The following is a 72089-nucleotide window of genomic DNA, read 5'->3' as shown; positions in this document are numbered from 1 at the left end:
GTTACATGGGTCATTCCATAAATGAGGGGGCCAAAGTGTGACATTGGGGTAAAAATTTCAAAATGGCTCAATATAGATAGCACATAGCTTAGGATGTCTAGTTTGAGGAATACATTTAATTATATGCAGAATTGGACTTCAAGTTGTCCTACGCGTGACAACATACACATTAACATTCAGATTAAACAGGCTACTGTGCAGCAATTGATACTGCAATTTTGATAAACTAATGAAAAAATGAAACATCTAATTTATATTTCAATGTGTAGTTATAATATAACAAGAAAATAGAAGGGCTTTCTCTTATATACACACACACACACACACATTGCAGGCAGCAGTACACAAGCGGGACACAAGCAGGAGAGAGAAGAAGGCAATCAATTCAGGTTTCTGTATTTTATTTTTAAAAAATGTAATAAAAAATGTAATAACAATGTAATAAAAAACTGACCTAAATTTCATACTATGGTCTCGAAATCCAATCGCGTTATCTATACAGTGCATTTGGAAAGTATTCAGACCCCTTCACTTTTTCCACATTTTGTTATGTTACAGCCTTATTCTAAAATGGATTAAATTCATTTTTTTCCCTCATCAATCTACACACAATACCCCTTAATGACAAAGCACAGCTATCAGTGCACAGCTATTTTCAGGTCTCTCTGGACAAAGATGTTCGGTCAGGTTCAAGTCCGGGCTCTGGCTGGGCCACTCAAGGATATTCAGAGACTTGTCCCAAAGCCACTCCTGCGTTGTCTTGGCTGTGTGCTTAAGGTCATTGTCCTGTTGGAAGGTCCCCTTCGCCCCAGTCTGAGAACCTGCTCCAGAACGCTCAGGACTTCATCAAGGATCTCTCTGTACTTTGCTCCGTTCATCTTTCCCTCGATCCTGACTAGTCTCCCAGTCCCTGCCGCTGAAAAACATCCCCACAGCATGATGCTGCCACCACTGTGCTTCACTGTAGGGATGGTATAGGCCAGGTGTTGAGCGGTGCTTAGTTTCATCTAGACGTGACGCTTGGCATTCAGGCCAAAGAGTTCAATCTTGGTTTCATCAGACCAGAGAAACTTGTTTCTCATGGTCTGAGAGTCCTTTAGGTGCCTTTTAGCAAACTCCAAACGGGCTGTCATGTGCTTTTTACTGAGGAGTGGCTTCCGTCTGGCCACTCTACCATAAAGGCCTGATTGGTGGAGTGCTGCAGAGATGGTTGTCCTTCTGGAAGGTTCTCCCATCTCCACAAAGGAACTCTGGAGCTCTGTCAGAGTGACCATTGGGTTCTTGGTCACCTCCCTGACAATGGCCCTTCTCCCCCTATTGCTCAGTTTGGCTGGGCGGCCAGCTCTAGGAAGAGTCTTGGTGGTTCCAAACTTCTTCCATTTAAGAATGATGGAGCCTACTCTGTTCTTGGGGACCTTCAATACTGCAGACATTTTTTTGTACCCTTCCCTACATCTGTGCCTCAACACAATCCTGTCTTGGAGGTCTACAGACAATTCCTTCGACCACGCAAATTCAAACACACGTGATTTAGTGGGACTGTTAGATCTGCCTTACCATCGTAACATCAAGTGCATAAAAAGTTACACTGCTAAGGTGAGCTTCAAAAGGTACGTGAGCATGAGGAAAAAAAAAAAAAAAAGAATCATGTCATAGGATTACATTTTTACTTGACATTTTGAAATACATTTTCGGTATTATAATGAAATTATGTATAATGCTTAATAACACTATGAAATATGAAAGGAAAGAGTATAGTATTGTGTCACACATTTTTTGCTAAATATGTGAAGGCACCAAGCAAATACAAGGATGTAACAAGCATTTGGAATATCCTGTGCTCTTCTCCAACACAAGATATGCTGTCTGACTACGTTTCAATACAATCACATAGAAAACATGGCAAGTTAAATATAAATGTCTTTGGAACATCTCTCACAAGTTTTCCTTCCACAAAACTGTCATTGGCCCCCTAAATTATGGAATGGCCCACATACACATACAATAATATTTGCAATCTTTTATGATTTGATGATGTAGTTATTTAGCAGATGCTTTTATTCTGAGCGACTTACAGTGAATACTTAGCTACAACTACTTGTGTGTGTATATGTATGTGGCCAGGCCCGTCCAGTGATCAAAACCACAATTCTGGTGCCCCAACCGACACAGCTGCCCGACCCACATTTTTTTTCATTCTGTTAAACCAAGCAATATATATTAAAGCCCGACTACTCATTGACGAATGTAAACCCCCCTTTAATTGTTCATCACTCACTAGGAACTGGTTGTACTATATTGTATATTCATATACTCAAATGCTCTCTATACCTTTTGCTTTAGAATAATAATTCTTAAGTGGCTGGTAGTGTACATTATCAAATGTCTCTGTATGGTACAAATATGTAAGGTTTGAATGTACTTCTGCATCTCTCATTCGTACAATCTGACCCTTAGGACCCCAGTACACCGTAGCATTTAGTTATGAGACATAACAGTAAAATAGTTTTAAACTTTCATTTATGGTACCTTTTCAATCATTTAATCACAGTGAAATATGGTTACCTTACCTCAGAGAAGAACAAATGTCCCAGTCATTCTGATCCCTCATGGTTGCATTCAAGTCGAATCCAGTTCATTGTGACGATTGCTTAAATTCAAAGTTTCGGTGACAGTAGTTGGATTAAAACAGCCAATAGCATGTAGGTTTCCACTGTGACTCAATGTCAGTGTGCCATGATAGGTCTTTTTGGGTTGAGGTTAGGGTGTGCTGCCCTTAAACTAATGCCTGACAACTCACTCATTGTAATTGGGGAGTTGCAGGTTGGTTGCAACACCACATGGGTCTGACATGACTGGGCATGTTCCTTACAAGGACTTTTTCTCTTCAGCAGAGACTTGGTTAAAATACAGCAAATCTGTTCTGTAAAAACGTATTTACAATATTTTTTAATGGTTGCTGGTATTTAGTAAATGTGTGTTTTAAAAGATGTACTTATGGGTGTTTATTCCATTGTTTTTGCATTTGTGTTTGATGTAAACTTACAATTATTTTGCCTATCCTGAAGTAACATTTGTATTGTATAAGTAATGGTGTTGGTGACACAAATGCTGACTTTTCACTAATTGATTTACAATCACAACTTCATTTCTCCACCAGGAGACAGTAATCTTAACCGATTTTTCTCCCAGTACTCCCAGCAGCTGAACAAGCTGTACTGCCAGCTGGCCAAGACATACCCTGTGGAGGTGCTGGTGGCCAGAGAGCCACCTCCAGGAGCCGTCCTCAGAGCCACTGCCGTCTATAAGAAGTCTCAGCACGTGTCAGTGGTGGTCCGTCGCTGCCTAGACTTCCACCACACCCCAGAAGACCTCATCCTTCCATCACTGACTGCACCAGAGCCCGCCCTTGCTCAAGCCACAGTACCACAGCCCACTCATAAACCACCAATAAGAGAACCATGTGGCCCCAAATGTAGGAGAAATTTTCAGAGGACAGACAGAGAAATCTGGGGCAAGTACTGGGACATGCCATACCCTGAGAAATGTTCCTTCATGTTTTACAATGTAAGCCAGGTACCGACCGCAAAAGTCTGTGGTGATGGAAAACCAAGTCAGCAGGGCAGCTCTACAGGCTGAAAGATGAAGGCCAGGTCCCACAGCAGGTGTGCAACGATTTCTTCCTTTCAACTTTAGGGTACCAACTGACCAACAACAGCCTGGTTCTCTCAGTGATGGGAAAAGAAATCACAAATCCTCTTGCTCCACCGAAAGATCAGAGAGGGAGACATGCACCAGCCAACAAGCTGGACCTGAAGCCATTGCACGATCACATTGAGTCCTTCCACCCGGCGGTCAACCACTACCGGAGGGAGCATGCCCCATGCCGCCTCTACCTCCCCAGCGACATTAGCATCAAACTCATGTAGGCTGACTATGTAGAAAAAGGCAACAACTGCTCCTAAGAGTCTTATCGAAAGGCTGTAAAATCTAAAAACATTAGCTTTACTAAGCTTGGAGAGGAGGAGTGTGAGAGCTGTCTGCTGCAGGAAGAGCACGTGCAGGCTGACCACCAGGGGGAGGCTGCAGCGAACTGCCCGCAGTGTGAGAGGTGGCAAAAACACAAGGATTGGCCTGAAGATACATCGACTAGAAGTGTAGACCTGCAGAAGGTGATCATGCTCCCATAAATGCCTGATGTCAGGTCAGCTGTGTTCACACATGATGGATTGTTGCATATCATGAAACCTTTACGTCAGTTGGAAAAAAGACCAACAAAAATAAGACCATCTCTGGTGTCTGGCAGGAGGGGATTGCAGGGCGGAGCGCTATGGAGATAACAATGGCTTATGCAGCGGCATTGGGAAAGGAGCGGGACATCAAGCACTGGGTAGACAATTGTAGCACTCAAAACAAAAACTGGTGCCTTTTCTCTTCGCTTGTGTCCTTAGTTAACTCCAACATCATCTTGACTGAACACATCACCCTTAAGTTTTTCGAGCCAGGGCACACATTTATGAGTGCGGACAGTTTCCATCATGGCGTGGAGCAGGAGATGAAGAGCAGGACCAGGAGGGGTGGTCTACAATTTCGAAGACTTCCTTTCTGTGGTGGGAAACTCCAATTCCAAGAAAGTTGAGGTGGTGGAGCTCAGAAATGAAGGCATCAGGGACGAGACGGATGGCTACTCTGCAGTCAAAGGGAAGAACTGGCAGACCTTAAAGTTGTCCAGATGCGACGTGGTTCAAGGAGCATGTGTGTGAAGATGTCCCATAAGGAGGAGGACTTTACAGAGCTGGATTTCCTGCAGAATAAGTTTCAGCTAAAGATACCCACCTTGAGATCACAGGACAAGGGCATAGAGGAGGCCAAGAAGAGGGATATCCTCAAGAAGCTGGGTCCCCTCATGCCACCCACCAGGAGGCTATTCTGGAGGTCCCTGCCTGTGAGCAACACCGATGAAGAGTAATGAGAGGAAGAAAAAAAAGAAGGATAACCATCACTAATATATGAAGGATAAGATAAGTGTCACTAATATGAGGGCTATAATATACAGTGGGAGAGAACTGTATGGATAAGATTAATTGTTACCTTAAGGCATTTGCATTAAATTATTTCAATTTATCATGTATCTAATTTTACGGAGAGAACATGAATTGTCATTTTGTATACCGTCTGCATTTTGCATTAAATAATATACATTTTACTTTCTATCTAAGTGAATTTATTTATACAGTATGACTTTTATTCACTATTAGAACATTTAAACACAACATCATCAAAACAACTTTTATCCCCAATGTTTTTTCTGAAAACTTTACTGATATTTAACCTAGGGCATTGTTACCTATTATTGGCATTGGAAAATCAGTTGCAACTTGCAGTTTAAGGAATAGGAAGAGAAATAATGTTGTTTTGTTTCAATTCAATACAACAATGGGGTTATAAAATAGGTCCTAATGATGTGTGAGTTGGTAATGCACCTTTGTGACCTTCAAATACACATTAATTCATTCTCATTTACATTATATTATATTTATATTTGTTATATTCAGCCTAATTGTGCCATGATCACTAGATTTTATGTAGATGTTATCGTTATTATCATACTGATTTTATATAGTGATCAGCAACCAAGTGAGCAATCAAACGGAAGTTAATGCCTTTTGCCTTGGCATGACCCCTTATTATTTTGCAGACAATGCAGATGCAGAATACATTAACTTCCGAATAAGGGTCCAAGGTCAAGTTTGAGCTCAAGATTTTTATGTAGATAAATAACTTCATTAAAAAAACAAAGAAATGGCACATTTCCAATATTCTACCTACAATTCATTTAGCTGGACAACAAAACAACTTTAAAGTAATTTTCCCCAGTTCTACACTCTGGCAAGTTAAGGTCTTTTGCCTTTGTAGGGCAGCATACACAAAGCCTGTACAGAAAGCCTGAGTGAGTACATGGAAATGTACCCGGTTCACCCTACTCAGCGCCAAAGACCGTATGCGCCAAAGAAGGTGCAGTGACATCCAGGCAGTAGGATCTCACGAAGGTGTGAGGGGGAGCCCAACTGGCTGCAACACAAATCTCAGAAACTGAATGCATAAATGATGAACCGAGAGCGCATGGATGTCACTACCACTCTTGACCATGGTCAAGGCTAGCACGATCAGTAAAATGTTTCAATCAAAATGGAAGTCCCTTCAGATTAGTTCCTCCCTGTATGGATGAGAAAATAAGAAGCATATTATTTATTAAGTATCAATATCAATCAAAATATAATATGTTCTGCCAATACTGACCTTAATTACGCTGCAAAGTGGTTTTCAATCAGTGTTCTCCTGACAGCATTGCAGTATTCTGTACTTGAGCATCTTCCAGATCCTCATCCTCAAGTGGGTCCTCATCCTCATCTGGTAGCTTGTCTAGTTTTTCTCTGCCTGGGTCTGAGGGTTCAAAAGAGGAGTCATCAGATATGGGCGACATGCCTAGCCATTGTCACCCCTCCTTCCAGCAGTGCACAAAGTTGACTGTTGTCAAAGATTCGACTGTTGTGTGTGGATCCTGGCCATCTTGCAACAATGTGTGATCTGGGCCTCGTCATCACACACAACTTGGATATTAATTGAGCAGTAGCCCTTTCATTACGAAAAGGTTCCCCATTCTCACCACCTGGGTTACTAATGGGAATGTGGGTGCAGTCAATAGCTCCAATTACTAGTGATGGCAGTGCGACACTGAAGCTTCGATACGTGCTTCAAACACTGAACAACAATTCCATCGAACCACTGCTTCAAAGCTTGCTTTGGTGCGAAAAAAATCATGTGACATATGACGTCCGAAGCAGCAACTGCTTCATTGCCTGAATGAATCACCTGACTGTTTCGCGGTCCAATCAGGTGATTCACTGGCACTGCCTCGTCTCGATTCTGACAGGTGATAGGTTGCGACAGTTTTGAATTTGAGTGCCTCAACACTTTATAACCGCTCTAAACAATGCACAATTTGTGGATTGTCGTAGTAGGTGCGTTGTTGGAATTGCGTTTGTATTAGATTATTAAGGAGCCAGCCAGGAGGAGAGGTCGTTCTGACATGTGGGAACACTTCAATCGGATCGCTCCTGATAAGGTAGGTGTGCTGGCTGTTTAATATTTAACGTAGGAAAAGTAAAGTTACTTATACAACAGTAACTGTCAGTACAGTCCTATAGCTATGGTCTATCTCAAGTCTATACTAAGTAGCATTACAGTAAAATTATGTATATGATTAGTGTAGCCATTAGGCTACAGCTTTATAGACTCAAATTGCATTTTTATTTACAAATGGCTTTCTCTACAGGTCCGGTGCTTGGTGTGTTCAACTGAACTGAAGTATCATGGGAATACTTCCTCCATGCTTAGGCACTTCACTGCCAAGCATGGAGCTGCTGCTAACCAGGGGAACACAAATCAAGGTCGGCTATATGTATTATATTGTTATTAACTAGACACACTAACACAATATGATATGACTGTATTCCATGACTCATAGGCCTGCTTCATTTTAATGCAATTTCACATAAATCCTTATTTTCTTTTATTCATTATGTTTATTTATTTGTCTTAGTGGACCGGAAGCGAGAGCTAGATGAGGCTCTTATGAATATGGTGGTGAAAGACTCGCAGCCTTTTTCCATCGTGGATGACTGTGGCTTCAAGGAGTTTGTGGCATTGCTTGATCCCACATACACTCATCCATCCAGACGGGCTCTAAAGAACATGGTGGTCCAGAGATACGAGGAGCAGAAGACCAAGGCCAAGGCTGTCATGCGGAGGGTAGAGGCTGTGAGCCTGACTGCTGATATGTGGACCTGCATTAATATGGATGCATATCTAGCAGTGACCTGCCATTATGTGGATGACTCTGTGAAGCTGGCCAGTGCTTTTGGGAGTGCTGCCTTTCCCTGAAGCTCATACAGCTGATAACATCACTGCTGCAACGAGGTCTGTCATGGAGGAATGGGGCATTGAAGGCAAAGTGACCTCGATTGTGACAGATGCAGGAGCTAATATGGTTGTCTCCGTCAGAAGTTTAAATCTAAGACATGCTCATTCACTAAATTTAGTGGTGAAGAAGTCTCTTGATGCAACTCCTGGCCTAGAAGACCTACGCACAAGGGCACGAAAAGTAGTCACATTTTTCAAAACCAGCACAACAGCAAAAGAGAAGCTCAGAGAAGTGCAGGAGCAGATGAATCGTCCAGTGATGAAACTTATTCAGGAGGTGGACACACGCTAGAACAGCACCTTCCTCATGCTACAACGCCTTTTCAAAGAGAGACAGTCAGTGGGGGCAGCTCTTGCGACGCTGAGAACAGACGTGAGACCTCTGTCCTCTGAGGACTATGAAACAGCTGCTGCATGCCTGCAATTGCTTGCCCCCTTTTACTCGTATGCTAGCTTGCAGGACAAAATAAGTACAAGTAAAAATGGATACAAATTGAAACCTTTCAGTACTGATGATTACCGTCATGTTTGTCTTTCAGATATTAACCTTTGGGCAACTCTGGACAGAGATGCTTCTGAAGCAAGGAAGGCAAGGAATGCCACAGCGGATGCTGTAGTGGAGGTGCAGCGGTACATGACTGATCCACCACTGGAAAGATCAGAAGACCCACTGGCTTACTGGCTGAACCATCAAAATGTGTACCCTCATCTGTTTAAATTAGCAAAACAATTTGTATGCACGCCAGCATCATCGGTTCCTTGTGAGCGAGTATTTTCCAAATGTGGAGAAGTTGTGAGCAAAAAAAGAAACCGGCTCAATCCAAAAACTGTTGAAAAAGTAATGTACCTCAATAAAAAATCTTTGAGTGTTCCCCATCCCACATAATCACCCCCTGCCATAGTTACACAAGCACACCCAACCTATGCCATATTTTCCCCAGCACTCTCTCCTCAATAACACAATAATCAATCTTTATTTGTAAATAGAACATGATATTCAGTCTTAGTGTGTGTGTGCATCAAATAATTTTCAAAGCAAAGATACTTTAAATCCAAGGGTGATCAAAGCAAAGATGCTTCAGAACAAAAGATCTTTTCTACAAAAGTAAAGTAGTTTCTCCAACACTGCTCATTGAGGTGTGTGTGTGTGTGCGCGCGCGTAATTAAAAGCCTTCTGTCCACCAACTAGCCTGCCTAATTTGACTGCAGCCTTGACCTCCAGGAGAGGTCACTGTAACTGAAGCTTCAAGTAATGAACCCATTTTCGAAACAATTGGCTCAAGTGGTTCATTGCTTCACAAAAGCTTCATTTGCCCATCACTACCAATTACTCCAGGAAAACAGCTGGATTTTACTGGAGAGCAAGTTATCTCCCTCCTTGGTTCAAAATGAATATACTGACTCTTTAAACATGCAATTGCCTTTGACACTCTTCTGACAATTCTGCAGACTGTGGACTCGTGAACTCAAAAAGATCCCCGTCAATCATAAAAACGCAAAGCTACTAGGAGCTGGAGAAGTGGTGGCACAGCAGAGTTCCTCTCACTTCCATGCTTGACAGCTGGTCCAACCTTCCCATTGAGGTATATGACAGACTCTTTTGTAAATGTATACCACTGGGAAAACTCACTATTGCTATAAAAATTCAATTTGGTTTCACCGGTCTCAAATTTTCCTGCGAGAAACTCTTTCCTCTATTCCCATCCAGTAAAAAATATGCAGCCATATTGTCAATACAAATTAAATAGACCTAACAAACCTCCTCCAGGAGTGGTTTAAATATAACTGCTAATCCAGTTTTAGGCTAGGTTTAAAATTACTGGTGCAACAGACTTGAATTTAATGTAGGTTTAAGTGGAAATTAAACTGAGACTGCCAAAGGTTTAGATTTAGCCAGGATTAATTGTAAACTAAATGTAAACAAGGTTTATAGTTTGGTGCAACAGGATTAGTAGATAAACCTGGATTTAATCCAGTTTAAAAGTCAAACCATGTTGGTGCAACCCAGCCCAAAAAGATGACTCGTCACAGATCCCGATTTAACAATTGGGAGCAAGCTCACTAACTGAAGGATATAGAAACTGTCCTCGCGTGTGTAAAACGTCGTGGCAAGCGGGACATGCAAGATGTGTAAATAAATAAGTAAATAAAAAATAAATAATAATAATAAGCATGAGCATATGCCTTCTTCAATCTGTTTCTGTGCCACTGATCGTATTACCGGGTGGCAATTTCTATCGACCAAAACGAACTGTTATGGAGATAGCGCCATCGAAAAACCACTCACCTCACCGTTCGTAGCCGACGAATCGGACTACAGAGTGTAGTAGCGAAGACTGAAGTTTACCACCAGGTTTGTGAAAAATCTCGTTAGAATAGCTAGGTCGACAGTGTGACTCGTATGCTAGCTAGCTCCAAATGCATGCAAACGAGCCAGTAGCAAAACGTGTGACATGTCGATCAGACACAAACCAAAATTCAACATGAAAGGAACTACGAGGGAATGAAAGCAGGTAGTATTTCAGAGTAATTACCTCGTGTGGGATAATTACTGGCCAACCACTCTGTTGTTAGCCAGCTAGTATAGTTAATGCTAGCGATCCAGGCTGATAACAGTTAAGTGGGGGAGCAGGCTAACGGTTGTATATCGTAGGCTAGATAGACAAGCAATGCCGCAACCAAGTGTTTACTAGTGTGGAAAAGACGAGGGAGCAAACTACTCAATCTTTTACTTGGTGTAGTAAAAGAGGGGAGCACTTCCATGGTGGTGTACACAACGATAGCTCACCCACCAGCTAGCAACAAAACTCGCGTGGCATCTGAGGGGGCACAAGAGAAAGTAGCCAAGCAAGTGACTAATTCAATCTCTTCTTGGCGAACCAAACTTTGCTCGGTATGAGGAAGAATAAGCAACCTAATGCCGGGTGGAAAGGTAACAACTTAACAGTGGAACAGTTAAGCTAGATCGGAACACTGCTGATAGGCTTGCGAATAAACAAGTAAAGAGTGAAAAGAATCAAATCAGGCGCAATTCAGTAACCTTTATAGGCTGGGTTGGGGTGGGGTCAGCCATGCAAAACGCTCCTGGCCTGTTCAAAGAGTGATTGAATAGGGTTTCAGCAAATAGGGTGCGCAGGGGTGCATATGCCATAGTGAGATGTCTAAACGAGTCCACTGAAAGATAACTAACTTCATCAAGTAAAAGGGTAGAGGGTGCAAGTGCAAGGACTGATTGGAAACGTGCCCTACAATAAGTTAAATCTGAACATGTGCAGCTGATTTGCGTTATGTGTTTTAACCAAGTAATTTAACATGTGAGGTACTGGAGTTGAACTCCAGGAAAAGTGCTGAGCTGCCCTCATCATGGCAGGGTGAACCGGTTTCTGGGTAAATCCATATTCGGGCATATACTATTCCTCCATGGCTGCTGCTCCTGTCAGCACTCATTTGACTCCTGCACGGAGATGATGGGCGCTCTGGAACTTCAGCAATGTTTGGGTCGACAGAAGCAATTTGTATGCATTAATCTCCCATCATCCCCCAAGCAGTGCTCAAAGAGGGAGACAACTAGTGAGCGTGTGCAGAAGCATGGGTGAGCACAGAGGAAAGGCTGACAGCAGAAAGGGAAATAATGAGAGAAAGAGAGGGAGAGGGTAAGAAGAAGAGAAAGGGAGAGAGGAGGAAAGAATAAATAAAGAAAAGTGGTTAAGGGGGAGATGAAGAGGGAAGCAAATAGGGGAGAGGGAAAGAAAGAGTGAGTGAGTGTGTGGGAGAGAAAGAGTGTGAAGGAAGAGACTTCTCACCATCAGCTGTCATTTTCACATCACTGCACACAGAAACATGGTAGTGTATTTTACAAACCCAGCAATTTCCAAGTCTACTCCTTCTACATATTGTACATGAAATGCTTAAGTTTCGAAAAGTACATAATCTACAGGAAATTACTGTGCAGAATTAATGTTTTCATTAAATATATGTTTGTATGTATAGAATCATCCATACAAAATCAATGGACAGCAGTAATGATGAAATTGAAAAATGTAGCTTTAAAAAATAAAGGTTTTTATTAACATTTAAAGTTTTACATTGACAACCTTTTAAGATGATATTCTTATGAATGCTGTATGTAAGCCACAGCAATAAATACAATGTATCTCACTTGTATTTTTTTTTTTTTTTTTTTTTTAAAGAACAAACCTATAGCTTGACAACCAATATCCTCCCTGTGCATTCACATGCATACATGCCAGTTAAGCAGCATCTTCCTCTCTACCTCATCATCACCGTCATTTTCAGCAGCAATTTTCACATGGTCATCAGAAACCGTGTATCTTCAAATCCAAAGCAAAACAAAAAAACAAAGCTATCAAAGTTCATGCACTTCATCATCATGGAATACAGTATCACAAGATAGGGAATCAATCATTATGACCTGAATAAATTCACTTGGTTTGTACTAAGATTAACTTGATAAAAACAGTAGCATTTTTCACATTGAGTACATTTGTTCACTGTGCTGTTTAAGGTAATGATATGAAGTGTAAAATGCACAGAGGAATTTATATGTATGACTCGTCATTACTAAGAGTATAGCTGAAACCTGTAAACTGCAAGTACACTGTCATCCGAGTTTAGCTTTATTGTGCTTATAAAGGATTGAGGACGGTGTCCAAGAATGCATTATGGGGGTTATGGCACCCAACCTCATGAGGTTATTTAGCTCAGTTCATAAAGGTATTATAGCATGTGATTACTGTCGATTAAAACTACCGAATCTGCTGATGTGTCTTATGCTAAGTCTGATATCCTGCGTATATATGTCTATATGTATACAGACTCTAACCCTGTTTCAATCTGTGTGAACATTGTATTGGTTAGTTTTTGGCAAATCTTCAGTTTGAGAATATAAGCATAAAAACAGGCACCTTTGACAATCCATGGGTAAGTATAAGTAGAAACTTCGGGCTTCAACCATATTAATTTGTTTGTCAACGCCAACAGTGATTTGTTTTAATGGTGATGTACGTTTATGTATGCTTATCATAACAAGTGATTGAAAATAAGAGTGACTATTTATGTCAAAATAAAGATGAATCAATGTTAAAAATGATACAAGATTAAATCTGGCGTGAAATACTTTTTTTATAGAGGAAAACTGAAAATAACAAGTAACTTTGAATACAGTGTCTTTCAGACAAATGTCATGGATGAAATGGTGTCTAAAATAAATAGATAAACTTTTGGTGCTTCCACTTTGAAATGCATATTTCTACAGCAGCAGAGGAGGCAGGCACCCTGAGGTGTACATGAGGATATCATACATAACAAGTTAGAATATATGCTTCATTAATGGCACTCTTTGAATTGTGAAAAACACACTCAGTTATCGTCAGTCAAACAGCTTTCTTTTTTTTGTCCTTCTCTCTTAAATCCACACCATATCAAGAGTTCAATGAGGCTTAGGTACAGCAGAACTGTAGAACGGTGCAGTCAGTCAGTTACATACAGTACACAAATGGCACTCCACGAAAAGAGGGAAAGGAAACCCGGGGGTGGGGAGCGTCACAAAGTCTCTCCCTTCACTTGCTCATTGTTATTGAGTCCCGGCAAGGGCTTGCTTTTTATGCCCTCTGTCCCGCCCCGCGAAGTCTCCGTGAAAAAGAGGCGGGGCATCCACATAGACATGACAATCCGTTTGTACTCCTTGCGAAAGTTCTGGTTCAGCAGGCCGTATATGATGGCGTTAAGGCAACTGTTGAAATAAGCCATGAAGTAGCTGACCACGAAGAGCCACTCAGGGATATGAGGTGCCACCGCCTGGGGGTCGATGGCCACTGCCAGCCCGATAAAGTTGAGCGGCGCCCAGCAGATGGCAAAGAGCACGAACACAACGAACATGGTGATGAAGTTCCGCAGATCACTGGGCTTGATGCGCGGTCGTACCTCCGACTTCACCTTCCGCCGCACCTGGATGACCAGGATCCAAATGCGCAGGTAACAGAATGTAACCACGGCTATGGGTACAAAGAAGTGGATGACCACCACGGTGATGGTGTAGGAGGTGCTGACGGCCTGGGCGAAGGTGCAGGAGTAGACACGTGGGTCATACTGCAGAGAGCCCACAAAGAAGTTGGGCACGATGGCAACCACGGTGAGAGCCCAGATAAGTGCCACCAGCAGCAGAGTGTTGCGGTAGCTGTAGAGTTTGTCATAGGTAAAGCTATGGCAGATGTAGCAGTAGCGGTTGATGGCAATGCCTGTGATGTTGAAGATGGAGCCGATGACACTCAGGCCCATCAGGAAACCACTGACCTAGAGACAGAGAGAGAGAGAGAGAGAGAGAAAACAGGGAAATAGATAAATAGATAGACATATGAATGGATAAGTGGATGGATGGACGTGTGGATTGATGGATGGAGGGACAGGTGTATGGGCTTACAGACAGACGGAAAGAACAGACAGAATGGACAGACATTGCTCACCTTACACTGGGTCTCGCCCAGTGACCAGCCATCATGGAAGATGGCGTACAGCACCAGGGGGTAGGGATAGAAGGCTACCACCAAGTCAGCAAAGGCTAGGCTCACCACAAACACATTGCCTAGAGAAGAGAGAGAGATAGAGGAGGCCTGATTATAAAAGTTATAACACATTGGGCTCTATTTTAACGGTGTAAAAAACAGTCAGCACAAACGCGGGGGCTGGCAGGGGCGCTGGCTGAAAATAAAGCCCACTGTGTGAGGTGTTGGATGCCCCCACCTTGTGCATAAATCAGAGTCACAGTCACCCACCTATAAAGTTACACCTGCTATCACTTTAACACATTTCATTACTTTTCATTTTGGCAACACATTGCCTGTGCTACTATGCCTACCATACAAGTAAATCAAGATTATAGGAGACCTCTGGTCTGTATAGTGACTTCTAGACATGAACGGAATAATAGCCTCAGACCAGCCATTTTCTCTCCTGAACGTTCCACTGTGCCATGCCAAAGCTCGGGTGTACTGCTGACACTTGCCTTAGTTACCAAGGGGAAGATCGGTGACTCAATTACTAGCAGTGAGCAGAAACAGGTGAGTTGATCGATTCGATCAGGTTGTACACAACAGCTCCAGATATCGGATTATGTCAAAACTCATCAAGTTTCTTTAGACCAGCATTTACATTTAAATTGCAGTTCATGGGTTCAAAGCTCTCTGTACATTAGACGAATCCAGGGCAATTGCTGTACATGGCACCGCCATTCTGTCATTTGTGTATCTGCATTACTGTCTTGTACTGTTATGTTACAGGTATTACATGGAAAGATAACCTCTCTATACCACTTAAAAAGACAGAAGGAAAAAAGGAAGGAGGGCTATATTTAATGAAAAATTTTATGCAACTCAACATTTATCTGCCCTAGACTCTTCAACCTCTTTGCCTCAATCTCTACCTGCGCTGTCTCTCACCTTCTGCTTGCATTTTTCTGTCTTTGTCATTATTTTTCTCCTTCTCACCCTCTCCCTGTAGTTATAAAGATAGAGGGGGTGCTAAACTATGTTTACTATTATCCTCAATATTTTTCACTATCGGGATGCTTCTATCCTCCTGGGCTTATACACAAGGCCTTACAAACACAGCACACTCAGCCAGAACAACCCAGTTACAGACACCAATACAGTCTACAGAAGATTGAGAGTTGTTAAAACAAACCAAAACAGAAAAACCCCGTCAGACCCCTGGTATTGCAGCTGCACTGTTAGCAATCTAGAGGAAATAAAGAGGATGATGGAGGGGAGGACAACACACTCTCATTAGCATTGCAATCCAGTTGCATACTGATGTGTAGTGTGCTGCTGTGGGCCTTCTTTCAAGTCCCTCTCCGCACAAGCATAAACGGGGCCAAGGCTATGCGCGATCTGAGCTAGCTCCCTCTGGGATAGATATGCACATATGAACACAGGCACACCAACACACACACAATGCCAATTCCATTAAACAGCAAATACACCCAGCACATTCACACAACCACTGATTTAACAACAAAACAAAAAACCCAGTTCCATTGTCCCAGTTGGTGCAGCCCAATTACAATGCAATGCTAATTCAAGATAACCATTGAGATTTATAAAAAGTCTAGGAATATATATTATAGGAATATTTACAGTCTATATGTTGTGTATGGAACTTACAAGTGATGCATATGGCATACAGCATTCATGATAGATTCTAGTCATGTCTGTCTACACTCACCGACCACTTTAGGTACACCTGTTCAACTGCTTGTTAATGCAAATATCTAATCAGCCAATCACATGGCAGCAATTCAATGCATTTAGGCATGTAGACATGGTCAAGACGACCTGCTGAAGTTCAAACCGAGCATCAGAATGGGGAAGAAAGGTGATTTAAGTGACTTTGAATGTGGCATGGTTGTTGGTGCCAGACGGGCTGGTCTGAGTATTTCAGAAACTGATGCCAGAGGTCAGAGGAGAATGGCCAGACTGGTTCGAGATGATAGAAAGGCAACAGTAACTCAAAGGTTGGTGGTGGTGGTGGTGTAATGGTGTACACTTTTGTGGTGGTGTAATGGTGTACAATTTTCTTGGCACACTTTGGGCCCCTTAGTACCAATTGAGCATCGTTTAAATGCCACAGCCTACCTGAGTATTGTTGCTGACCATGTCCATCCCTTTATGACCACACTGTACCCATCTTCTGATGGCTACTTCCAGCAGGATAACGCGCCATGTCATAAAGCTCATCATCTCAAACTGGTTTCTTGAACATGACAATGAGTTCACTGTACTCCAATGGCCTCCACAATCACCAGATCTCAATCCAATAGAGCACCTTTGGGATGTGGTGGAACGGGAGATTCGCATCATGGATGTGCAGCTGACAAATCTGCAGCAACTGCGTGATGCTATCATGTCAATATGGACCAACATTTCTGAGGAATGTTTCCAGCACAATCTATGCCACAAAGAATTAAGGCAGTTCTGAAGGCAAAAGGGGGTCCAACCCGGTACTAGCAAGGTGTACCTAATTAAGTGGCCGGTGAGTGTATATATGTTGAGAAATTTGTAGACATACAAATTATGTTAAGCCACTTATTGATATAAAAAACATGCAATACATGTACGGTCTCCCACATAGTAAAGATTTGTGAAAATGCAATAAGATTCCAATATGTTGCAAATGGAACTTGGATGCAGGGATGGAAATGTAGTTACCACACTAGTCTGGCTAGCAAGATTTTGCCAGTGAGATTTTAGTCCTCTCATCACAAAATAATGGCATATGAAAGTCAATTGAACTTTCCCAAAGTTATGTTGGTGTACATTTATGGGAGTATATTGTAGATTAGTATGAATCTGAATCTATCAATATGAATTCCAACATTGTTTGGAATGGTTCCCGGTAGCAGCACAAGCGGACACAGGTGAATGAGACTGGTACCCAGCCACTCTCATATTCATAGACAGAACTATGGATGCAAGGACTGACCATCCACGAGATCAAAATTGTTTACAAACAACAGAGTAAAACAAACTTATATTTTGGTTTGATGGGGTAAGACAGTTGAACTAAGCTCATGAGGAAATTATAAATTATACTGTATTCTTCAAGAATCAATGGCAATATTATTATTATTATTATTATTAATTCAAAGTCAGATTAAAGATACTGTAATTGTTTGATTTTCAATATAACACACATCAAATAATCCTTTCAAGCGTAACTCTCAATTAAACTTTGAAGTTTTGGCAGGTATTTTAAATGATGCTAACTTAGGATGCATTGGAATCCTGTCTGTTGGAGAGGGCACTGATCACTAAGCCTGTGCTGCGGGTAGGAAAGTAGAAAACGCTCTACAGGAGAGGATTTCACTACAGGCCTATGAGGACAACACAGGGAAAGATGATATTTCACCTAAACATGACAATAGGCTGAACCATCCCTTTAAGCTAAAGCCCTGAAATTAGCTAAGGACGCTAGTGCTAGAGCATGATTTCACAACACCCCCATTTCACAGGAAAAACCTGTGTTACTGCAACATAAAGAATAGAGATATATTGGACAATTATATGAAAAATACCTAGATGAAAACTTGACAAGATATATCAAATATGTTAAAACTATATGAAATATATATGATGTGTGTGGGGGGACATGCAGCGTTCGGCCTGTAGAGGGAGCTACAGGACCGTGGCCAGGGTTACGGAAGTGAGGCTTTGTTGTTGCGAATGAAGCCTCGTTAACAAAATGGTTTAAGATGTGTGTGCCTCTGCTTTCGGGGGGAGCTGGAAAGCGGTGACTGAAAAGTCTAACAGGACCTGACATATACGAGAGTTAAACGTGTATGCAGAGTAAATAAACAGGGTTTTCCCTTATCCGACATTCTGAGTCCGCCTCTGTGTTGCAGGACATTGCTACATTGGCGCCCAACGTGGGGCACAGAGGAAAGGTGGAGAGTAAAGGAAAATGGAGACATTAAGCGCGGCCATCACAAGGATGACCCTCATACTGGAGCAGCAGGCCCACCTGCAGCAGGAGCAGCAGTCCGCGGTGGGAGAGATGGCGACGGCGAGGGCTGAGGACCGTGCCCTCCTCTGGGAGCTCGTCGGGGCCATCAAAGCAGGACCAGCGCCCGGGTCGGCACAAGGTCCCCCCAAGGTCCAGCTCCAGAAGATGGGGGACCTGGACGACCCGGAGGCGTTCCTGGTGGTGTTTGAGGGGACGGCGAGGATCTCGGGGTGGCCGGACAGTGAGTGGGCGTACCATCTGTTGCCCCTCCTGTCAGGCGAGGCGCAGCTCGCTGCCCACAGCCTGCCAGCGGCTGCCCAGCGGGATTATCCCTCCCTAGCCCGGGTGATTCGAGACCGCCTGGACCTCACCCCGGAGGAACACCATCGCCGGTTCCGGGCCCTGACGATGGAGGAGGGGAGCCGGCCCTTTGCCTACGCCCAGCGGCTGCAGGACAGCACGTGGCGGTGGCTGGATCCAGGGAACAGCTCGCCGGAGGAGGTCAGGGACCAGGTGGTGTTGGAGCAGTTCCTCACGGGGCTCCCGGCCCGGACCACCGCCTGGGTCCAGTACCACCGGCCCCAGGATCTCGCGGCCGCCGTTACCCTGGCGGAGGACCATCTCTCCCTCCCACCGCGGGAGCCCCGGTGACCAACCCCCGGAAGGAGGGTTGCCCCGAGGACGAGATGGCAGGGGCAGACACGTCGAGAACCAGCCCTGGCCCCACAGGAAGCACCCTGAGCGGCAGGGGGGGTGTGTTGGCGCTGCGGGCGGCCGGGCCACGTCCAGGCGGATTGCCCAGTGATGGAGGTGGGGCAGGTCGTCCGCATTGGCAACATACCGGGCCCTCCCCCAGACCAGGAGTTGAATCCCCATTTGAATTACTCTACGGGCGTAAGCCCCGGGGTGTCCTAGACCTTCTTAAAGAAAATTGGGAGGAAGGGACTTGCGCACAAAGCTCCACGCCCTAGGGGTCATCTCACGCGAGCATTTGCAGCAAGCCCAGGAGCGTCAAAAGTGCCTCTACGACAGGGGAACTAACCTGCGAGAATTTTCACCGGGAGACAAGGTGCTCGTACTGTTACCCACCTCCAGCACGAAATTACTCGCGAAGTGGCAAGGGCCGTTTGTGGTCACACGTCGCATGGGGGACGTGGATTATGAGGTAGTACGCTCGGACCGGGGGGATAGCTTGCAGGTGTATCACGTAAATCTCCTTAAAAAATGGAATGACGTGGTCACTGTTGCTCTGGCTACAATAATTCCAGAGAGAGATGAGTTCGGACCGGAAATCCCAAAATCTAAAATTAGCACTCCGGTCGGTATTGATAACCACCTCTCTGCTAGCCAGGCCACGGACGTTGCAGATTTGCAAGCTAGGTTCGCTGACGTGTTCTCTCCACTGCCCGGTCGGACTACGCTTATCGACCACCATATAGAAACGCAGCCGGGTTCAACGGTGCGCACGCGTCCCTATAGGTTGCCGGTACACAAACGAGACATTGTGTGCAAGGAATTGGAAGCCATGCTGGAGCTAGGTGTGGTCGAGGAGTCCCGCAGTGACTGGTGTAGCCCCATCGTGCTTGTTAACAAGCCGGATGGGTCTATATGGTTCTGTGTGGATTATAGACGGGTTAATGTGGTTTCCAAATTCGATGCCTACCCGATGCCCCGGGTTGACGAGCTCTTGGACCGGCTTGGCACGGCCAGGTTTTTTACGACATTGGATTGCACGAAGGGATACTGGCAGATTCCCCTCTCGCCGGTATCCCGGGAGAAGACTGCATTCTCCACTCCGCTTGGGTTGTATCAGTTCACGGTGCTCCCTTTCGGGTTGTTCGGAGCCCCAGCCACTTTCCAGCGCCTCATGGACCGCATTCTGCGGCCGCACTCTGCCTATGCTGCTGCCTATCTGGAGGACATTGTCATTTACAGTGACACCTGGGCGCAGCATATGCAGCGTGTGGCTGCTGTTCTGTGGTCCCTGAGGCAGGCAGGGCTGACGGCCAACCCGAAAAAGTGTGTGATCGGGCGGAGGGAGATCCGGTATCTGGGGTACCACTTGGGTCGAGGGGAGGTGCGGCCACAGGTTGAAAAAACTGCAGCCATCGCCGCCTCCCCGCGGCCCAAGACTAAGAAGGAGGTGAGGGCGTTCCTAGGGCTGGCTGGCTATTACCGGCAGTTTGTGCCGGGGTTCTCAGAGCTGGCCAGTCCCTTGACGGACCTGGGGTCCCTTGGCCAGTGCCAGGGGTCATTCGAGGCCCTTAAGGGTGCTCTTTGTGGAGAAATGGTCCTGTATGCGCCTGATTTTAACCTCCCTATCTCCCTATAGACGGACGTGTCGGATAGAGGCCTGGGAGCACTGCTGACCCAGCGGGTGGAGGGGGAGGGCCAGCACAGCACGGTGGAGAAGGAGTGCCTCGCCATCAAGTGGGCGGTCGGCGCCCTCTGCTACTACCTGCTGGGTCGCGCTTTCACCCTCTATTCCGATCATGCTCCCCTCCAGTGGCTCCACCGCATGAAGGATGTGAACGCGAGGATCACCGGGTGGTATCTCGCGTTGCAGCCCTTCAACTTTTCGGTCGTGCACAGACCGGGGGTGCAGATGGTCGTGGCAGACTTCCTCTCCCGTGCAGGGGGGGGAGTAGGCTGTTGGCCATCGTATCCCCGGCCTATGTCGGGCGGTGGGGGTATGTGGGGGGACATGCAGCGTTCGGCCTGTAGAGGGTGCTACAGGACCGTGGCCAGGGTACGGGAGCGAGGTTTTGTTGCACACCTGTTGCGAATGAAGCCTCGTTACAGGAGGGCGTAAGATGTGTGTGCCTCTGCTTTTCAGTAGGAGAGTGGCGGAGAAGATGAGGCACTTGAGACACGCGGGCTGAAAAGTCGCGGGGGGAAAAGAGACGCTGGATACACGGAGACTGGAAAGGGGAAATAACCAAGTATTACTGACCAATAAACGGGATTGATTCCCAGAACATTACCTCTGTGTCCAGACCTTGTTACATACACACATCATGTGGGGGGACATGCAGCGTTCGGCCTGTAGAGGGAGCTACAGGACCGTGGCCAGGGTTACGGAAGCAAGGCTTTGTTGCGCACCTGTTGCGAATGAAGCCTTGTTAACAAAATGGTTTAACGTGTGTGCCTCTGCTTTCGGGGGGAGCTGGAAAGCGGTGACTGAAAAGTCAAACAGGACCTGACATATACGAGAGTTAAACGTGTACGCGGAGTAAATAAACAGGGTTTTCCCTTATCCGACATTCTGAGTCCGCCTCTGTGTTACAGGACATTGCTACAATGTGACATATGAAACATGCAAGATGGGGCTCATTTGAATATTTCCCAGCACAACCCTGCTTTTATCAAGTTTAATATTTATTGTAGCTACAAACTTTAATTAACACATAATTAAGACAAATGATAAACATAATATATAATATAAAATATGAAGTGGTATAATATGGCAAGGGCAGGGCTAATTGAACACTTCCCATTGTTCTTATGTCTTAATTTACTTAGTTACCATGACTGGTATTGGTGTGACTATTGATCTTTTCTTCTGTTATTTCATGAAGACCAGGTGTTGCCTGCACATCTGGTGTGGTGGCTTGCTGAATTCTGGCAAAGGCAGGATATGCAGTATAGCTACTTAGCCAAAGTTTATAGCCATTGAGTGTGCTGAAAAATTGGGGTAGAGTTAGTTACTAATATGACCCTTAGTTCCAGCGCTTCTGACAGAGCCTGTGTTTATGCTAAGATGTTAAAATACAGCCCATAAAGTTTTGTATACAATTTTTCCATTTGGGTATATACAAATGTACAATGTTTGTGTTATTTGTTACGTCCCTCGTCCTGTATGCGGGTGGGTTCTCCTGTCGTGCTGTGTTTTGTTTTCCCATCTGTCTCCTCCTCTCACTCTCACACAGGTGTCCATCCACAATTGGCCTGTCAGTCCTATCCGTCATCATTCGTGCACCTGTTCCGGACCAATCATCTGTCCGTCTGTCTATGTAAAGCCTGTCCTCTGTTCAGGAGTCGTCGTCTGTCGTGTTTTGCTTGGTGTCTATTGTTGAAAGTTAATTAGCCAAGCCATGTGCCTATTTAGCTGTTTCTTGTTATGGTTTAAAACTGTACACAGTATAGTGTTTTGCTCAGCTGTTTCTTGTTATGGTTTAAAACTATACACAGTATCACTATTTTTGTTTTTGTTTTCACACGCAGGGACAAGGGGATAGGTAAGCTGCCCATGGGTTTACTTTGCATCACGTAGCCGCATCTCTGTTATAAATATTAGGTTAGGAACGGGTGCCCCCCCCCCCCATGTGTTTTTTTTAGTAGTGTGGTTAGGTAGCTAGGACTTTCTTTTAATAAGTTATTTTCTTTGGCACCGTTCACAGTCCCCTTGTGGCAATCATTTGTTAGGACAATAAATATTCTTTCATTTTAGTCCTGAGTCATAGCATTTGTGTTGCAACACACCTAAATTCAGCATTCTTGCTGTAGCGTGTTAGGCCCTTAGTTTACCCTAGACAGACGGGTTGTAACATATTGATTTAACATGATTTAATACAACCTTTCTGTCGATGCAATTCCATTCTACAGTATCACCCCATTTGGCATTCTTCTACCACATTGGTACTTTTGTGCCTCACACAGTTGCTTCGCTTTATCACTTCTCCATCCACTACCCATCCCAACTGTCCTTCTATGGCCTCTTAAAGGGACACTATTGCACTTTTTTTTATTTTTTTTATTTTTTTTACCTCAGAATCATGTTTGGGGGTAATCACATGGTTTTGAAAACTGAGCTTTAGGGAAGAGTGAGCTTACTGTTCCCGAATTAGCTACTGCCTGGTTTGTTTACATCCTATCACTTGTGTTTACTAACATGCATCTTAGTTTAGACATGCTTCCATGGCTGTCTGGGAGATGCAAAGAGAGATTTTGCATAGAGATTTGCATTCATATATTAACTTCCTCATTCATCTATCATTTATTGTAAGTCTGGCATGGCTCAGGACAGCCCCAACTGCCAACCCCTATGGTCCTGTAGCAGTCTCCCACTCCTCTGGCACTGGCACTGTACTTAGGTGGCCATCTCTGTCCCTGTTGATTTCTCCTTGCTGGAGCTTTGATTGCCATTCATTTCTGTCTGCAGTGCTAGCAAAGGCCAAAGCCACTCTCTCATCCTCATAGTCAAGTGGAGATTGGCCAAATTCCCCCTGCTGTATTACATGAGTATTAGATGAAAACGCAGAATGATAATACAAGGTTGAGCCATAACCATAGCTCTGTTGTTGGGTGTCAGATCCTTCTTTAGCCTTGTCATCATTGTCTCGTTTCATTGAGTGATTCTGAGGAGATTGATTGACAGCCTTAGGTATTCTCAAACTACAACCACTGAACTTGTGTTTAAAGCATGCACATTCCTCCACACACATATTTAAAGTAGAATGTACATCTTTTAAACTTCTACTCTCCATTATCACCACAAAGACGGTGACATACAAATATTGGTCATCGACAAAAGTTTAAATATTATCCACACATGCTTGCATGTATGCATGTATGTGCGCATGCATGCACACAAACAAACACACACAAACACACACACACAGCATACCAAGAGAGAGAGGGAGAGAGAGGGCATTTCAAGGTCAGTCAACCTAAAACACTTGAAAGGGAAAAAACATATACATATATTTTTGTTTTACACAGGTAACACACCATGTGGTTTTGCAATTGAGGTGATTAACATTGGCTAACATAAGTACACAGAGCAGTAGTGTAGAGCCTAAGGGTATTCATCTTCTAGATTCTCAAGATCGATTTAGCTATAAGGAGAAAGTACCACTGCTAAAGTAGTAATGGCTGTAGCCAACTTGGTGTAGCTCTTGTTGCCAATTGTCAAGATTTTCAGGGAATAGCTGCCCCTTTCCTGTTTTGTTTGTTGTTATGTAAGTGTGTTTGTTGCAGCTTCCATAGATTCTAAGACAAGTATTCATTATTATTCCTTTCTGCAGCATTCATAGATTCATATACTTCTATTCATATTCAGTATCCCTTTCTATCAGTTTATTTAGGCCTGTTTTGCAACTTTCTGTGGAAAGACCACTGAAAACCAATGTAGTGAAGCACTGTATATGCTCATTACGCTACACTACACGAGACCACCCTCATGAGAAAAAAACATCTGTTTGTAGTCAGCTGAGGTAGAATCACCATCTTTATAGCTCTGTGAGTAACTATGACCCGCCTGTTACACAAGGTTGAGCTCCAGGCATTCTTACTCCTCACAGCTTAGCAGAGGAGAGCCTGCAGGGAAGAGTGTAGAGGGTGCGATAGGGAGTTTAAGGTCGGTGCTAATAACCACTAGGTTAATCAGGCAATTGAGTAACTATGAGAGGGAGGCTGGGGTGAATGAACCCGCCATGTGTCGGACGTAACCTTAGCTGCACTCGACGCCAAGGTAAACAGTAGCGCTCTTGGTTCACAATTACACATTGGATGAAACAAAAGTGGTAGCTAGACCATATACAAACGCTGAGGGAAATATAGCTTGTAAGGTGACAAAGGAGCCAATATTTTAACAGACCGGTCTGGAACATATAATTTAACAGCATAGCTAAAGTTGGTTCAGTGATATGGTGAAGCAGACAATGTCATGGTGAGTTAAGAAATAATAAAGAGGAGAGCACAAAAACAGAGTGGGGCCCATTAAATACACATTCTTTTAACATTGGAGATCCCAAACAAACAATCTTTACTCAGAATCAAGCAACAGAAGAAGATGAAAGAGCTTTCAGAATTGTGCAGACATTTGGCCACCCAGTTTCAGATGCTAAAAATAAGAACCAAGGTAAATGGACAAGAGGACAGGAGGAACAGAACAAATTACGTCACCTCAGTGTCGAAAGAAACGACATCAAGGTTTGATAATGAGAGGAGGGAAGAAAAAGCCCTCTAATTGATTGATAGGAGTGTTGGTGGACATGCTAATGTGCTCTGTACAAACAGTGTGCACGTTGTCAGGACTATGAGAAATGTTAGATGCTTCCTGCTAAAAACTATAGGCTTGCAAGGTTGTGAATAAATAGTTTAGGACCACCAGATTTCCAATTAACTCTAATCTAATCACTGCTGCTGTTAATGCTATTGCTCTTCTCTGGGTTGCCTCAACCATAGCATTTGCTAAGTGAGTTGATCATTAGGAGGGTCAGTGAGAGGAAAGGTATCTAAATGCATGCAGTGTCTCCAATCTGATTGGGACAATGATGTACATGGTAAAAAAGGACTTCTATGCACCATGTGCCCCTTGCACCCCTGAAATCTGAAATCGATTGGCTGTACTTCTCAGAGAGAGAGAAAGAGAGAGACAACACTACGGTTGGTCTAAACTGAGGATGCATGTTTGATCAAGGCTCTGGACAGAATACTATTACCATTCAAGTGCAGTGCGTCGGTAAAGTGATCTTTATGAAGAAACCAGTCTGGGAGATGAATAATACATTTCTCTCCAAGGCAGGACGGAGTGAAGGCGGACAAACCAAGTCTGCCCCCTCTTCTTTCAATTACTTCTCCCAGTGGGCCAAATGGCCAATATAAACTGATTCAGACAAAGGAATTGTCTAACTTTGAAGATGAGTAAATGAAGTTTATGTGAATTCAGGTGGGACACTTTAAGTCAGGTGACGGACAACTGATTCACACATAAGCAAAACATCATCACATGTCTCAGGGACAAGGCTTAAAAGAGCAGAGTATGCAACACTCCACCATGGTTAAACAGTTTTTTACCTTACCATCATCTGGTTGGGGTTCTTTTAGCCCAATTTTCTGGATTGTTTTGGTCGAGCAGGTTTACTACCAGAATCACCAACAGTGGTTTTGGGTTTCTTGTCAGCTAGTAAGGTTCGGCGTACTACTTGCTAGCTGCCACATAGTTAGATATTTTGATTGGGCCCACAGGCCGCATTCTCGGCCTGTGGGCTCAAGAATTAGTTTCACCTGGAGATCACGTCCCCCATGGGTGTCTTTCACAATGACTCGGATACAGATATTCCTGCCGCGTTTGGGTGGGCAAGGCCCAACAAGAACATCGCCTCTATCCATTCCAGCGATGTGCCTGCCAATCCCATTGATAAATAGGGAAGTTAAACCTTTGTTTGTCTCGTTATCTTCTCATAGGTTGTGTTGCGCGTGTTACACGTACCGGTACGCTATAGCAGTGTGTACCTGGTGAGGAGTTATGTAGCGAATAGTAGTAAGAACTCTTCAGTATGTAGAGATATGAGTTCTGTGTTCAGTTTTTGGGGGTTCTTTATTAGAGTCTGACAGCGAATGGTTGGTGTTTTCTAGCTTCAACAATGTAACCGTGGGTTCTGGGTTTGCTATACTGGGAGCTGTTCAGTGGTAACGTCAGAGCTAGCTCCATTAATGAGGAGTGCTCAAGCAGATAGCAGTGTGTTTTTAACACATGTTTTAACACATTTTGTGTTTTTTAACACATTTTGACATTGGGATGCTTTGAAGTTACTGTAATTAGTTAGTTATAGGTCTCAGATCCAGTAGAATTTGGTGTCAAGTGGTTAGGAGTTTAGGAGTACCACATATTATAATTAAATACATGATGTTCACAGCTCTAGGATGCAAGTGAACCTTCCGGCTTCTTACCGAACCAGCTATATCAATACAGAACCAGCGTTGTGTAACTTTGGTTCAGCAGTCGCATCTGCAACCTAATAATTTGTAGTGCAATATTTTGTTTTATCTAGCGGAATTGGGAATAATATTTTGAGAGCTGCAAGAAGCAAAACTGATGGAAATATTGGCTTGCAATATTTTGTTAGCATCTTGGTGAAATTGTGTTGAGGTGAAGGCGTCTTATATCAATACAGAGTTTTCTCTGGTCACAGAAGGTAATCGCACGAAGAGAAAAGCCTCCCTGTACGCAACGGGGACACAGCACTGTTTAACCTCTTAAGCTCTATGCCCTATTTGACTAATTTCTGCCTAAAAAACATACCCAAACTAAACTGCTTATAACATTAGAAATATGATGAAATGATGCAAAAGCAGGATGCCATTTGATAGGTAACAACTTGAAGTTTGTATGGGTATGCTGAGATCATAGTTCAGAATAACATACTACACATGACAAGGAGACAAAGTGCAAATAAAATATCACAGTGCCTCAGCAACTTGTCAAAAACATGTGTGCAAATTGAATTGTGTTGCTACTGCTAACAGAACAGTAGTTATACAGCTTTTTGTGAGTGGTTCCCTTGAAACCTCTCCAGGTCTCCTGAAATCTCTCCAAAGTGTTCAAATGCTTTACATCCTTTTAGAATTATAAGAAATGTGCAAAAAACATTATAAAATCAATAAAATCTATCAATCCACCCAACTGTAGAAAATGATGGATGACTATCAAACAACAACAACATTTACATCAACTATATACAATAAAGCACAGTAATATGTACAATAATTACTTTTACACCTCCTGTTTAGAAGTCACCCCCCCCCCCCCCCCCTCCTCATTGGCTGTAGCGATGTAGCGACCCTGTTGAGCATTTAGAGTGCTCACACACTCAATCTTTGTCTGATCAAAGCAAACTAAACTTGTTATGTTTATAACAACCTAATAAATAGCTACATACCATACATATGATGTCTGATCTATACATGTGAATGGGGCAGCAAAGAGGACAGAACTACAGCCTCTTAAGGCTCAGATGACAGGCTTGTCAGCTACAGGCATGATTTTAGATAGTTTGGGATGAGTTTAGATTGTTCGGGACCACCTCTATAAGTCTCCTCAAGGGATTAAGGAAACACAATTTAGAAAGGTTAAATGTTCTTTGACTCTTCCTCTAGCACACAGCTGGTGTCCTGTAATAAGAGGGTGTTTTAAGTCACTATGTCAATTCAGTCGCTGAGTAGCTTTCTAGGTGTTTCTCATGGCTGCATGGGCTTCTAGGGCATGGTGAATACACTGCTTGTGATTATTTTTTACTTACACTCTCTGATTTGAAAATGGATGTGCTTTTGTTCACATCACTCTCAAACACGTTGTTTGATATAGGTAGCAGAGGAACACCATTGCAATTCTCAAGTAATAGTGGCATTACATTTACATTTATAGCATTTAGCAGACGCCTTCATCCAAAGCGACTTACAACAAATACATTTGTTTAAGTAAGTGAATCATGTATCCATCAGTCATCATAAGATAAAGTAATCAGTGCTCAGACCAGGGGCCATAGGCAGTCACAATGCTAGAAGAAGGATTTTTTTTATCTTTTATTTTTTTATTAACAGGAGAGAAACTTGTATAGGGGGTTAGTGGGGGTGAAGAGGTCTTTAGGAGGGAACGTTAAGATGTAGCCTGAAGAGATGGGTCTTCAATGTACGGCGGAAGATTGGTAGTGGCTCTGCAGTCATGACAGCAGTGGAAAACTCATTCCACCAGCGGGGAGCTAGGACAGTGAAAAGCTGTGACCGAGTACTGCAGCTGCTGCATCCACATAGAGGCGGCAGTGCCAGGTGGCCAGCCGAGGTGGAAGAGCGGAGTGATCGGGCAGGGGTTTGGGGGCTGACCATTGTTTGCAAGTAGGGATGGGCTGTTCCCTTTGCCGATCAGTGGGCAAGCACCAGGGTCTTGAATCTGATGCGAGCTGCTACCGGGAGCCAGTGAAGGGTGCGGAGGAGGGGAGTGACATGGGAGAATTTGGGGAGATTGAACGCCAGACAGGAATTGCAGCGTTCTGGATGAGCTGCAGAGCCCTGATGGTGGAGGTGGGGAGACCGGCCAAGAGTGCGTTGCAGTAGTCAAGGCGAGAGATCACAAGTGTTTGGACCAAAAGTTGTGCTGCTTCTCTGGTGAGGAATGGATGTATCCTTCTGATGTTGTAGAGGAAGAATCTACAGGAGCGTGCTGTCGCTGTGATGTTCGCTTGTCAAGGATAACCCCAAGGTTCTTGGCTGTATGCTGAGTACTGCTAATGTATGACATGGAGATGTGATGGTGCGCAGCAATTAACAGCCTACATACAGGCAGCATGAAATGCATGATACAAGTCTGTGATTGAACAGAATGGTCGTAGCAGGTGGTGGCTGGGTACTGATTGCGTAGTAAGTAGAATGACCAGGCAGATCTTGATAATTATCCATGGTGGGTCGCAGACGTGCTCTGTGAACTAGAAACTAGCAGAGAACCATGAGGTGGTTTCTCGACATCCCATGGTCAATCCTGAAACATGTGCAGGACAGTGGTGATGGATTCACTGTAAACACATAGTTCACAAGGTAGAATATTCCCATGTAACAGATAATATAGTTAGTATCTGCTTCGCAAACATCGTATAGGGGCTGACGAGCTTAGAGTCAAGAAGCCAAAGTGTCATCTCTAAAGGGCTGTTACATTTAGAAGACCATGCCCTATAATACAGTTGTGAAGGGCAGCAGAGAGGTCAATGTGATACATGGGTAGTATTGAATAGTTGAGGTCACATAACACTAGAATGGCCCCCGTCTGATCCAGGATGCAAGTCATTCGTCCCTGCGCTGAAGAAGGTGTGGGGGGACACCAGGAGGGTCACGCTGTTAAGGCAGGTACTGGTGCAATTACCATGGACACGTATTCTTAGATTCACATAATGCTAGAATGACCGTAGTTACTTATGGGTCGTCCCACCCACCACCCCAGCCTCCACCCTCTTGGTCGCTCTGTATTTACCTACCTATGGGGGGGTTGATAGTATGGACTCCCTGCTTATGTTATTTTGTATTGTATGATGTTTAATTTCAGGCAGGGAGCTATACTGAGTGGAGCCATTCAATTACTGCAAACCTAAATTTACTACCATTTTCATTAAACATGATTAAACTGACGTAAGTGTCCTGACTGAACTGTGGTTTACTATCGGCAGGTGTGAGTGTATTCTCTCTCAACTGTTTGAATACTGTTTGAATACTGAGTGTCATTTGACTCTGTAACTTATAAGATGAGGTTCTGGGTGATTTGTGAGTGTACTCATAAGACCCTCTTCATGTCTGCACTAATGCTATTCCTCCACCATCTCTCTCCCTCTCTCTCTCTCTCTCTCTCTCTCTCTCTCTCATTTAACATGAAGGTAGGATGTAGTGACCATGTAATTTCTTAACAATGTATTTGACCTGTAATAGATGTATTCATTTACAATGTTATTAAAGCCTCATTTGATTTATTCTCATGTGACCATTCATGCTCTAGTCAACCCAAACTCAACAATTCATTCCACATACGTGTTAATTAGTGAAATGGAGTCAGATTATTCATAAAAAAATATGCTTTGTTATTAACAATACAGAGCCAAATTTCCCTACTAATCCTTCTTATTGTTACTGACAACCTATAAGGTTATACAGATTTGGTGATCCTGAAGTGATACAATGCTGAAATTGCTTAAAATGGATTCATGCAATTGATTGTTTATTGGTCCATTGCAGGTAGTTTTTTTTTTTAGGGTTAGGGTGAGGGTTAGCATTGTTTGTAGGAATAAGTCTGCATGTATAGTGTTATAAAGTATTATCAGGGTAGATAACCCTATCCTTGGTGGTTTTAAACCTGCCCAGGTCTGTAGAAACTGTTCTTTAATAAAATAATCACTCTCCACCTGTAATGAACATTATGGCAAGGGAAAAAGATGTGCAAGAATTGTTCGAATTATGGGTTTCAGTAAGTGTTAAAGACACATTGCTGAAGTTGAGCAAGAAAGAGAAAAATGGTCTAACAGCTAATTCATCTGAGAATGAAATTCTTGATTATTGGCAAACAATTGGCATTCATAAAAGCAAGTCAGAGAGAAAGCGAATTTTGCATGTCATTGTGCATCTGCTCAGCAGTCATCAACACAAGAATCTTTCCCAGGTGCAATATGTCAGCAAGCATTTACATAAGAATCTCACCCAGGCGGAAGAGGAACTTGATGCATTAGGCTTACTAATAAGTGAGAGACCCTCTACGGAGAATATTCAGAGATTAAAACTACAACTAGAAACTTTGGTTATAATAAGCTTAGTTGGGAAAAACAGCAAGAGAAAGATGCAGAAATGATTGCTTCATTGGAAAGTAAGGTTAAAGCAGTACAGTGAGTCGCTAGAGTGTGATGTTTCCGACACTGACAGTGGTATTAGCTTACAATCGTCAGTGCCACATGACTATGGAGAGCAAAGCCACACTCCCAGATGCCTCCCGGAATGTGCTCCAAGCTGCACTCTGGAAGCGCACCGTTGTAAATCTGAAACCCCAAGTACTACTGCGCATGTGCCTGTCATTAGGTACAGAGTTTTCTATTAGCCATCTTTTGACATGTAGTAGTGAGTCACTCCCTCACCAGGAGGCAATTCAAGCCAACCCCCAACACCACATTAGACACTGTAGGTACTGTAACAGACAGGGTCGCAGAGACCTCCTGTACACTTCAGACAGGGTGTATATTCTCAACGTAGAAGAACCAACTGTGAAAATTGCCGAAGATGTGGCCACAATGAGTCAAAATGTTAGGATTTAGGCAATGGCTGACCATCTCTATCTTTTATGTTGCGGAATTCAGAGTTGAGCACAACAGAGCTCATGGCTCTGATTAACTGTATTCGATAAGGTACCTATAGATATGCCTATAGGCTCTACACTCCAAAAGTTTGTATTTTAGTTGTTTTGGGGGTTTTCTTAATCATGGTAAGCATTCTTCGGTCATCCACTGTAGAAGTCTTGACCTTCCAGGCTGTTTGAGTTTCTGAGCTCACCAGTGCATTCTTTCCTTTTAATTATGTTCCAAACTGTTGATTTAGGTAGGTTAAAGGTTTTGGCAATGTTTCTGATATTTCAGCCTCATAATGGCTTCCCTGACTTTCATTGACGTCTCTTTGGTCCTCATGTTGACAGTCAGTTGACATATAACAGATTCCAATGGGAAATGCAAAGCCTAGAATCAGAAACACAAATCTCTCAAAGTGCTTTACAACAAGAACAAGACTAAACTATATACAAGAAAAACCAGACTCCAAGGGGGACCCATCCTCCTCTGGCTGATCAGGTGCTGAACAGTAAACTAATGTGGAATGTGGTGTAGTGTAGTGCAAGAGTTCAGGGGTATAGTAGGGGTCCATACATTTCAGTCTTATGCTTTCTTGGTGATGTTACTCAAAGCCAGATGAATGCCCTTTGATGGAACATAGAGGAGCAATTAATGTCAGTTTATTAAGTGTGCATAGTGCATTTGGTAACTCAAGTGTATCTACAGGTGTAGGTGTATTGGTGTGTGGGTAAACACTGCCTTATCTTCTTCTTCAGGGTCTTTCATCAAGCCCAAGCGAAATAAATTGTATGCTTAGGTGTATTGAAAATAGATTAAAGGAGTAATTAATATGCTTAAAATATAGTCATTGTTTTCTATACTTACTTAAAGTACATTAAAGTTTTACTGACTCTGCTGACTGACTGTGCTTTTGTGTCCTTGCACAAAGTATACTTTAATTTCAAGCTCTTAAATTTGAGCTTTAGTATACTTACAAAAGGTATACTAGAATTGAATGTACTTTAAATTATACTTTATTATACTTAAAGTATACTTTATTGTCATGTAATTGAATGTGTGAATCTTTGCTACACTTTGGTATACTTACAAAAAGAATACTTGAATGCCATGTCTGTAAATGTGCACTTTAGTATACTTACAAAAAGTATACTTTATTGTCACATCCTTAAAAGTATACTTATAAAATAGTGTACTTGTATTTCAAACATCCCCCTAATGGGATCAATTAGAAAAAAACATTTGTTGTATATCCTGAAAAAAATATATAAGTATTTAGTATTTCATGTAATTTACATATTACCCAGCATTCCTGTCTCAAATTTATTTTTTTATGCTAACAATAACACTTAAAGTTATTTACTGGATTCTATGCTCATTGTGAGATTGGATTATGTATTAACAGTGCTACCCTTCAGTGTTGTATACTTCAATTCCTACTATCCTTCAATTATTAGTATGAAGTTGCTAACCATAACTGCAAATAATTAGGACCATAATTAGGACCAAGATAAGGTATGCCTTTTAGCCCTACGTACAAGTCAGAAGCCTACTGTATGGGCCTCCTTGCTTGGCAGTTGACCTGTTGCAAGAGTTACAGAGTTGCATGGTTACATTCATGAAGATTGAATATTAAAATAAAAAAGAACATACATAACAATGTATTTTCTATCTAACTGAAGTGTACTTTTAGTTTTCACAGAAATATGCTAGTGACACATTATTAACACATTTCTAATATATGTCATACTATTTGGCAGTTGCTTTGAATATGACTAAGATTGTATTATAAGTGTGCTGATATTATATTAAATGCAACTTAAATACTTTTAAACTAGGTAATTTTAGTATCCGTTAATATACTTAAGTATATTTAAACTCAAGCAGAGACATTCAATTCTGATGCAGCTTTTCATCTGTCTCTTCTGACAGACTAGTGGTGACCCTGTGACCCTTCGCAGATGCAAAAGATGTGAATAGGTTATATGGGCCTAATGGTTATGCTTCACATACTGTAGCATTTGCATGGTCTACATGGTTTGAAGCCAGGACGACTTTTCTACAACACAACTTGTAGTATAACTGACCCTGTTTGCAATTAACATGGTAAATCAATTTAGCAAATATTTATATTTATGGAACTAAACAACACATGCTTAGATGCACACATTACAGTTTTCCGAATTCTGATTTAGTCTAAGTCTTCATTGTTATTTTCACAGCACATGTATATGCTGTTTATCTCAAACCTTTTCTACATGTTTAAAACTACATTTTTGCACTTTTCATTGATAGTTCTTCTTTTGATACTTAGAGGTTCCAACTCTTTATTAAGCCTATGGAATTGTTTCTGGGCACAAATTGTTTGAACATTGGATTCTACTATTAAACCATTGCTTTATTTTTGTTTGCAAGGTAATCTCTTTCTCTCAAGAAGGAGGTAGCTCATTTTAACATGCAGTTATATGTCCTTCTTTCCTATGTGAAAGTTAAAACTGCTTATTAAAACTTTGATATTGTATTTTATATGGTTTTTGGAATGATCTGTTTCCTTTACATCCCTTTTATATCCATTCTGATTGCATGATTATGTTTTCACTTTTACCTTGAGTTTTTGTGGGAAACCAATCTTATCAGATCATATAATACATCGTGATGGGTTTTTTTTAAATGATTTTCTACTGTGTTTTGCAACATTATCTTGTTTGCAGAAAGTTGTTTTCCAAGGGACATGTGTATGTCAAGGACAGTGCCTTCCTGGGGTGCAGGTCTTTCAAGACTTTCATTTGGTCCACTTTCGATGCCTTTGTCTCTATTATGTCCAAGGAGTGGAGTCTGCCTCCCTTCTGTCAATCCCCTGGGCCAAATGGCCATTGTAAACTCATTCAGACAAAGGAATTGTCTCACTTTGAAGTTGAGTAACTGTGGTTTATTGTGAGCATGTGATTGCATTATCTCTCAACTGTTTGAATACTGAGCATCATTTGACTCTGCAACTGGTAGGAAGAGTTCTGATTGGTTCATCCTGACAACAATTCTAATTTGAATACTGATGGTTAAGGTGAGAGTATAAAACAGAATGTGAGGAGTAGATCATTCTCTTTCTTCCTGACTTCTGCGTGATGTGTGAGTATACTCATATATCCTATCAAGCCATGTGGCCTCTCTCTCTGTCTCTCAATTCTATTCAATTCAATTTGCTTTATTGGCATGAACAAACAAATGTTTGCATTGCCAAAGCATCACAAACAATCATAAGATATACAGGTATCAAACAATCAGGAAGTGAAGATAAATGGTAAAACAAGTGTAGAGTAAACATTTTGTCCCCCATGAATGATGCAGCACCCCTCCTTGTGTGAATTGGTGGCAATTATTCAGATGACTGAAAAGTTACCGGAACGTGTAGTGCTTCTTTGATTAATTATCAATCTTGTTCTTACAGCTTTGCATTTATTTAAAGGCAGTCGACGGATTTGAGGTACAGCTTTTAGTGCTTATTTGATTCATTTCCATTTACTCTCCTCTTTGCACCCTATTATGACATTGTTAATGATCACAACCTATCACTTTAGCCACACCATCTCAAGATGAATCGGTGTCACCTTGAAACTCCAAACAATCTCTATGGTAAGAGGCATCATTCAGCCAAGTTTCATCAAAATTGTCCCAGTGGTGTTGGAGATAAAGCGTGTGACATACGAACGGACAGAATTTTGTGACATACGAATGGACAGAGACCAATCAATAGTCACCTCCCCGATTTCATCGTGGGGCACAATAACAAAAAACAAACAATAAACAGTTAATGTCCACTGGCTGCCCTTAGGATGGGGCACAAAGTTACATATTTTGCTGCTAAGATTTCACATTTGGGTATTTCGCCCAGTAAATATGGTAATCTTTGGGAAAAAATCTCTTATTTCACTGTACTTTTGGCATGAGGCTACAAAATGTACCTTGGTTTCTGACCTCATTTTGTGGGCAGAGTGAGCATAGCCTGTCCTCTCTGGGGAGCCAGTTTTGTCTATGACAACCTTTCTCTATGGCCAGGCTATGCTCTGAACTGAGTCTGTACATAATCAATGACTTTCTTAATTTTGTCAATCAGTCACGGTGGAGAGATAATTTGCTACCATGTAATCTCTGTTTAGGGACAGATAGCAATTCAATTTACTTAGATTATTTTAGTAGTTTCATTCCAATATGTTACATAGTTCTCTTTTTGTTTCTTTATAATGTAGTTAGTTCGAATCTCCCTCTTCTGGACCTGTCTGCTGCATTCAACACAGTAAACCACCAGATCCTTCTCTCCACCCTCTCAGAACTGGGCATCTCTGGCTCTGCACTCTCCTGGTTTGCTTCCGACCTGGCCGATCGCTCTTACCAGGTGATGTGGAGAGGGTTGCTGTCCTCTCCAAGACTTCCCCATCACAGTAGAGAACTCCACTGTGACCTCCTCCCAGACAGCCAAGAATCTTGGGCGTGGTCCTTGACAAGCACTTATCCTGTGCAGCAAACATCACAGCAACAGCACACTCCTGTAGATTCTTCCTCTACAATATTAGAAGGACATGTCCATTCCTCACGAGAGAAGCAGCACAACTCTTGGTCCAGACACTTGTGATCTCCCACCTTGACTTACTCTGCCATCAGACCTCTGCAGCTCATCCAGAATGCTGCTGCCCGTCTGGTGTTCAATCTCCCCAAATTCTCCCATGTCACTCCCCCCCTTCGCACCCTTCACTGGCTCCCGGTAGCAGCTCGCGTCAGATTCAAGACCCTGGTGCTCGCCTACCGGGCGGAAAAGTGAAAAGCCCCTCTCTACTTGCAAGCAATGGTCAGCTCCCAAACTCCTGCCCAATCACTCCGTTCTTCCACCTCAGCTGGCTGTCTAGAACTGCCGCCTCTACGAGGATGCAGCGGTCGTGCTATTCGGCCACAGCTTTTCACTGTCCTGGCGCCCCCATGGAGGAACGAGCTTCCCACTGCTGTCAGGACTGCAGAGTCATTACCTATCTTCTGCCGTAGACTGAAGACCCATCTCTTCAGGCTAGGTCTTGACTGTCCCTCCTAAAGACCTCTTCATCCCTACTACCCCCCTGTACAGTTTCTCTACTGTAAATAATTTAAAAAATAATTTAAAAAAGTATTCCTTCCTTCTACTAGCTTTGTGACTGCCAATGGCCCCTGCTTAGATTTGTTGTTCTTATGACTGATGTATAGATGATTCACTTACTTTAGACAAATGTACTTGTAAGTCGCTTTGGATTAAGGCGAAATGTAAACAATATAAATGTCCCCTCCAAGCTCATCATCAAGCTCAGAGACCTGGGTCTCAACACCACCCTATCTAATTGGATCCTGGACTTCCTGACGGGCAGACCCCAGGAAGGCAGCATCACCTCATCCGCTCTCACTCTCAACACAGGGGCTCCCCAGGACTGTGTGCTCAGCCTCCTACTGTACTCTTTGTTCACCCACAACTGTATGGCCGTGCACAGCTCCAACTCCATCATGAAGTTTGCTGATGACACCACTGTGGTTGGCTTGATCACCAAAAACGACGAGTCAGCCTACAGGGATGAGGTAACTGGTGCCAGGACAACAACCTCTCCCTGAACATCAGCAAAACCAAGGAGCTGATCGTGGACTTCAGGAGGAAGAAGGGACCACACCCCCATCCACATTGGTGGAGCTGCAGTAGAGAGAGTCAGCGGCTTCAAGTTTCTTGGTGTCCACATCACCGAGGACTTAACATGGTCACACCACACCCACGCTGTGATCAAGACGGCGCGCCAGCACCTGTTTTTCCTCAGGCGGCTGAGGAAATTTGGTGTGGACCCCCAAATCCTTACAAACTTTTACAGATGCACCACAGAGAGTATCCTGATCAGCTGTATCACCGCCTGGTACGGCAGCTGCACCGCCCTCGACCCTCGACTCTTCAGAGAAAACGACCCAGTACATCACGGGCCGAAAGCTACTAGCCATTCAGGACCTCTACTCTGAGAGATGCAAGAGGAAGGCTAGGAAGATCATCAGGGACCCCAGCCACCCCAGCCACGCCCTGTTCTCTCTGCTGCCTTCTGGCAAAAGGTACCAGAGCATCCAGACATGGACCAACAGGCTCCGGAACAGTCTCTACCCACAAGCCATAAGACTCAACTAACCACCCCTTGAACTCGAGCTCTATAATACCCCCCACCCCCCCTCCCCTTTGATCAGAAGACATTGACATCAAAAGACAGAGATTATTATCAGAGATATTATTGCACACTGATGTTATTGCACTAGTACTATTGTCACTTTATTGTCACGTTTTGTTACTTTTTATTACTCATTATTGAATTGTTGATTATTTGCTGACTGCTGTTGTTCAGCGTGGATCAAGATCCCAAAACATTCCACTATGTCAATTACAACTCTATGCGATATAAGTGACAAATACAATTTGATTTGATTCAGTTAGTAGGAGATGGCACTAGCACCACTATGGGTTTCATTCCCGCTGAGAGCATATGTACAAAAAATTTACTTTAAGTCGCTTTGTATAAAAACCACCTGCTAAATGGCATATATTAATGCATAGAGGTATATTACACATTAATGAGCAGGGACATCTTTGCATCTGAGCCAGCCTCACTGTCTCCACTTTTCTATGGGCCCTGTGTTGAGAACACTATAACTATAACTGAGTTATCGCACTGAAAATAAAGACAGTTGAAAGACAACAGTAAGACGTTCATCAATACCTGCCCCCCGGCTTTATACCTGCATTCATCAAACGGGCATATCATTGATTCCTCCAGATGTGGTATTTAGCTTCCCAACACTTTATCTTGGCAGGTAACACAGGCATCTGAGAGTTCCACTTCAACATGTCAATCATAACTGGAACAGACATTTATATTTACCACCAGTCCAGCTCCCACTGCGTCCATCGCTGGGCTAATTTATATTCAGCTGACGGACAAGTTCGACAAATCCTACTGAAACCCACTGATAGGTGTGAAAACACCTCTGCCAGTAATTCAGTTCACCTGCCCTCTCCATCACGTTTACCAGGGGGACCAATTAACAACAGATGCACATATCTTTCCACTTTAATTAAAGCTGTCTGTCTAAATGCTGCACAGATTTTTCACAGATTGATAAGCAACTAAAGGAGAAGTGAGAGTGAGAGAGAAGAAAAAAAAAGAGAGGTAGTGGAAAAAACGGAGGGAGAGAGAGAGAAAGCTGGAGGTGTGTTAGAGGTGCCCACGCTCACCTGACCTGGGTCATGGTGAGTAACCGTGGAGACAGAGTGCGAGGGGGTGATAGAAGCTATCTGGTCTCTCCTGCTGGGTGGAGGGGGCGAGTGCGAGTAGGAATGGATGCATGTTAAACTGGAGCGCTGAGTGAATTCTGATGCAAGTGGCAGCGCCTGAGATAATATGCAAACTAGAAGGGATTTAATATAGGATGTTGAGAGTGGGGAGAGGAGACTGGGAGGGTTAGAGAGGGAGGTGACACAAAAAGAAAAAGAAAGGGAAACATAGGACAAGTTATATAGAATCCTTGGCATAGAAAAGGGCAAAAAGAACCTAGGGATCGAGAAAGGGAGAGCAATGAAGGAGGAGAGGAGGTGGCTGTGCCCCTGATTTCTCTCTCTCTCTCTCTCTCTCTCTCTCTCTCTCTCTCTCATGTCTCATCTCAAATCCCTGGCTCTCCCTGGCTGGCCAGATGAAGACAGATGATTTCTGCTTGAGTGGTACTTCCACAGAGGCTCCCTGATAAACTCTTCCCTCATTCCTCCCTTTCCTCCCTCCTCTTCTCTCACATCTCTCTTACTTCTGCCCTCTCCCGCCTCTCCACTACCGCTCACTCAAAGCCAAGTCCCTGAGTTAAAGCAAGATTTGCATTTTAGCAGTCACAGATAAGGTAAAGGGATACTTCCAAAAACCATTTGAAGTCAATGGACCGTACATTTTCATGTTTGAAATTCCATTCCATCCATCATTCCTAAATCATCTCAAATTCTTTGAAAAGACTCAACTACTTGATTTAAATTACTTGATTTTGGCATGAAATTGACTTTTCCATTGTTTTTTGGTAAAATAAAATGCTAACAATTACCTGTGAGTTACAGTGGCCAGATAAACAGAACCAAAGTTTTGACTGAAGTCAGTCCTTATCCATAGACTCATTTCAGGTTAAGAAACCAAATATGCGATTCTTCATCTTTTTCATCGTATTTTTCATCTTTAGGAATTCATAGAAAGAGAATGTGGGACGACACAGTCTTGCAGGTTGTTTGTGGGGGGACATGCAGCGTTCGGCCTGTAGAGGGTGCTACAGGACCGTGGCCAAGGTGCGGAAGCGAGGCTTTGTCGCACACCTGTTGCGAATGAAGCCTCGTTAACGAATGGTTTAAGATGTGTGTGCCTCTGCTTTCAGGGAGAGAGCTGGAAAGCATCGACTGAAAAGTCGAAGAAAAACGAGCGGGATTAACAAAGTGTTAATAAACGGAAATTACTTACCAGACCTACCGAGTCCGCCTCTGTGTCAACGAACCTTGTTACTTTGGCGCCCAACCTGGGACACAGAGGGAAGGCGGATAGAGGAAAAGATGGAGACATTAAGCGCGGCCATCGTCAGGATGACCCTTATCCTGGAGCAGCAGGCCCACCTGCAGCAGGAGCAGCAGTCCGCGGTGGGGGAGATGGTGACGGCGAGGGCTGAGGACCGTGCCCTCCTCCGGGAGCTCGTCGGCGCCCGGGTCGGCACAAGGTCCACCTCCAGAAAATGGGGGACCTGGACGACCCAGAGGAGTTCCTGGCGGTGTTTGAGGGGACGGCGAGGATCTCGGGGTGGCCGGACGACGAGTGGGCGTACCATCTGCTGCCCCTCCTGTCAGGTGAGGTGCAGCTCGCTGCCCACAGCCTGCCAGCGGCCGCCCAGCGGGATTATCCCTCCCTAGCCCGGGCAATTCGAGACCGCCTGGGCCTCACCCCGGAGGAACACCGTCGCCGGTTCCGGGCCCTGACGATGGAGGAGGGGAGCTGGCCCTTTGCCTACACCCAGCGGCTGCGGGACAGTGTGTGGCGGTGGCTGGACCCGAGGAACAGGTCGGCGGAGGAGGTCGGGGACCGGGTGGTGATGGAGCAGTTCCTCACAGGGATCCCGGCCCGGACCGCCGCCTGGCTCCAGTACCACCGGCCCCAGGATCTCGCGGCCGCCATGACCTTGGCGGAGGACCATCTCTCCCTCCCACTGCGGGAGCCCCGGCGACAAACCCCGGCCCCGCACCAGGAGGCGGGGGGCCGGCGCCCGGAAGGAGCCGTGGTGCCGGACGAGGAGAGGCCGGCGCCCGCCCTGAGGACTAAATAGCAGGAACAGGCATGTCGAGAACCAGCCCTGGCCCCACAGGAAACACCCCGAGCAGCAGGGGGGTGTGTTGGCGATGCGGACGGCCGGGCCATGTTCAGGCGAATTGCCCAGTGATGGAGGTGGGGCAGGTCGTCCGCATCGGCAACATACCGGGCCCTCCCTCCGGACCAGGAGAGGCGTATTGTGTTCCGGTAAAGATACAACACGATATGCACCAGGCGTTCTTGGATTCGGGCTGCATGCAGTCCATGATCCAGGAGCGCCTGGTTCGACCAGGGGCATTGTTAAAGGCATCGAGGGTGTTGGTGAAGTGTGTGCATGGGGACATTCACGAATACCCTGTGGTCGCTATCGAAATTCATTATGAGGGAAAAAAGCATAGTGTACAGGTGGCGGTTAGCCCGCGCCTCACGCATCCCCTTGTTCTGGGTGTAGATTGGGAGGGGTTTCCTCAAGTGGTAAAGCGGGCTACCGGGGTGCGTGCACGACAGAGAGGGAGGTGTGAGGCGGCGCCTTGCGACACTGCCGAGGAGCCGGACCCGGTGGTGGGGTCTCAACCCGAGATTTCCCCGCCGAACTACCCGCTGCTAGGTGACTTCCCCCTCAAGCAGTCTCGTGACGAGACCCTACGATCGGCCTATGACCAAGTGATAGCGATTGATGGTACTTTGGTACGGCCAGACACAGTGCGCGCCCACCCCTATTTTGCGATCATCAGCGACAGGTTATACCAAGTGAGTCGTGACTCGCATAGTCAGGAGGAACTAACCCAGTTGTTGGTTCCCTGTAGCCGCCAAGAAATGGTCTTCCAGGCGGCTCATTTCAACCCCATGGCGGGCCATTTAGGTTATGATAAGACACTGAACCGTATAATGGCTCGATTTTATTGGCCGGGAATTCGGGCAGAGGTGCGTAGGTGGTGCGCTTCCTGTCGTGAATGTCAATTGGTAAATCCCCCAGCAATTCCCCGGGCCCCGTTGCGGCCCTTACCATTGGTCGAGAACACATTCGACCGCATTGCCATGGATATTATCGGGCCATTTGATCGGTGTACACAGGGGTATCGATTTGTGTTGGTCTTGATAGATTACGCAACCCGATACCCCGAGGCAATACCGCTGTGCAATATTTCTGCCAGGAGTGTAGCGCAGGCATTGTTTCAAGTGATCTCCCGGGTGGGAATCCCGAAAGAGATTCTCGCCGACCAGGGCACCAATTTTATGTCACGCACCATCAAGGAACTGTACAGGTTGTTGAACATCAAGGCGAATCGAACCAGTGTTTACCACCCGGCCACAGATGGCCTTTGTGTGCGGTTCAATCGGACCTTGAAATCAATGATCCGGAAGTTTGTGCAAGAGGATAGTCGGAATTGGCATAAATGGCTAGATCCCCTGCCGTTTGCGGTACGGGAAGTTCCCCAAGCTTCTACCGGGTTTTCCCCGTTTGAATTACTCTACGGGCGTAAGCCCCGGGGTGTCCTAGACCTTCTTAAAGAAAATTGGGAGGAAGGGTCTAGCGATAGTAAAAATGAGATTCAGTACATCCTGGACTTGCGCACAAAGCTCCACGCCCTAGGGGTTATCTCACGCGAGCATTTGCAGCAAGCCCAGGAGCGTCAAAAGCGCCTCTACGACAGGGGAACTAACCTGCGAGAACTTGCACCGGGAGACAAGGTGCTCGTACTGTTACCCACCTCCAGCACGAAATTACTCGCGAAGTGGCAAGGGCCGTTTGTGGTCACACGTCGCATGGGGGACATGGATTATGAGGTAGTACGCTCGGACCGGGGGATAGCTTGCAGATGTATCACGTAAATATCCTTAAAAAATGGAATGACGTGGTCACTGTTGCTCTAGATACAATAATTCCAGAGTGAGATGAGTTCGGACCGGAAGTCCCAAAATCAAAAATTAGCACTCCGGTCGGTATTGATAACCATCTCTCTGCTAGCCAAGCCACGGACGTTGCAGATTTGCAAGCTAGGTTCGCTGACGTGTTCTCTCCCCTGCCTGGTCGGACTACGCTTATCGACCACCATATAGAAACGCAGCCGGGTTTAACGGTGCGCACGTGTCCCTATAGGTTGCCAGTACACAAACGAGACATTGTGTGCAAGGAATTGGAAGCCATGCTGGAGCTGGGTGTGGTCAAGGAGTCCCGCAGTGACTGGTGTAGCCCCATCGTGCTTGTCAACAAGCCGGATGGGTCTATACGGTTCTGTGTGGATTGTAGAGCGGTTAATGCGGTCTCCAAATTCGATGCCTACCCAATGCCCCGGGTTGACGAGCTCTTGGACCGGCTTGGCACGGCCGAGTTTTTTACGACATTGGATTGCACAAAGGGATACTGGCAGATTCCCCTCTCGCCGGTATCCCGGGAGAAGACTGCATTCTCCACTCCGCTCGGGTTGTATCAGTTCACGGTGCTCCCTTTTGGGTTGTTCGGAGCCCCAGCCACTTACCAGCGCCTCATTCTGCGGCCGCACTCTGCCTATGCTGCTGCCTACCTGGATGACATTGTCATTTACAGCGACACCTGGGTGCAGCATGTGCAGCGTGTGGCTGCTGTTCTGCGGTCCCTGAGGCAGGCGGGGCTGACGGCCAACCCGAAAAAGTGTGTGATCGGGCGGAGGGAGATCCGGTTTCTGGGGTACCACTTGGGTCGAGGGGAGGTGCGGCCGCAGGTTGAAAAGACTGCGGCCATCGCCGCCTCTCCGCGGCCCAAGACTAAGAAGTAGGTGAGGGCGTTCCTGGGGCTGGCTGGCTATTACCGGCAGTTCGTGCAGGGGTTTTCAGAGCTGGCCAGTCCCTTGATGGACCTCACCCGAAAGGGTGCCCCGGATCCGGTCCAATGGTCGGGCCAGTGCCAGGGGTCGTTCGAGGCCCTTAAGGGCGCTCTTTGTGGAGAAACGGTCCTGTATGCGCCTGAGTTTAACCTCCCTTTCTCCCTACAGACGGACGCGTCGGATAGAGGCCTGGGAGCAGTGCTGATCCAGCAGGTGGAGGGGGCTGACTGGCCGGTGCTGTACCTGAGCCCCAAACTGTCGGAGAGGGAGGGCCAGAAGGAGTGCCTCGCCATCAAGTGGGCGGTCAGCGCCCTCCGCTACTACCTGCTGGGTCGCGCTTTCACCCTCTATTCCGACCATGCTCCGCTCCAGTGGCTCCACCGCATGAAGGATGTGAACGCGAGGATCAACCGGTGGTATCTCGCGTTGCAGCCCTTCAACTTTTCGGTCGTGCACAGACCGGTCGTGGCAGACTTCCTCTCCCGTGCAGGGGGGGGGGGGGGGGGGGGGGTAGGCTGTCGGCCGTCGGCCGTCGTATCCCCGGCCTGTGTCGGGCGGTGGGGGTATGTGGGGGGACATGCAGCGTTCGGCCTGTAGAGGGTGCTACAGGACCGTGGCCAAGGTGCGGAAGTGAGGCTTTGTCGCACACCTGTTGCGAATGAAGCCTCGTTAACGAATGGTTTAACATGTGTGTGCCTCTGCTTTCAGGGAGAGAGCTGGAAAGCATCGACTGAAAATTCGAAGAGAAACGAGCGGGATTAACAAAGTGTTAATAAACGGAAATTACTTACCACACCTACCGAGTCCGCCTCTGTGTCAACAAACCTTATTACATTGTTATTTAGGCTTTCTGTTCAGCCAAGGTGTGTCTGCTGTCTGCACATTCTTTATCAAAAGCTCTATCAAGAAAAGAGAAGGAGAGAGAGAGAGAGACGGTGGAGGGAGAGACGGAAGAGGGATAGCATTAGTGCAGAGACATGAAGAGGGTCTTAGTCCAAGCCCACCAATTACAGAGTTGGACGGAGGAGGAGAGAAGACCCAGGTTTGGCCAGAAAGAAAAATAGCACAAACTGTTTCTTGGCAACTGGAGATATGAAGTTTTAAAGTCCCCTCACTCTGATCCAATGGGGAAGAATCAGGAGGGCAGGGATCCAATCAGCTTTCTGTCTGCCTGAGCATCGAAACCAAGTGGCCCAACAAATCGCTATCTCGTTTGAACTGCTCTGGGGCCAAAGACCTCATTAAGATATAATACATTCTGATAAACATCAGTGATTACAATACTGTTGTATTACTTCTAAGTCTAATAAAGCTACTTTTACTTTTACATTAATCACAGAGTAGACAGGACGCAGATTACTAATAGTATAGAAGGTTTTCTATAAAATGGGTATTCCCAATCCATACACTATTGTATCTTGTGGAGGGAATACCTCACTAATGACTGTGAACTTTGATAACAGAGAAACCAAATCGACATCAGCATCATAGTATCAAAGGGACACTTCAAGTAAACAGGTCTCATGGATATACAGTACTGTACATCAGCAGTCATTCACATAGGGGGGCTTCCCATTCTACAAAAAGCACATAAACACTGTGTTTTTACGTTTTCTTTCTCAAAAAGCCATGTTACTATGCAAATAATGAAATCCTCCTCTGGACTGTGGCACAGCTTCCCAATTAATCGTGTGTGTGTGTGTGTGTGTGTGTGTGTGTGTGTGTGTGTGTGTGTACCACGGTGTTCTGAGTGAGCATACCTCCTGTCCGAGATGTCTGTGCTTTAAATAACAGAATACATCCTGTGAGAAGGCCGACTCTCCCCTCTTTGTCCGCATCTGCCTGTCTCGTCACCCACCTCTATAAGGACGGAGAAAGGGGCTTACAGCAGCCTGTCCTTAGCCCCAGGACAGGGAAAGGATTAGACAGTTTGCATGAAATTAGGGTTAGCATCAGCATCTGGCCTCACACTGGCATTCTGACCACCTTTGCTCTCTGGCTCATGGTGCAAGTGACACAGATACACACAGACGCATGCACACCATGCACTGGGCCACAGCCACATTTGTGAGCCGTGCGCTAATACACGCATTGCACAAAGACACATATGCTATGGCACGCACACACACACACACACACACACACACACACACACACACACACACACATGCACAATGCATAACATATCACTGTTCAACACACTGTGACCCGGCACTTTACCCTTCATCAACAATTACGGAGGAGCGTTTACTGACTACATTGGTCTGCAAGGTGACATTCACACAGAGGATTATTAACCTTTTAATCTAATTTATTGCCTTTTTCCTCAGATGGGCCTTATTCTTACACAAATATAAACTTTCTTCAACAACCAAAAAGATGGCTCTAGTCCTCTTTGACCCTTGGTACAGTATCACCCCAACAAAAAAGCATATCATCAGTGTCATCAATGTCATCTCTTCAACAGCCTTGTTAGTGAAAAAGCACTTTGCTTGTTTTGCTCCGCAGCTTTAATGAATGGATAATCAGTGAAATATGAACCATGAAAGTCGCCTAGGACAAGGGCATTCACTAACACAGGGAGAAACCCCCTAGACAGCTGCACATACACAGCGATATCTGACACTGGCTTCCGTCACAGCTAGCAGCTAAAGGACACATTCGCTCCCCCTGTCATTTCTTTGGTTCCAGGAGCCAATCAAATGCGTTTCCCATGAGGCTCTGCGCATTCTCTGGCATCGCTAATAGATCTTCGTGACTTTTGACCTTTTCATTCGGCAGGGTGTTCTTCTCCTTATCCCTTCAGAAAACACTGTTAATCCTAAATAAGAAATGAAAAATAAACATTCTCTCTATACAGGACTGACTGCTAAATATAGAGATCTGTCAAAGTTTTGATTAGTCTGACAGAGCAGGACAGGTCATATGTGATTTGCAGCTTATCTCACAATAGTAATTTGTTTTTATGTGTACGACAAGTTACAGTTTAGCATTCTAATCTAGTCAGTTCAACATGAGGAGGAGACTAAGGAGGGATGGACATGAAAAATATTGGCAGGCTATACAGCTTAAAGATAAAAACAGGCTTACATAACAAAGCAGAGAGGATGAAAAAGGGCTTTGTGTTGTCTCTGGGTCGGTTCAAGTGGGCAGGGATAGAGGGTTTTTACAGGTTTGAGATTTCGCCCACTGCCTGTGTTGTTATGTAGACGTCCCTGTCTTCAGCCATTCTATCTCAAGCCAGCACCTCCTACTGTCAGGGACGACAGCTCACAGTAGGAGGGAGGTAGAAGTTGGAGTTATGTGTTATGGTGATTTTGTGTTATGAAATATTAGAACTTGGAATTCTCATATGCATTTATTACCTGTTACAAGTTCAACCTCAGCTCTGTGAAAGAGACACACAGATTTGTAAAAAAAAAAAAAAAAAAAAAAAAAAAAAAGTATCCTTCATGCATGAACCTTTAACCTTAATTGGTGGTTGTTTGACAGTACTTTTAAATCACTACTAAATGTACATTGAAATGTCGGTTTTCTTTACAAATTCAGCAAACAGCAGTTGAGACAATTTCAAGAGCACTAAGCTGTACCCATATAAAACACTCACTATCTTAAAATGCATCTCTTTCTGTCCAGGGCCTTACCTTTCAGATGCCCTTTTCAGTTTAACATAGCTGACAATCTCTTCTGCCAAGGCTGACAAGGAACAATAGAGTAAGTGACGTATAATCAGAACGTAACACTACTCAGAGATGTAACAGTTCAGATGATACATAACCTACCATTCAGTGGTGGGACAACACCCTAGAGTTTCTTCACAGACCCACCTGAAGTAGGGCAACTGGGAAATTAGCTCACTGAACAACATTGTTGGGAAAAAGACTTGGGCTAATAAGTGTAATGCTCTGCAAAACAAAGTTACTGGGTTCTGGCTGTTCTAAGAAAAGCAAGGAGCCATCTCTCCATCAGAGAATCATCATTAGGGCATTAACTCTGCAATGTGACTGTCAGAGGAGGGGGATGGGACAAATTGGCCACATCCCATGAAAATGGAGCAGAGCACGTATGGCCTCTTTGAAGGAGAACAGTGCCGAGATGTGGATGATTATGCTGTAGTCACGACCTGGCGAGTACGCCTCCCTGTAGGACATAAACAGGACTTAATAGGGGAAGAGTAGCACAAACAGATAAGTCTACATGATACAGCATATAGGCTGGCTAATGCAGTGTGGCAAGTCAGAGATAATCACTTGGGATTGATGAAATATGAGACAAACAGGTAGTGGTAAGCCAGAGATCTGGGTTGCTGGTGAGTTAACAATACAATTACAGGCTGAAGCTGGAAAAGCTGAAGCGGGAATAGCTGATCATTGTCATCATTTAGTATTCGTAGTAGTCTAGGTCAGTGCTCATGTCATTATACTTGTCATCATAGTAGATTTCATCAACTGCAAATTCTTCATCATCACCATCATCATCATCATGTTTGGCATTAATATCAACATCACAGTTTTTATGTGCAGTAAGATTATTTCGCAACTGTAAAAGAGAAAGTTGGCAAAGCTCATTTAAATTCAGTGAAATAACCCCATCATAAAGTGAGCTTTTTTAGCTCTTTTTACCTGTGAACTGAATCTGTGTATTCAAATGCATTACCCTGCAGACACCGTATACTATAGAAGCAATGAAAGCCTACCTGAACTCAACACCTCAACCTTAGAGTTTTTAATGAATTACAAAAGAATGCAGAGCATCTAAAGGTTTAGACACCACTCAAAGCAACCAATCGTCTTTGATCACTGACATTTGCATGTTTTAGGAATATTCCTAAATCATTTGCAAAGTTCTCTAGCCTGCATGCTTATGCACTGAAAAGTGTTATTGGAGTGAACAGAAATATTGACTTTTTGAAGTTTGGCATGAGTTAGGAATATTCCCCTTAGTGATATGAAAATAAACTGATCTCTTGAAGTTCAAATCAGGTTCTTGGAGTGCCTCCACTAGATGGGACATATTTCTGTCTTCGGTTCAGCCTTTAACTGTCAGGGCCCATTAATTTGAGCCTAGCCCAGTGGACTTAAGCAACTCTCTGTTCACTCTTACTAACCAGTGCCTCAGGAGACCCTATGGACACCTGTCCCTCTCTTGCCAGGCCCTCTCATCAAATCATGGTTCGTTTAGTCAGCTGTCACTGAGTCTGTTCTATGACACTTAATTGGTTTGGGACTGGAACTGAAGGTGACACTACGCAAATCCACTTGTGGATGACCACTGAAGACACTAGAATGGATATAATTTTAGTTGGTAGACTAAAACTTACTACCGTGCAAACCTATTTCAGCCTTTTAGGAATGGTCAATATTTATTGGCTATAAGTAAAGTGTGGATCCTGGTGATTACATAGAAGACAACCTGGCTGGTTCACACGTCCAATTAAACAATCACTGCAATCACACTGCACAATCAAGCTCATCTCCTCTGGCATTTTAAGTGTGGACAGTGTACCGGAACCACATACGTACAGTATATGCTACGTGTCTGTAGAAGGCTATTATCCACATGGCATATTACATGTGAAGCACATTTCAAGGTTCCACAGAGATAATCTATCAATTTCAATCTGCATGTAGCCACCTCTCAGCACAGGCACTATCTTTACAAATTCAGCAAACAGCAGTTGAAACAATTTCAAGAGCACTAAACTGTACCATATAAAACACTCACTATCTTAAAATGTATTTTAGAGAGCTACACATGGTAGAAAAAAAGGGTTGTGAAAAATACTGTTTTCTCAGCCCTATTTCAGCACTCTCAGGGAGATGGAGGTGGGGCTATGGAGTTTGTTTTAGTGTGCACTTTAAAGGCCAATAGTTAGAATTACCATAGTCTCAGCAGGTTAAATTGAAATCATGTATTAGAGAGCACAGCCAAGGTGCCAAAGCCATTCAAATGAATCATACATCACTGGAGCAAATATGATTTTAGCACATGCTAGCATATGCTCCAGGCCATGGCTCTTTCCCAAAATCACACACAAGGGAATTTTAGATATACACAGGGAAGCGTGAAGTGGGTTACTATGAGTAGGCTAAGCTATGCCCTCTAGAGTCTGTGAGTGTCAGTACTCTCTGCCTTTATTTTACTCCCTCTCTGCTATCCTTTCTTCATCTTTATTGAGTATTTTGGTGACAAGAGATTTCATTTGCTTGTGTTTGGTAACCCAACGTTTGACCACTATCTTGCTATTTAGATGTGGCTGACACAATGACAGTGCTGTTTGATCTTCTATTGTGAACGGTGATCAATGCCTCCCTCTCTCAGCCCTGGTGGATGTCCTGAGGATAACACTTGATTGTAAATTCTATGCCATTGTAATGTACTGTATATGGGCCAAAAGGCTTCTCCCATCGATACGGGTGTCTGTTGTGTTATTGTTATACAGTATGGTATATAAGGATGCAAAATAAATACATTTGTTGAGTTTTTGGTTTAGTGCACCAACTGAGTGCATCAACTCCTGCGTGTCCCGGACTCGTTTATCTTTAGGTGAAACTTCCATTAATTTACAATAGTCGGTTTATTTTGTATGTTTCTTTGAACTATTAAATTGGTTATTTTGTTTTGATATGCTATTCTCATTCTTCCTATTTGCCTCAGTGTAATATTGTGTGCTAACGGTTTTCACATTAATTCAAATGAATGTTATTTGTTCGTGTAGATAGTCATCAAACTTCAGGTTTGCAGTAGTACTGTACACGAATAGTTGGTAACACATAGACAGTCATGAGGCTACGATATTGCACCATTTCTTGCAACTCTTGCAGTGAATCATTATTAATCAATCAGGTCATGCGACCACTGTAATGTAGAGTCAGCATTATCATGTCCATAACCATCCGAAGTTTAGTATGGAATAAATATACAGTTCTTTATCCCTATCCTGTCTAGTTCTTCTTTTTCACCTCTTCACTATCCCCTTCTCATGTTCACCCTTGTTTTCCCTCTTTCACCTCTTCACTCTTCCTCTCTTTTCTCTCCTCCCCTTTCACTCCATCCCTCAATTTTCCCCACTCCTCCCTTCTGATTTCCTTTACATTACCTATTTCTTTCTCTTGTTTTCTCTGCTTCTCTGTCCAGTCATGCTTTTTCTTGCCCTCTCCTTTCCATCCCTTCTACTTTTCCTCTTCTCCTCTATTCTTCATTAGACCCCCCCCCCCCCCCCTCTCCATCTGAGGGATAATCTCTTTGAAATGGAAGCCAATTGTCAAAGAGTTACTCCTTTAGTTCTATATGGTACCATCAGGGAGGGTTTGCCTATGATAAAGTTCCCAGGTGAACAAAGGTGATGGGCAAGAGGGGAGAATGGGTAAGGAATTCTTTGTCAGGGTGAAGGCGAAGGCGAAGGCGAAGTGGGTGGTTGGCGGTGGTACAGTAAGACGTGCAAACACCTGCCATTATTTCAAAGGCTCATGGTAACATTAGGCCCACATCAAAACTGACCACCCACACCTCACAGTTTGCTGGTAGGCTATGCTTGGGTATAGGATTGCAAAATGTGTTTTCAGAAACCTCCCCAAACCATGGTAACTTACAGTACTGGTCATTTTGGGAATCTATGGGAACTTTGGAAATGATCTGAAATTGTCCCTAAAATACTATGTGAAATGTATTTTCTATATTGCTTTTCTGTGGGCCCATCTTCAGTGGGCCCATCTTGTGTTACAAGGTGGCAGAACATGTTGTGGAGAAATATGCAGTTTAAATCAGACTGCTCGCTAACAAGCTAACATAGCTGAATCACCCCCAAAACAGATACGGGGGTTGATATCTGTTTTAAAATATGATATTTTACACCCAATGGGGCTATTGCTCTGTCACCTAGCATTTTTGAGTTTAGCTGCGCATTTGAGCATTTTGGAGCGCATTCTCCCAAAATGGATATTTGTCTAGTTTACTCTACACCTGTAACGTAGTTAACCATGATTGCTGTGTAAAATCAATCAGGCATTTCACTGTTTCACAGGATCTGTCTGGAGACATGATAAGTGTCTTGTCACTATTAACTGCAAGTCTAATATGTGCATTGCCCAAGTATTATTTAGTTCACTATTATTTCTTCTATAGGTAAAATCAAGGAAACTAATCTGTCCTTATTCCACAGTATTTCTTACTAGACTACATGATAAAATCAGTGTAAAACAGATGGATGTAAAATTATTGTATTTATTGCACAAGGAATAAAGCACATTAAAGTATGACAAGGTAAAACAAAACAAGTAAGTTTGGGAAACCCACAAGGGGCTTAGAAAATAACCTTACTCTGAGACAAGAGACAAACTAACAAAACAAACGTCCGCTAATATTGGTTCTTGAAATATATCATTGACTAATTATAGCCTTGTAGTCTGCAAAGTGTGCAACTCTTGCTATAATTCACCTACTGTAATTCACTTCTTGTTATCAAGTTATTTTTATAGACTTGACACGTGGTCCACACCCTTGTTATCAATTGAGTAATTACGATATCCATTTCCCCCTAACTTAGCCCGTTATCCCATCTTGGAATATGTTTACATAACCATTAAGGTCTCAGGGTAGACTCAGCAACCATAACACCGCATCCATATACTCTCTACCTACATCAAAGTGCTGCGAGCTACGGAGGCTGTCCTGATATGATCTGTCAGATGGCACAGTAAAATGACACCAAAACAAACCACACTGGATGAAACTATGCGGCGTTCACCTCTGTCTGTTAACGAGCTTGACAGCTTAGACACACGCTCGAGTCTTTTGGTTGATGCATTGATTAGGACAACTAAACTGAATAAAGTGGGAGAGATATGTTTTTCACCTTGGCGCTCGTGCACGCCAATCCTGGTGTATACATATATATATATATATTTATATGGTATATAGATTAGTGATCAGGACACAGTTGTTTAGAACTTCCATATTGCCAGGGGTAGTAATCTGATCTGGTCGACTTCATTATTATAGTCCAACATTAGACACCTGATTGCAATTACCAACTGTTTAGAATTACCATTCTTTATTCCGTCAATGGTATTATTTATATTATGGACATTAAAGAGGCTATGTAGACAAAGGCATCACGGTATATAGCAAAAACAGTGTACATACATAATAAATAATTAGAAAACAATATTCACAGATACAATCATGGCAGTTATACATAATGCTGATTATTCATATTAATGATTTGAATGTTTTAAAATATCCTAGTATTGTGTGTATCAAAATAATGTGGTTTATATTCTATAATCTCTCCCTCAACCATCAATTTACATGATAAACTAATTTCACTGACCCCTAGTGGAAATTGAGGTGACATTTATACTACATAACTATTGAGATCAAAGTTAAACGTATGCATGCTCTAAACAACAGACCTGAAAACACAGCAGTCACGTTTAAGCAGCTGGACGTTTACATTTTGTATGCGCATCTCTGTTGGGTTTAGATGATATGACAATGCTAAGTTAACTGTCAGAGCAATAGCCCCACTGTTTCCCCTCTTCAGAGCAAAAGGTTGCTGTGTTGAACTTGTACTGCAAGCAAATGAAAATACTCAGGCTTGAGATTTTTTATTGTTCCTAATCGTTACAAGGAGCTGGAGAGATGAGTCTGGTGGCTGAAGGCAATTAGGCGAGAGCTAGCCAACTCTGTTGATCTAGAGCAGCTAACTTATCTGATGACCATAACCAATGGAGGCTCCTCAGAGGAGGAAAGGAAGGACCATCCTACTCAGTGATTTCAGAAAAATGAAAAATTGTTTTAGATAAAACTACTAATAAATATACTAATAAAACCCCAACAGTAATTATGACAACTTTCGGATGACATTCTCCAACCTACTGGATCAGAGCTCTTGAAGTATGAGTTAACATCTTGTCCATCCAATCAAAGGATTAGAGAATGAAGTAGGCTACTGAAAGTGTAAGCTACAGCTATAGCACTGCACAAAGTATGGTGAGTAGTTGACTCAAAGACAAATAAAGGGTTGAACAGTTGAACAGTTTTGAAGAAATTAATTTCTTCAAAAATTAAAGGAGCAGAGAGAGAGAAAGAGCTAGCTTTTTCGGTCATTGTCCTGCTTTATGATGAAGTGTCGTCCAATGAGTTTGGAGGCATTTGCTTGTACAGCTGACAAGATGTCTCTGTACACTTCAAAATTCATCCTACTGCTGCTGTCAGCAGTTACAGCAACAATGAAGACAAGAGAGCCAGTTTCAGTGGAAGCCATGTATGCCCATGCCACAACACCACCTCCACCATATTTCACAGATGAGGTCTGTTCTCATCTGTCCACAATACCTTTCTCCAGAACTCTGCAGGCACTTTTAGGTACATTTCCGCAAACTGTAACGTTTTCTAATGGTGAAAATGTTTCGGTCATCCACTGTAGTAGTCTTCCTTGGCCTAATAGACCGTTTGCGATATCTGAGCTCACCATTGCTTTCTTTCCTTTTAATGATGTTCCAAACTATTGATTTTGGTAGATTTAAGCTTTTGGCTGTGTTTCTGTCTCTTTGGTCTTCATGTTGAAACACCAACCAATTGTTCCATCACTTTTGGGTACCCTGAAATAGCGGGACTATGCATAAAAGGTGAAACCAATATGTACAAAAATACCATCAAATACAAGTTAAGAATCTCAACTTTAAACTCATAGCAATTGTTTGATTTAAAATCCAAACAATTGGAGTGTAGTGTCTATACAACTTAAGTGCATCAGACATTTCTCATAGTATACAGATGTAGATGTAGCAACGACGTAAATTTGATCCATGTGTGCTGTCAAGGCAGTTGTTTACCACCGCAGCTCAGCACATGGCGTGCCAACTGCAACTATTCAATAGGCTACTTGACTTTTCAAAGATGACCATAGCCTAGATACAGGGGGCTATTTCTTAATGAAGATTACATATATTACAGAGAGAAGTGAGAGTGTCTACATTTATTAGGGATTGTAACCTTGTAACCTTGTTTCTGGACAAAGCAAAGGAGGTGGGGTGTGTTTTATGATCAATAACACTTGGTGCAAACCAGAGAGTGTTCATACCCTTAAGACTTTCTGCTCCCCGGACTTAGAATACCTAGCGCTGTTGTGTCGCTCTCACTGGCTACCCCGTGAATTCACTGCCATTGTGGCAATAGTGGTGTACATTAGACCATCAGCTAACAAAGTACAGCGCTCAGCGAACTTTATGACTTTGTCAATAACACAGAAAACAAGCACCATAGGCCGCTCTTATTGTGGTGGGAAAATTTCAACCGGGCATCGCTGAAACAAGCAATTCCCAAACTTTATCAACACATCGACGTAAACACACATGCCAGAAGTATTCTGGACCCTCACCCTGGACCCTCACCAATTTGCCTACAGGCAAAACAGATCCACTGACGACGCCATCGCCACCACACTCCACTCCGCCCTCACCCACCTGGAGAAGAGGAACACCTACGTGAGGATGCTGTTCGTTGATTACAGTTCAGCATTCAATACTATTGTCCCCTCCAGGCTCGACACCAAGCTGAGGAACCTCCCTGTACACCCACGAGTGCGTGGCCACTCATGGCTCCAACTCTGTGATCAAATTCGCTGATGACACCACAGTGATTGGCCTGATCACAGACGGCGATGAAACGGCCTACAGGAGAGAGGTCGACTGCCTGGCCCAGTACAGCCAGGAGAACAACCTCTCTCTCAACACAGACAAGACCAAGGAGCTGGTGGTGGACTTCAGGAAGAAAGGCCGGGAACAGGACCCTATCACCATCAACAGGTCCGCAGTAGAGAGGGTCAACAGCTTTAAGTTCCTTGGCGTCCATATCTCCGACGACCTCACCTGGGACGAGCACACCAATCAGGTAGTGAAAAAGGCTCAGCAACGCCTCTTCCACCTCAGGCGGCTGAGGAAGGTTGGCATGGGGCCCAAGATCCTGCGTACCTTCTACAGGGGCACTACAGAGAGCATCCTGACGGGATGCATCACTGCCGGGAACGGCAACTGCACCGCCCTCAACAGCAAGGCGCTGCAGAAGGTGGTGCGGACAGCTGAGCGCATCAGTGGATGTGAGTTTCCCTCCATCCAGGATATATACAGCAAACGATGTGTCAGCAAAGCCCGGAGGATCATCAGAGACCCCAGCCACCCCAATCACAGCCTGTTTGAACTGTTGCTGTCCAAAAGACCAAAGGGTCAAAACTCAGAGGCTCTCCAACAGCTACTTCCCCCAGGCCATCAGGCTCATGAACAAGCGTACCCCGAACCCATGACTTTACCCCCAGCACAGTACAGCACATAGTCAGCACATAGTCACTTTAACAACACCTCTTACACCAATGGCTCAGTGCAATAATAATGACATTCCACTGAACACTTTACTTTTTTACTCTACTATTTATACTGGAATTGTGTCATGTCTACTGTCTTGTGTCCCCAACATCGTCACTGTCCAAGCGTCTCACTTATCTTGTACTATGTCACTTATTGTCTTGTCTCACTTATCTTGCACTATGTCACTTATTGTCTTGTCCTTACCTCATTGCACTACTGCGTATTTGTATTATTTGTATCTTGTATGCTGCATTGTCAAGGAACCGAGCCCAAGAATTTTACTCCCTGCACTCGTGTATGAGACAAAACAAATAAACTTGAACTTGAACTTGTATCTATGGCAGCTGCAACTTTGCAATCTTACTTGGATAGGAGAGCTTTTTTTCAGAACCAATAAAACCTAGCTTGTTTTTCACAAAAACAAGCTATTTGCTAAACGGGCTCTAAGCAAATAGGTTGTTATCATGAAGCGTCACAATAGGCTGTGTGAATATTTGATTTGTGATATTTTGTGGTTATTTTGTGGTTCATATCAAATAAAACAACTATTACCTTATGTTATATGGTCGAGAGCAGTGTTAGATAGTTGTGTAATTTCTTCCGCAGCAACACAATCGTTTTCAGGTTTGCAATGAGATGAAATAAAGAGATCTGAAGGTCAATGTCTTTTGGAGAGGGTACTTTATTCAATGTTACAAAGAAATTATGTTTCAGGCTAGCAGGTTATCTCTCTCTCTCTGTAGACTCATCTCACAGAGAAAATATATAGACTTGCAATGGAATTTGGTCTTGGAGGCTACAGGTCCTAGACCCCCCCTTTCCCTAGCATCTGATGTTATGCCTCTGCGTTGTGTATTGGGTATGGCCTGGTACCACTAGATAAAAGGTGAGAGGCACATAGAATGTTGTACAATTCCAACAGCAGTCAGAACAGATTTCCCACATGCACATCACATCACATAATTTGGAGGCTCTATTCAAATTGTTGACAAAGTATCTAGACACCAATGGAAGGATGGAGGAGAGGGAGCAAGTCACCCCTTAAGAACAGGGAATAAGTCAAATGCCTGCAATTTCAATGTTCCTGCTAAAGTCCTTATTCAAGCTTAGCCGCGTTGAGCTCAATCACAGAAATTATGCTGAGAGTGAGAGGGGGGAAGGTTTGAGTTGGTCAGCAGGGCATCAGAGCGTTGACACCCCATTTGTGTATGTGTGTGTTTGTGTGCATGCTAATGTGTATCGGTGTGTGTATGTGTGTTGGCACCTGACAATTTGACCCACCGTCAATACCCCTCCACCCTAGCAGTTATATTAATAAGCCAGAAGACAGCCATCCCCCAATGCCTCGCTACAACTGCCGCTTAGAGTGACAGTAGGAATGACAGTACAACACAGGGTGACCTTGGGGGAAGCAGGCCCGTAACGCACACACGCCACACACATGTACTTACATGTGCAAACTCACACTCACACACACACACACACACACACACACAGGACCGTAGAGTACACTGATAGACTGAATCCACAACGAAACCCGAAGTATAGAGAAGACAAGCCATTCTTCTCTCCTATGGTGGTGGGTTGACAGTGTGAGCTGGGTATTGATTTATAGAGCAGGGACAGGTCGAGAGGAGAATGGGGTAGACATTTGATACTCAGAAGTGATAGTGGTATGATAGTGGTGATTAGTGTCTATGCCCTGAAGAAAAATCGCAACATTATTAATATTCTCTACTAATCGTAACACTTGAAAACAGAGAGTTATCATAAAAATTACACTGAAGTGGACACATGTATTATATGCTTAAAAAGAGCACACTTATACAGTGGTATGGTCACATCCTTACTACATCCTAAATAAGAGCATGCTGTAATTATGACCACATCCTCTGATCACATACCCACCACACCCTAAAGAATAGCACCGTTCACATCCCACCAGCCCTTGGAACAGAACATTTTCATACACAATCCAACAACTGTCACAATACATTGCTCTCTAATATCTAATATCAGGAGGAAAGGGTAGGAGATGTTGCTGCCATCTCCCCAGTCCTGCCTGCGCTGTGTGCTTCTCTCTATAGTCAACTCTCTCAGGGTTCCACTGGGTAAACTTCATGAATATAATAATGCAAATGGAGGAGCAGAGCAGCCAAAAAGCCGCGGCAGGGCTCCGGTTTGGCTGGTGAGGAGCTTTTTGGCGGCGCACGGCCGCACGCATGTGAAGTGACGGGAGCCTGCACTCTTTCAGATAAGTAAATGTCATGGGAATCCACCAAATCACGTTACATTAGTGAAGAGCGCAGCGGAGAGAGAGGGGAGAAAAACACCAGTGCTGGCGCTCTCTCTCGCTCTGTGCAAACAACAAGACACACACACACACACACACACACACACACACACAAACACACATGCACACACACAAACTGATAAACAGACACATACTGTATGTGATGATGACTCAAAACACACATGCACAACTGACATGCATGCGCACTCATACACATAAGAGAGGCATAAGCACAGCAGGGGGAGGGATACACAAGCATTGGCTTAGCCTTACACACACACACACACACACACACACACACACACACACACACACACACACACACACACACACACACACACACACACACACACACACACACACAGAGTCACAGACTTGGAACATACACACTCACACTTGTATTAGTGACGGCAGGGAGAGAGGAGAGATGAATACAAGCCCACACACCAATGCACACTCCCAATGGCAGCAAGAGAGGTGAGACAAACATCAACACACACAAAGTAACACATACAAACACACACATGTACAGTACCTCATACTCACTTCTACTGGGGCTCTTTTAGGAGACACACTCTAAGCTGAGGCTTGCTTTTAGTGACTGTTTGGTGATACTGTACTTGAACTCGCTCTCAATTCTATTACATACAATAAGCTTTACTGGCGTGACAAAACTATTGTTTAAAGTAAAATATATCAAATATTCATTCATTCTCTCTCTCTCTCTCTCTCTCTCACCTCAGATCTACACTCAGTCGACACTTTATTAGGAACACCTGTACACCATCTCATGTTAGAGCTGGTGTAATGGTCTGTGTTTTCTTGGCACACTTTGGGCCTGTTAATACCAATCAATTATAGCTTGAATGCCACAGACTATTTGAGTATTGTTGCTGACCATGTGCATCCCTTCATGGCCACAATTTACCCATCTTCTAATGGCTACTTCCAGCATGATAATGCACCATGTCACAAAACAAAAGTCGTCTCAAACTGGTTTCATGAACATGACAAAGTGTTCTTTAGTGGCCTTCCCAGTCACTGGATCTGAATTCAACAGAACACTTTTGGGATGTCATAGAACAGGAGATTCACAGCTTGAAAGTGCACCTGAAAAATCTGCAGGAATTGTGTGATGCAATCATATCATCATGGACCAGAATCTCAATGGAATGTTTCCAACATCTTGTGGAATCAGTGCCACAAAGAATTTAGGCTGTTTTGAGAGCAAAGGGAGGCCCTACCCAGTATTACTATAGTGTTCCTAGTAAAGTGCTCGGTGAGTGTATATACAAAGGATGGTCATTTTTGTCTGAATCACACTCTGACATTTACGCACAAAGAATGAAAATGTTGTACTCAGTCTGGGCTGTGTCTGTCTGTCTGCCTTATATATGCCTTAAACATGAACAACACTTAAACTTGCGATCAAGGTCCAGCAAAACCAGTCTGTGCCTTAGTGCTCTAAGAAAACCAGCCTGTGCTTTGGAGCAGAGGAAAACAACAGATCAAAGCTTGTCCCCCATGGCTTTCTGGGAATTGTCAACCAGCTTAGCACCACTGGCCACACTCAAACCACAGAATGTAATACACAGAGACACAGACACAAAAACCCATATGTACACTCAAGCATGTGCGTGTGCACACACACACACACACACACACACACACACACACACACACACACAAACAAACACACACAGCGGAGAGGAAAGGAGGCAAGGCTGATTCTGAAAAGGAGACTGAGCCCTGCATATACACACACACACACATACACACACACACACACACACACACACACAGACACAATCTAAAAGCACAATATGGTGATAGCACTTCATGAGGCAGAATGTAGACCCTGCTGCGTAACTAAACACTTCTGCTGGATGTATAGAGGGTTGAAGGAGGGAAAGTTAACATAAAAGGTAGCGAGTAACATGTGATTAAAAAGTAATTACTTTTAGATAGGGCTACATGGTTTGTTGTTGTTTTCTTAAAACCTATTAATTATTAGAAAGAAAACATACAGTTCTATCAATTACATATGCAGACAACAGCTGTAAAGGTATGACTAGAAGATTCAGTCTAGTCCTGTTTATGGATCAAAGGATGGGTGCTAAAAGGAGGGAGATAGAAATGAAGGGTAGGGTGGTATTAAGGTGTTGGGTGCGGGAATGGGTGCAAGATATGGGAGGTTAGAGTTAAGTCAAGTTGTCGTCATTTCAGTGTTGCAAGACACTCGCCAGTCGTCCTGGACTGTCACTTGACTTTCACTTGACTTTCATCCTGAGTGAGAGGCATACGATATCTTGTACTGCAAAGGGTCATTGCAGGACAACAACAACACAAACCAGACACACACCCAAACTACCCAGACCCTAAGGCAGGCACACTCCACAGAGATACATTGAGAAAGAGAGAGACATGCAGGCTTCAAAGCCCATGACTGAAGGCATACTCTCAGTAGGGGGCTGGCCAGGGCCCGGTTCTAAAAAGGTCTCTCACCCCGCAGCCGCAGGAGTACCTCTGTGCCTGTCTCTAATTGCCTCCTTTTCATTAGGAGAGGGAGTGAGGGGAGCTCAGAAGGCTAAGGCCCATTAACGAGATGTGCATATCAATGAGGTTCACTCTCCGCTCCCCTTTGGCCACCATGGAGTCTTCTACTGTAGGTCAACACACACACACACACACACACACACACACACACACACACACACACACACACACACACACACACACACACACGACAGGTATGAACAGTGACACTGAGCTCAGCCCATGACTAGTTCAGAACATGATAAATAAACTGAGAGAACTGATCCATATAAAGCTGAATACAAACTTGGAGTACATTATGTGCAACTCTATGTGGATCTCAAGATTTGGTTCTAAAGAGACTACACAGATTGCTGGGACTGACTCTGATATCACTGAGTTAAATAAGAGAGCTCCAACAGTCAGGTTCTTCAACAAGTACCGAATCCTTTAGTACTTCATTACAGTAAAGTGCACTCCTTGTATGAGAATCATAAATAACTATTGAGTATACAGTATATCCAGCACATGTGTGGCTAGATGATTTCGCAAACCCCTTTTCATTATGATATAACTATACACTTTGATCAAACAGGAAATAAAAGTGCATAAGGCACAACGCCAATATTTGCCTTGTAGTGTACTGTACTTGAACGTACTTGTATACTTTGATAAGAGCTCGGAGCTAATGGGTTGTAGAATTATGAATACAAGCTGCAATGAGAGTGACCATTATCTCTATGTTTGTAAAGAGAGTGACAAAATGGTAAATGTTCCTCTTACGTCGTCCTCTATGGCCTAAAGATGAATCAATTCGCTTTCACTTCAAATGTGACCTCATAGTAGCATGCCAAGAACCATGCAATAAATGATAAAGCTTTTATCAATTGCTGATTCTGACTCTGGGATTCTTGTGACTTTACCAAATGCAATACAATATCATATAGCATATTAGGCCTATGAAAATTAAACACATTTTTTAAAATGCACTGAATCGTATGGCAAACAATTATTTGTGTATATGATTCGGGGTTGAGACGGACTGTCACGTCCTGGCATCTAGGCTGACTGCACCCATGCGGTAGATGTTGCCTCGAAGCGAGCGTAAAAGCAAGTGAACAACTGCTGTTAAAGTAGGCTTCAGAGAGAGAGAGAGAGAGAGAGAGAGGGGGGGGGGGGGGGGGGGGGCTCTAAGAACACGCTCCGGAGTCCACTTTTGGACCGTGTGGTCGAACCATAAGGGCAGAAACGCTTAATGTGGACATAACAAACCGTTTTCAAACAGGATATTTCAATATCGGAGTTCACTTGGGCACAAACCTGTATTCAAACAGGATATTTCAATATCGGAGTTGCACATATGAATGTGAGCAATACCCGAATAGGTCTAAATATATGGCAAATCTTTCGAATGGGCACATAATGTGTTGGGAACCATAACAGCTGTCGGTGTGTGGGGAAAATTGGTGCCCGTGCGCTTTTCCTCGCTCTGTTTTGATATCACTGCCAGGGAATCCATATTTTCAACATGCTCACTTTTGAATTTCAAGTATGGACTCAAATAAATCATTCAGTCACAGATATTCCGGTTGGCCTATGTAAAATGGAGCATGAGCTCCAAGAAATCTAAAACCTGAAGTGGAATCAGTAGCTTTTGGTAGGCTATAATGATATGAAAACTGAATAGGAATAGTGATAAAACATACGTAAATGTAAGGAATTAAACCACACTCTTTAGATTTGTATTGTAGCCTAACGAAAATAAATAGGCTAACCATCTCATCGGACAGTAATCTCTGGGCCCATCTTCATAATCAAGATGCGTAAAACTATGGGAACCATCAAACCTTTGAAAAACTCCCGATATGGACTTCACAAGATGTGACTCCTGCTGAATACCATTCAGTGAGAGTGGTATACAGGCACATCTTGGGCGTATTTATACTATCCCATGAGAAAATTACATATTAAAGCATATTTGATTCTGCTGTTGCAATCGTTTTATATGCGTACGTAGCCAAGGAAGTGCTTGATCACAAAAAGGAGCGATATTCCCAGTAGGAGGCGTTTCAGCAGTCTCATTCAAGTAGTCTTAGCGGCACGTGAATGTGAGATATTTAGGAATTTCTCTTTGCGATTATACCAACTATTATTTGTATAGCTTAATATCTTAGTATGATAGTGCGTTGAAAACACATTAAGTCATGGACTAGACTATAATTTTCCACATGCAAATATTAAAGTACATAAGTGATGCCATATTTCTCACACTCAAACAGACTCACATGCCACGCTTGTATTTCTCTCTCTCTCTCTCTTTCACGCACGCACGCACGCACACGCACGCACGCACACACACACACACACACACACACACACACACACACACAGGAATGTCATTCACTTACCCGCATTTCTAAGTTTTCGGTTCCTAAACACCGAAATGATAACCAGCAAGTTGCCCAAGACATCCACCACAGTGGTGAAGATCAGCACGCTGGCCAGCACCGTGATAGCCCATGCGGGACGCGCCCCTGGCCCTAACGGGCGGCCATCCGTGCGGTTCCTGAGGAAGGAAACATTCTCTGGCATGTCGAAAAACTTGGGGATCCCCGTCCGAGTCATTCAAACTCCCTCGTCGTTTTGACAAAATACAGACATGCTGTTGTAAATTCGTAGGGCCAGCCAAATTTGACAGCTGAATATGTTAAACTTAGCGGTGAACGCTTGCGACAGTATGTCATGCACACAGTTTCTCAACTCGCTCCGAGTGAGCCGCGCCGGTCATCTGGTTGTTTATAACTGCGCCCGATTTGCCAGTCCCTCTCGCCAGCTGGCCCTAATATTCCCTATCGATCGGATAGGCCTACTTGAAAAGGCAGGGGTACACCGTCCCCACATACCTGACAACTCATTTGCATAGACAGTCCAGCTGTTATCCCGAGGTGAACGCTCCTCTTTTTTCTTTTCTCGTTTCTTCCTCCAAAGACAGTTCTGTCAGTCGGACCGAACCAAGCCCGCTGTGTCTCGCCTCTGGCAAAGTCTGGCGTGGTCTGAATTATTTGTTTTGCAGGAGCTGTTCGAAATTGCGAATCCAGCGCGCAATCAGACTGCAAGCGAGCCAGACGGTTGTCTCTTATTCAGAAAGAGGATACATCGTGGGATGGGAAGGCAGATTTATCTACGCGTACTTGGAAACCGACGCGTGCGTTTCGTGAGTATCGTTTCACGCTCAGGCGCAGTTACAAGCCATTATTTGATTGGTTTGTTCACTGTTCATTAGAAGGGCATATTCTATCCATGGCGTGCGGACTGGAAACAATTTTCCATAGTCACATCGGAAAGCAGCGGGTGAAATACAGGGTATGTCCTTATGCTCCTCTTTTATGCAAAAAAAGTGTCTGACTGTGTCACAGACTGCTGTGATATAGCATGAATAGCGAATTGCGCACCAGAATATTTTGTTTGTTACGTTGCGCTCTAGTTTTACTGTATGCTGGACAGTAAACTTAGTAATAATGGTCTTATCACTGCGCAACGAGATGAGTTTATGAAAATAATTATCACGTTCCAACGTCCAATACGGAGGCAAAGGAGTGTTTTATAGTGTTACTCATAATGCGCTGAATCGACCAGACTTCACTGACTGACTAGCCTCCAATATAAACAATGAACATAAATGAAACTTCACTTTTGTTTTTGTTGTGATTTTGTGCGCTATTTGTTGCATATTGTGTTGGTGTGGAGGCCTATTGAATCCATAGCTTAACCCATAGCTGGGCTTTTTGAATGAAGAGCAGGTTGTGATGTGAGCTCCATCATCCAGCTCCCTGCATTCAATTCACGATCTATCTATCAAATATACATGGAATATATTTCACGCGGTCTATATAAATCTGGAAGCCGTCGAATATAGATTTCCCAACATTATTAAGAGCTGTGACAAACTGAAGCAAATATTTTTTTCTCGGTGTATGCAGGCAATAGAACCTCTCACTCTACTGCCTGCACCAAGAAAGAGAGAGCAAAACAAGGTTCAAGCGGGTAACTGCAGAGGCAGAGTAAGTCTCCTCTCTCATCCACACTTTAAAACCTTTCGCTGTACATTTAACAGTACTTTACTGACACTACGGTTGCCAGCACGGTACTGTATTTTGCCTATATGGTACAGCACTGTAAAACAAAATACAGCAAAAGCAAAGAGGTACCCTATTAAACAAACAAAATAATGTACTGTATTCTTCCTGTATTAATTAATTACTGCAGTTTCAACAGCAATAGATTGTTGATTTAAAGCAAATAATACACTTTATTGTAGGTTTACATTTTTGCAAATCAGGTGTAAATTCCCCCAAAAACATAATCATGTGAGAAAGAACAACACATTCTACACTTACATTGTAGTGTGAAGTATTTTTTTCAGATTTTATTTACCATGCATTAGTTTCTACAGTCCTGTTCTTCTCTGCTTTCCAACTTTCATGACTGTTATACTTGTTATGCTCTTATGTTTTGTCTCCTTATATTTTAATTGTTTTTATTTATATTCCTGTAAAGTGCATTGTGTTGCATCTGGATATGACGTGTTCTGTATAAATACGGTTTGATTTGATGTGTAATGGATCAGAAGATACACAGTGATATGTCATTAGTATTTATATATTGGAATGAATGTCCAGTCCCAAACATTTTACTACACTTATCACAGATGGTACTTGTTTCATTCTGTTCTGTTTTACAGAATGGACAGCTAATGTATTCAGTTGTATAACTCGTATTTATTAGTGAGAATCTTCTTTGCATCCGTTACAGGTATACTAGTTGGAACTAGGAACTGACAACTACCCCAGTTGCTAGGAACTCCCATTTAATTAGGTCCATGCTGCAACAAGCACATTAAACAATAGCCTACCTATTGTTACATATTTCTCCTGTTTTTCAGCGTAACTTATTACTGAACAGTATTTTTACATAACTGTATACATTGTCACTTTACTTGATCAAATACTCAATAAACTTATTGTAATGATGATTTTCGGATGTTGAAGAATGTAGTCACTGGTGATGTAACAAAGTAGATACGCCAAATAAAAGTTGAATCAGGATAGTTTAATTCAGATCTGGGCTCACAATGGAAGATACATGGTCAATGCACAGTTCCACAAGAGAGCAACGAAGTGGGGGTTTCCTCTTAATTTATAGAGTCAGATACACGTCCGGGAGGTCTCTACTCTTATAATCTTGTGTGGCATGGCTCCAGTAAGTCTGGGAGCAAGAGGCCCCATGCAGCCAGTCACTATCTAAAGTTCATCATAACACTTATCAAGCAAAATCAATACTAAATATCAATCTGAAAATAAATCTTTCACTTCAGTGACATTACTTCAATTCAACATACTAACAACATAACAGTTTAACAACTCAAACTTTTTTTTCTTCTCTCTCTCACATTGTCCATTTTGTCTGTTTTTTTGTGTACCACAGATCAGTGTGAATAGTCCTTCAGGAAATCTGGCCTAACTACTGAGCAACCAGATTTGCTTATGACATTTGGTTCGTCACCAGTGGTATTTCCTAGAGTCGAAAGAGTCTCTGGTGGTGTGTTAGTTTCAACAGTCACTAGTTGGCTTGGCACACTGGGTGCTGTGCCCTGATCCAGTCTGAGGTGGCAACGATTTCAGAACACCCCCAGTGTCAAGTTGGACTTAGTAAGACCTATCATCAACATGTTTTAACACTGTGGCCCCCCTCCAGACCATGTGGGGTTCAACAGACTGTATTCTGACACTGTCGTTTCAGTGTGTCCATGTCTTTCGCTATCCTGTTGAAGTTTGTGGCTTGTCTCTGTTGGTTGTTAATCAGTCCATGTGTTGTTTGTGTTGCCTCTGGCTGTAGTAGACTGTCTCTTGTTGGTAGAAGTGTCCTTGTTCTCCTACTCAGCAGTCTCTGAGCTGGGCTCACATTCAGTGACGGCATGTTGCGATGATCTAGCATAGCCAGGTAAGGGTTCTCACCTGCTGTCTTTGCCTTCAGCATGAGGCACTTAGCTGTCTTGATGGAAGACTCAGCGTAAGGCAATGAGGTCTTGTGCTCAAATTCTCACTGATAGCTGAACTTCTGGAACTCCTGTGAAGAATTCTGTGGTCTCTTATCTGAGATAACAGTGTCTGGAATACCCTCACAGGCAAAATTAGCTTTGAGCTTCTTCTTTTTTTTTTTTATATATGTTTTTAACGCCATTTCTGCTTTATTGGGATAGAGACAGTAGAGGTTGACAGGAAGGATGGGAGAGAGGAGGGATGACATGCAAGATAGGTCGAGGGTCGGAATCAAACCAGGAAACTTGCGATTACGTGGTAAGCGCATTAGTGTGCTACGACACTAAGTGCCCCCCCAGCTTTGAGCTTCTTAATCACAGTACTAGACTTGGTGTCAGGTAAATAGTCTATTTCCCAAAAGTTGGAAAAGTGATCTACAGTAATGAGTAATCAGTCTCTGCTGTCAAAGTTAAATACATCTGTGCCCACCTTTGCCCAAGGTCTACTCGGTATCTCATGTGGACTTAGTGTCTCCTTTTATTGTTTGTATCCATCGACCGGCAAATGTCACACTTTGTTATGAACATCTTTATGTGTTTGTTCATTCCTTGCCAGTAAACACATTCTCTAGCTCTCCTAAGGCATCCCCCTTTTAGAGGAGTGAATACAGCAGGTTATGTCACCTCTGAGTGTGTCCGGTATAATAGCTCTATCGCCTCTGAAGACTATCCCATCTTGAACGCTCAATTCCTCTTTGAAAGCATAGTCATGTGTGACATCACTCGATATATCTTTCAAGTAGGCTCTGCTCAATATGTTGGCGAGTTTGGATATGTCCAGGAACATCTGAAGTTTGAGCAACATTCTTTTAAGTGTCTTTGGTGCAGTCAACAAGGGCTTCCTTACTATGTCCTCTAGTGGCTTATGGTCACTTTGTACCATCACTTTATGGCATATACTGATGGCATTTTTCCAAACCAAACACAATAGCTAGGAACTCCTTTTCTATTTCTACACAGTCTATGTCAGTGCTTTGCTTGCAAATGTCACAGGTTTCCCACCTTGCATTAGAGCAGCGCCTAGTTCTGTTTCTGAGGCACCGCACTGTAAAGTCAGTTCTTCCTCTGGGTTGTAGTACTTCAGTACTGGTGCTCCAGCTATAGTGTCTTTGATTCTGAAGCAATTCTGAAGCAATTCTGAGAAACGCCTTCTCGTGCATTTCTGTCCAGTCCCACATGTTCTCTTTGTGTGTTAACTGTCTCAGTATCTCATAGTTGTCAGATAAATGGACATACAACTTTGACAGATAGTTCACCATACCCATTAGCCTCTCAATACCTTTCACATCTGTTGGTCTCAGCATGTCTTTCAGTGCTTGGACCTTTTCTGGGTCGTTTTTCAGTCCATTGCCTATCAGTGTCCAATGTATGGAACTTCTTGTCGTCTCAGTCGGAACTTCTCTGTGTTCAGCTTAATGTTCTTTTCTCTGCATCTGTTCATGAACTTTTGCAGTTTCTCATCGTGGTCTCTCTTCACTGTCTCTTGTGTTTCACCCTCTCCTGTGATCAGTGTGTCATCTGCAATAACGTATATGCCGGGTAAGCCCTCAAGTGCTTGATTCAACTTCCTCTGGAAAATTTCAGATGCTGGGCTGATTCCCATTGGCATCCTCAGCCATCTGAACCTACCAAACGGAGTAGAGCTTGAATCCTCTTCCAACTACACATGCCAGAAACCACTCTTGACATCACACACTGTGAAGACTTTGGCTTTAGACAGGTCAGGGAGGACGTCATCAATCGTTGGACTCCGCTTCAGTGCTTTATTCAGTGGTCTCGGGTACACATATTCTTGTTTTACCATTAGGTTTCTGAACAGTGACCAGGCTGCTTATCCAGTCAGTACTTTTCTCTACAGGTGCAATGATACCTCTCTTCTGAAGATCTGTTAACTCTGCCTTCAGCGGCATCATCATGGCGACTGGTACTCATCTCTTAGGGAGCTTCACTGGCTCCACCTTGTGGTCAATCTCAATCTTCTATGTTCCTTCAAGACAACCATCTCCTGTGAATGTATCTCCATACTCTTTCATTATGTGCTCTTTTGTCCATTGACCTGCAGTTGTTTCTCCTCTGTCACAATACTGGCTATTGCTAGAATGTTCTCGTACTGTAATTTAACCAGATTCATGCTTTGGAGTGCCTTACTGCCCAATAGTGGCACTGTAGAGCCTTCATCTACCACCATGAACTCTAGCAAATACAGTTTCTTGTTTCTCTGATTAAAGGTTTAATCCTACACTTGCACAATGGCTGCAGTGTGCTCTTGTTATACATTACTAGCACTTGGTTAGTCTTTTCGATCTGTGTGACAGGGTTCAGTACATTTATTGGAATGATATTACAGCTGGCTCCGCAATCTAACTGAAATCTCACAAGTTCCTTACCTATCAGCATACATTTGCAAATAGCTGAATAGGTCTCTTGTCATTGCCATCTTTCACCACATTTACAGTCTCTGTAGTAACACTCAAAATGTCTTCATATTTGTCACTGTCCTCTTCAGTAGTCACATTGTGCACAGATGGAAGATTTTCTTCCATTATCTTGTTTGAATTTGTATGTATCAGCAAAGTGGTTGTCTTTTCCATAGTTGTTACATTGCTTTCCGAAAGCTGGATATTTCTTCTTATTTCTCTCATGCGTTTTCCCACAGAACACGCATGCTACACTGTCCCTGACTTTATCTTGCTTTGCTGTATGTTTTAGCGCGTGCACTTCTTCACTACACTTCCTGCAATAGTTTAGCTATTCTCACGTGACAACTCAGCATATCCGTACACATTTATCCGATGTTAACTTTCTTAAGAGTCTCTCTCTCACACTTGAGGTGTACGTACCACACACTCTTCTATCACAATTCAGTGAATCTTTAACATCTCCAAAGTTGCATATACTGACTAATATAACTCTGAGATCTGTGACATATTTAACTAAACGTTCATCAGTTCCTTGATTCTTGTTCACAGTCTTGTTCACTTTCTGGTTGCAATGTTCATTAAATTTGGCCATCAAACTACTCACAGTCCTATACGTAAACACATCGTTCATCAGTGTCTCACGAAGTTCCCTACCACTCCCTCCTTGAGATAGTAGAAAAGCTTAACTTTTACAGTTTCCTCTGCATCCGGAATTATGAAGTCCAAGTAGAGAGTAAACTCTTTCCACGATTTCCATGACTTCGTCAGATTATGTGAATCCAAAATCAATGTCGATGCTGGTTTCTGGCCATCATTTTTTTTTTCTCACGACGTTGCGTATGTCCCGTTAATTGCACGTTAGCCAGTAGAGTTCGCTATTTTACCTTGCTTACTAGCTAGCTAGCTGCGTCAGTCTCCCGGTAGAAGTCCTCTTTCTTCTCCGCTTTTTAACAGGCCAACCAACCAAAAGTTGTCTCCGCTGTCACCATGTTTCATTCTGTTCTGTCTTACACTATACATAATGGACGGTTACTATATTCAGTTGTTCGAGATGATAATCTTCTTTGCAACCGTTACAGGCATACTAGCTGACAACTACCCCTGTTGCCATTAGGTCCGTTGCTAGGAACTCCCATTCAATTAGGTCCATGCTGCAACAAGCACATTAAACAATAGCCTACCTATTGTTACAGTACTTGAACCAATAACCGAGCTAAAAGTGATGCACAATACAGCAGAGGAACTAACAGTGAAAACCCCAAAACAACATCCAGGGAGGTATAACGGTAAGTAAAATACAGCAACATGGACACATTAATTGGAATAACCCACAATCCTCTAGCATAGCGGATAGAGTATTATCAATGCCAGAGTGGTATATTAGAGAAAGAGGATTGTGGGTTTTCATTGTTGATTCCTCTGCTGTAAGATCTAGCAGTGTTGGTTCAAGTAGGCCTTCTGCTACAAAATCATCTAGCCAGCCTACAGCTATCTCTACTCTTGGGGTGTTAGGGAGTGTTAATGTTTAGATGGTGACAAATAATAACTCATAATCCCAAATTAATACTCAAAAGAATAATGTCCCAAAGTCATTACAAAACAAACATCCAAATTTCCCCCGGGGAGCTCACACGTGTGGCTGTGCCTATCCACACAGAATCCCCCCTTCCTGGCACTTAAACATTTCTTTGTCGCCACTCTCACCTCGGGTCCTCACCACACTGGTGGTTTTTGGTGTTGTTGGTTTATGAATAGGCTATGCTTTATAATGTTTCATGTTGCATTACAAATAAATGATGTAGCCTATTCATCTCATGAATGACAAGAATATGTTACCAGCCAAACTACAGAGGTTTCACTGCAAGGTGCAAACCACTAGTTATCCTCAAAAAGGATGGTCAGGTTACAGTTTGCTAAAAAGTACCTAAAAAGCCTGCAAACCTAAAAAGGTCAAGACAAGATAAGACAAATATTATCAGCAGTGATTCATGTGTGAAACATGGTGGAGGGGGTGTTATGGTTTGGGCATGTGTAGCTGCCACTTGCTAACTTGTCTTAATTGAGGATGTAACTGCTGACGGCAGCAGCTGAATGTATTCTGAAGTGTACAGAAACATCTTGTCTGCTTGAGTACAAGC

General features: G+C 43.6%; 1 protein-coding gene across 1 annotated transcript; it reads right to left on the bottom strand.

Moving 5' to 3' along the window:
* Positions 1 to 13545: 13545 nt before the first annotated feature.
* mtnr1ba (melatonin receptor type 1Ba) lies at positions 13546 to 64059 on the bottom strand (the record flags this gene model as incomplete). The annotated part of the gene is made up of 3 exons (XM_083694911.1): positions 13546 to 14295; positions 14466 to 14584; positions 63843 to 64059. The coding sequence occupies 3 exons, from the start codon at positions 64057 to 64059 to the stop codon at positions 13546 to 13548; spliced, it is 1086 nt and encodes a 361-aa protein (XP_083551037.1).
* Positions 64060 to 72089: the final 8030 nt, after the last annotated feature.

This window comes from Argentina silus, assembly GCF_951799395.1.
Source record: "Argentina silus genome assembly, chromosome: X".
Lineage (NCBI taxonomy): Eukaryota > Metazoa > Chordata > Actinopteri > Argentiniformes > Argentinidae > Argentina > Argentina silus.
Note: the sequence above shows the minus strand (reverse complement) of the source record. Positions and strands in the feature narration are given on the sequence as shown.